Below are 59,739 nucleotides of genomic sequence, written 5' to 3' on the forward strand. Positions count from 1 at the left end.
CCTTGCTTACCCTCAAACATCTGTGCTACACTCTCCTTGGTCCAGAGACAGCTCGTTTGAACATCTCTTTTTTTCATCTTCTTCCTCTACAGTAGCCTTCAGAGCAGATCTCCCCTTTGTCTCTCTTTTGTTGCTTCTCAGTGCCAGGCGATGTTGAGGTAAATTGAATTTGGCAAACAAAGTGGGGGAAACGAGGAGAATTCAGAGTCTTTCTGATTTGGTTTAGTGAGTGGTGGTGTACCACTGCCAGCTGTTGGTGCCTTTCATCAGAGAAGAGAGAAAAGTCCAAAATAAAGAATTCCTGTAGTGGCAAGTCTCTGTAAGGAGTCTCCAACCCGAGCAGCCAATATTCCAATGGATAGAAAAGAGGAACAGCCAATATTCACACATATATAAGAGGTCATTTACACAGCATTGTTACTTTTGGCACATTGATTTTAAGATTATAATTATCTTTTTTTGCAAATATTGCATGTCCCTGTACAACAACATTGACAAAAATACTCTGAGGGTAGAGCTTTTATGAATTTGCAAGGCGTAAAAATGTAAATTTAGATAACCAGTTCCTCTAAACTCCAGAAGAAAAAAGAAATGCTTGGTAAAAGAAAATGGAAAATCATTCCAACCTTGAGGGAAAAAAAAGACAATGTCTGATATGTCATCAATACAAAATGGTCCCATCTTGTGTTTTCAAGATGTCTTGGGCTTAAATAGGGCTCATTAATTGTAGGTTTCCCTCTTGAAATGAGCCAGGCAGTGTATGAAGGACAGCAACAACAGGACATCCATATTCTGCATACAAAAACAGATGAGGAGGAGGGGTGCGTAGATGTCACTCAATGCATTTGTGTATATAGCTACATCTTTAGGGAAAAGGGGAATAAATACATAATTCAGGGGAGCTCGTTCTGCTGAGAAAATACAAAAACAAAGTTTCTCAAAAAGGCGACAGAACTGTTTTCAAGGCTTATTCTTTTTTTTTTCAGACAAAAATAAAACAAAAACGACTATAAGAAGAACAAACAAAGCAGAAACAACAAAAGCAAGAAAAATGCAGCCATGGTCGTTTCAAATCTCAATCAAGCTTGACACAATCACTCAATAGGTAGTTTGCAAAGTACAAGAAGTTTTTCATGCAGATATTAATTTCCTCCTCGGGGGGTTAAAAGGAATTGGGAGTAGTCAGGGAGAACGTAGTACTCATGCAGCTCTGGCATAGCGTCAGTGTAGGTATGCTTGGGAGGGAGGGCTGAGCAGGTACTGGGGGAAAGTGAGAGGGGGGTGCAACAGCAGCTGATAACAAAATATTACCTCAGTTTCTCAAAAGAGGTCATCAGTGCTATGTCCTTATTTGGGTCTCTCTCAGCTCGCTTCCCCTTCAGTGTCTCAATCCGAGGGAACTTTGCACTGGTCTTGTGGCGGTACAGCTTTTTGTGTGCAGGCCCAGGGTTAATAAAGTTGGGTTTATCAAACATGTTACAGCCCAGAGCTAGTTGAGGGAATAAGGGATGAGAAGGGTTGAATTTGGCCTGGTTCTTTCCTCCCTTTCCCCCTGCCTTTCTGCCTCTCCCAGCCCCTGTTAGCGCGGCTCCTTTTTTCTTAAGATCAGCTTCTGTGCCTGCTAAGATTTTGAGGGTCTTTAAGTTGAGGCTATTGGCCTCAGAGGGCATGCAGGCCTCAGACATGGGATTCCACAGTGGCTCAATGGAGGCCATCATGAACCTCTGGACCTCAGCCATGCCAGAGACAATGTTGGACAGAATATTGGAGGGCTCCTCGAATTCTCTCTGGTCGTCCCCTACCAGACTGTTGCTCTCTGACCAGCCGGTGCCAGACCAGTCTCCAGTGCTGCTACTGTCAGTCAGACCGGTGCCACAACCACCTGCCTGGTTCTTTGCTGCCTTACCCTCTAACATGGCCTTTATCTTTTTGGTGGAACGCGAGTTCTGTTTGGGGGTCTTGACCTTTTCTGACTTGGGAGCTCTGGGGGCCCGGACTTTCTTTGGGCTCTGTCCTGCAGCTGCCTGTTTGTAATTGCCTTTCCTCTTTGACTTAATGCTTTTCGCACCAGCCATCTCACCAGTCTGTTCATCAAATTCTGTAACACCCAGCTCCTTTTTATCTAAACATAAGACATCCTGACTGTTGAAGTTGTGCAGTGGAAACTGGCTGTCTTCCACTGTGTATGCATTTGCTGTGGGCTCCGGTTGCTGCATAACATCACAGTTCCACTTTACCTCCCTATTGCAGTCCATAGTCATATCATTCACATCCTGGTATTCTCCAACATTCCCTGCCATCTTCATCTCCCGCCCCACCACCTGGGGGGACAGGTTGGGGGTCTCAGGAGGGGAAAGCTCTGACAATGATGAGTGTCTAAATTTGTCAGGGGTGAAGTTGGAGATATCCAGCAGGTCTGAGGACTCCCTGAGTGGGGTAAGGGCATCCACACTTTGCTGAATCACCACTTTAGGACTGCAATGAGCTAAGAAGCTGTCTCGGCCCTCCTCCTCACCCTCTCGCTCACAAGATTTGAGGCTGAGGGAGCTGTAATTGCTGGAGGAGGCTGACAGAGAGCCCACTGAGTCATAGCTGATGAGCCTGCCATTGTCTGTGCACAGGGACCCTCTCTGGTATTGCACCTGGCCCTCCACACAGGCAGACTGACACACTTGCAGATCCGCCCCAGGCTGCAGCCCAGCCTCAGTCAGGTAGCTCTTCTCATAAAGCAGCCTGTCAGCCTCAGGGCTCAGCTGGCTGTAGTTAGACACTGGAAGGTTGTCATTCAGGGGTACAGCAGCTGGGAAGTTGTTGGGTAAGATGGGAGTCTCAGGGGTCTCAGGCCCAAAGTTCTGGTTGTGACTCGCGCAGAGCTGTGGGTGCCACATCTGGGGAAAGTTGGGGCAGTTCTGGGGAGACTGCTGGAGCTCAGACTCAGAGGGAGGCGAGAGGACGCAGCTTTGAGCAAGCTGCAAAGAAGAAAACTGTTTTTCCTCTAGGGACAGTCCCAGAGGATACTGCTGACGAGAGGGCTGCTGGGGAAAATAAGAGATAGCTGCTCCACCGGAGGAGTCTGTAGCATCTAACAGGGTCTGCAGGTAGCCCCCTGGGATGACAGGGACACCCGCCTCCACCTCCTCTGAGGAGGGAGCTTTGTCAGGAGAGCGGGTGGACGAAACAAAGGGGAATTTCTCCTCGGATGTGTGAGCTGTGGTGGTATTGTCAGAGAAATGGGGTTTGACTGTAGTTGAGCTCATGCCTGCCTCTTCTAACCCAGCAGTAGGGTCCTCAATCTGTGCCGCAGCGACACAGGCATCCGTTTCATTTGTCACGCTCCTCCCCTCCTCTCCTTCTGCCTCTTTCATTTTCTTGCTCCTCAGCCTGGCTTCGCTTTTGAATTTCCTTATCCTGACTGTTTTATTTCCTCCCAATCTCCTCCCCTCCCTTTCCTCCCTCTCCTGGGAGCGGCTCTTGGCTGTGACTGTGTGCGTGATGGAGTTTGTGTCTAATGTGACTGGGAGGCCTGGGGCTGCTATTATTCCCCCTACCGTGGGGGTGGCCGTCTCTTTAGTGACACCTCCATGGCCCTGATCAGAGAGAGGGGAGCCCTGTGCTGTTGCTGATTGCTCCACAGCGTGAATCCTCTGAACCTTAAGCCTGTTTGCAATCTTGTATTTCCTTTTGGGATGACTAGAATTAAAAGGGCGATGATGGCGTCCATTTAGATGAAAACCGCGTTGTTGTTTATCTCTGGCAGCCAGCTTAAGCTGTTCCTGTCTCTCTCTTTGCCTCTCCTGCCAGAAATCCTTCAGAGGAGCCAGTGTCTCATATTTGCTTACTGTGTCGGCATTTAAGCTCACAGTAGCATCCACAGGGTCCAACTTGCCCAGTTTCACTGACATGAGTCTCTCTCCTTTAAACCTGTTGATGATGATGTACTTGATAACCACGGGTGGCTCTTTACGACACGATTTCCGCCGTTTTTTGGGGCACCAGTCTACATCTTCCTCCTCTTTCTGACCAGAGGGAGCTTTCTCTTTTTTCTCTGCATTTTTCTCACTCTCAAGCGAGTCAACATCATATAAGTAATCATCACTGTATCGAACCTTTCTCTTGGAGCGCAAGCCATAGTTGAGAGGATTGGAGGGGCTGAGGAATCTTTTGGAGTGGCCCTTCTTAAATTTGCCCTCCTGCAGGGTGTCTGAGGAGGAGCCAGTGCAGGAGCTGTCATCACTGAATTCGCCTGACTCCTCTGTGGAATTGAAGTCCATTAGGTAGTTGACTTTGGGAGTTGACATCGGTGAGCCTTGGGAGCCATCAAGTGGGCTCCTGCCACTGCAGTCCCCAGCCTTTTCCTCCTGTCCCGTCTCCAGGATGAGCTCATCGGTTTTGGGCTGAAGCTCCTCGGCGCTCCTCCTCAAGACTCCCCCTCCTTCTTCTTTTTTGGCACAGTTGGCCAGGACACTGGGGAAAAAGTTGAACTGGGTCTCCTCCTGGAGCACATTTGTTTTTTCCCTCATGTTATCCTGAAAAGACTCATAACGAATCTTCAGCGAACAAACGTCACTGCTTAAAGTAGAGTCATCATCTTCATCATCAAATAGATTGTCAACATCTTCCTCAGAGAAGAGGTTGACTGACAGCTCATTCTTAGAACAAAGGTCCAGCAGTTCCATCTTACTCTCACTGATAAAAGACTCAAAGTAGCCCCAGTCCTGGCCAGCATTAGCCAACAGAACTTCCTCTCCGCTCACTTTGTCCAGTAACAGTCCCTCATACAAGTTCTTAGCTGTTGCATCATCCTCTGGGTCATCGCTTTCCTCTGTTGTTTTGTTTCCATCCACTCTCTTGCCCTCACCTGGGGCTTTCGGCAGAGGAAAGCTAAGTAGCTGGTCAGAGAGGAGCTGTTCTCCGTAGTGACTCACTGCCTCCCCCGCATGGCTCAGGCACTGGATGCTGATGTTGTTGATGTCAGAGAAGTCCTCTCGGCTCACATCCCCTATCCGTACACTTAGCCCAGTTTCTGAATCAGGGTTGGTGCTAGGATCATGGGGTGGGTTTTGGATGGAATTACGGTCAGTGGCATCACGGGTCTCAATGAAGCAGCCGAGACAGGTGCGGGTCGGCTGAAGGAGACACTCCTCTGTCAGGGCAGACACAGTGCCAGGTTCCATCATTGTAGCTGACAGAGGAAGGGTAACAGGCAGCGGAAGGGAAGTCTTCTGGGTATCTCCTGTTGGGCTCCAGGAGCTTACAGCCGGGGTGGAAAGTGATGTGGGACTGGGAGTGCGGTGAAGGTGGGGGACTACAGTTGGAGCCTCATGGGAGGGAGGGCATGGGGCTGCTGTCAGGCCCAGAGAAGGATCAGTGCCAAGGGGGAGGGAGAGGGTTGCTGATGTAGGCGTGGTCCTCTGGTGTGGTGGGCAGGCCTGCTGTGAAGTCTCTGCGGCAGGAGGAGGTGAGGATGGAGGGAGAGCAGCATCAACGAGTCTGCACAGACTCAGATCACCACTCTGCTCACATACCCCTGCAGGGAAAAAAAAGAAAAGCTCTTTCAACTCTTTGAACTGTAACTCTAAAGTAAAATTACATTATTTTTGTTCTGCAGTTACACTGACATTTCTTCTGGGCTCGTGAAATGCAATTAGTGTCAATTAACCCCCCAGAGTTCAAAATGTCATTTTATGGTGCCAGCCTTAAACATTAATAATTCAGTTTTGCGACTAGATTCAATAAGAGGTATTAGCAATGTCAAGTTGGGTAATGACAATTTCTTACCCATTATTGCTTGATGTTCATAGGTCTAGATTAGGCAAGAAATAACACAGTCACACAAAAGTCATATGAAATGCTCTGAGAACATAAAATACAAGTAAGCTGACTCACAGTTGGAGTCACCTGCTAAGTTAACATGGTGGCGTAAATGTCTGCAATAGACAGCTTGTACAAAAGCAGTTATATTTAACAGAATAACAATATGTTTAATGAGTTCTGTGCAAATTAGAGCAATCTTATCAAATGTTTACAGGAAGCAATCTAAAAATTCTCTTGTGAATTTTCTTTTCGTGTCCCTTGATTGGGTGTGAGTGATCAATGAAATGACTTCTACATGAAACACACAACATTTATTTCATGAGATAATGGTTTCAATTTAGTTTTAAATATTACAGCTTTCATTTGATAGACACAGAGTAGGAAAAGACACTCCGAAATGTCACAGTAATTGAGTTACTAAAAATTATGTTTGGAAATCACCTACTTTACTACTGCTATCTTCCCTACCAACCAAGAGCAATATATGAGATCAAATTACTACTGTCATCTTGCTTTACATCCTTCCAGTATTTCATCTGTATCCAGCTTAGCTCTTAAGTAACAAGATACCACAAAATTACACAGATTGGCATCAAGAATAGCAGTAATGACTAAACTGGAAGTAGATTTTGGTGATTTTCTACAGGTCGATTGTGACAATGTCTTAATCAGTTGAAAACATCCATCTGATGAGTAACAATCAAAACCCACAGAAGCAGGGCTTGTAGCAGCAGGCAGATAGCTTTGTTTGCTCTGCATAATTAGATGACAGCAGCAGAGGCAGGTACGTACACATGGGACACGACAGGCCCATATGTTGGAGACTGTATAACCAATATCATCTACACCTGCCTCCCTCTACAATCCCAAGCTGCTGCCTCACACGTATTCTTTAAAACCATGCCAGAAAAAAAAAAATTGAAAATTGAAAATCATACCACAACAATTAATGTGTTCACAGAGGTTAACTAGCAACGTTCCCCATTTTAGAATGGATGCTCCTAATCATTATTGAGGTGGTGATAAATGCTTGAGGGAGGACTGCCTGACAAACAATATTCCACATGACTGTATTGGTGGTGATCTTTGAATATGGATATGATTTCAGAGTGATTTAACGAGGTAATGAAATTTCTGAGAGCAGGTCTCTCTGGGTCTGCAGCCTGCAGACACATTGGAGCAACCAGAACGCCTACTAAAAGCATACAACTGTGCTTCTGTCATCCTTAATGAAAACCTCAAGAGAAATATGCATTTTCTCTCATCCTCTCGGATTCAGAAAACTGCTATAGCAGCAACTTGTCAGAGGCTGCAGAAGCATCACAGCAAGGCGTTTGCCATCAGTTCCTTTCAATCTGTGAGTCAAAATGACCTCAGAGCAAAAGCATGTTACCGACACATGTTCTCTGTAGAGAGTCAGGAATGATATCCACTTTTCTACATTTAACAAGCATTTCTGTGCAGTGTAAAAATTTTGAGCCAAATTCCATTGTATTGCACTTATTGTAAAGAGTGGAGCATAGGAGGCATGGACATTGATTTATGTTAACAGTCCCCGTACTTCAAATCAACCAAGTAATTTTCCAACAATCATAAACAAGATAACATAAAGAAATGATTACTTTTATTTGCCCTGCAAAGAGACAAAGCCATAGACAGAAGGAAATTACAAAAAGGGGAGAAATTAGCATCCCTTATCCTCCTGTGCTTGCATGAAACCTAAGCTGCCACCTAATATTGCCAAAAGATTGTGAAACATTAAACTCATATTGAAAAATGTGTTTCCTCAGGGTTTATAGTGGATTAACAATCTATCCTATCCAGTGTGTGCATGCATGTGATTTTCTTGTGTGTGCGTGCATGCGTGTGTGCATGGATGCATGTGTGTGTTTGTGTGTGTGAGAGAGGGAGAGGGAGAGTGATAGAGTGTGAGTATTGGCTTGGGGGGTATAGTGTTATCGAGAGGCCATCTGTCTCCAGCTGGACCATTAGCTCTTCAGCTGTTCAGAATGTGCCACAGATCAGTCAGTCAGACAGGTACACACACACACACACACACACACACACACAGGGTCTTACAGCGATGACTGTAAGACCCCGAGTTTGATGTCAAATCGAGTTTGACATTAGAGGTCACAAGGGGATCGGCAGCCTCATATTCACTGATATGGTACAACATAATGTTACTATTGCATCTGAGCTGGCAAATGTAAACAAGATAAACATCCAAAACACTCACTGCTGCCAGAATTAAATATCTAGCTCATATCCTAAGATAGTCTGACATTTTTCTATCACAGTTGTAGTTTTGTGTTATCAGGAGAACTCTCTTTGAATAGAAACTGAGGCTGGATGTGACACAGCTCATGCAAGCTGGCATGGACATTCACCACTGAGCATATGGAAGGACCCCGGCTGCTGGCAGGTGGTGGTGATCTTCTGATCCCTAGCTCTGCCAAGCCCAGCCATGCTAGACAGCCCGACCACTGCCAAACTAGACCAGACCAGACTAGACCAGTTAGCACTCGGAACTCTCTGAGTCTCATCTATCTTTCTAAGCCATGATATTCAGGGCTTCATCCACCTGAGGTAAGACTGAGCTGCCCTCGCCAGTGCCAGGTGGCTCTGTGGGGAGACGAGCCCATGCTGAGGGACATGGTCATGGACATGAGGAGGGAGACAAGTTGGCGTCCGTGGCCTCATCTATTAGCGTGTCAGATGCCACACATGCACATAAAACACTTCACTGACAATCCGTTTTCAGTCACTTTATAAATAGGACAAGATATAAGAACACGTCTATATGAAGACCATCTGTTCTCCATATTAACATGAATCAAATTTATACATCTTTTCCATGTAGCCAAAGGAATAAAATATCTCAAATATCTCAGTATGAAACACAATGCAAATGAAAACAGCTGACATGGCCTTTCCCTCCTTTTAATGGCTTTTTGAAATCATTCCTCAGTCCCATCCCCCTTCTCCATCCCTTCTTTCTCCCTTTTTTGCTCGCTATCTCTTCCCCTCCCAACTTCCCTGCTCCTTATCCCTGGTATATGGAGGCTTTTACATTCGTAAAACGCCGAGCTAGCCGTTCTGCAGCTCAGCCACCTGGGGCGTTCACTCATCCAGCTGGTAGGCCAGCCACAGAAGCTGCTTGCTACCTATTGCTCCATCTTCACTATATGACATTTGGTGAATGGTGGGGGGAAATCAATCCAGCCAGTACAGGATGTTCATAATAAGTGGTGAGTAACTGCAGCATGATTCATGACCATCCTCCTCAGAGAGCTGCCCTATTCCTGCTCAATGGAGCCGCTTTCACCCTTCTCTCTACCACTCTTTCTCCATCCTCTTGCTCTCTCTTTTCCTCTCTCTTTCTTCCTCTCTGTGCCTCTCAAGGAAAAGGCTAGTGCTGAGTATAATCTGTGTGATTCCCTCAGTGGGGTTCGGTCAGTTCCCACTGAGCCTGACCAGAGCTGAAATACTAAGATAAACCTCATCTAAGGATCAGTGGTGCTTGGTAGAGGTAAACTATAGGGGGCAGTAGGTAGTGGCTGAATGAGTCTTGGAAAATGCACAACATCAATGGGGCTTATAGTCCAGTAAAAGGAGGGGACTGCACTGTAAATGTGTCTGGATGCACTTGAATTAAGTTTTAATGTGAAGTGTTTTTTACATCATGTAAATATCATTATGATGCAGGGGTTATGTTGTTAAAAATTCAGAGAGAGGCAGCAGGTACAACCTAAAATAAAACAGAAAGAAAGAAAACAAAAGAATCTGAATAAACGGTATGTTACTCTCAGACTCTCTTTTGCCATATATGGTAATGACTGTGAATGAATGTGAGAGAATGAGTCGTTGCACCCTCTTTCATATTTGCACCTTTTTATGAGAACAGGTAGATGTCATTTTTCTGAGTTGTGGAAGCATTGGGAAAGAGGATTAACAATAGCTTAAAAATCTTCATTTAATGTTTCTTTTCTACTTTTCATTTTAAAAAGACAGGATGTGTTTCACATTCCCCATATCTTGTCAAAAAGATTAAAACTGAGGGTAAAAAGTTAATTCATGAAAGCTAGTTCCATGGTATGTGGTAATACTAATTGTCTTTTCAAAGTTTTAAAAGGAAAGGTATTGGGAGAGAAAGTCATTTATTCTGACAAATGCTTGATTATTCTAGTGGAAATTAAAATTTCTTCTCTTAGGTCAACAACCCAGTATCTGTAAATGTTCAAAGCAAATTAAAGCAAAATTAAAGTGCGGTATTTAAATTGTTATGTGCATTTCTCATTTGAAAAGAAGTCGCTGGATATCATATAAATCTTGGGGGGTAAAAGTGAAGTATTTTCACCTGTGTCCTCCACTGCATTTGCATTCTCTGGTTCTGAAGTCTTCACGATCAATGTGAGACTGCTGTCTGTTAACACATCCATCAATACGGCTCAACGCTGCACCTCCTACGCATCATTTTGACTGTCCCACCTGTTGAAAGGGAGAGCCAGAGAGAAACAGAGAAGACAGAGAGATAGAAAGAGACATGAGTACGAAGGGAATCATTAAAGGGTGACTGTCTCTAATGCAGAATAACATTAATGGCAACACATTGGATTTCATTACAACAAAGACTGACACAAGACACAGACAAACACAAAGTTGCAGTAATTGAAGAAAAGCTCAAAAGAAGAGAGAGACATCAAAGAGGCCCTTGGGGCACCAAACAATCACTCATTTCTTCTCTGTATCACAGATTCGTATCTAAGATTAATTTAAACTTTGCCAACCAAGAAAGTCAACAAAGAATCACAGCTGAGATCGCTATGGCAACTGTATGCCATACTATCCTATTTTAAGCTTCATTTAACATTTATAGCAGAGTTGTTAACCTATACGAACCTTACATAGACAGCTCTGAGCATATTTGTTTATTGTAATTATCTGACTCCCTCCCTTATGTGTGCCTCGGCAGCAAGAAAACCAACCCAGCTCAAAGAGGAGAGATTAAAGAGATGTGACTGAGGCGGTGACAGCAAACTGTGAACACTGACAATACTTTTTACTGTTGCAAGTGATGGTGAAAGTGGGGGTGGGGATGATTGAGTGGGAGCCTATGTGTAACAGGATGCAGTGCACTGGGTACAATGTAATACAAAACAATATGTTAAGGTAGAGAGAGAGAGAAGAGAGGTTGAAGTTTGTCAGCCAAGGGATTGGGTGGGGTGGCACAGAGAAGAAAAAGCATATTAATCTAGTGTGATTCCTGAAAGAATAATGATGATACAAGAAACTCTGGGCCAGTAAATGATGAACATTTGATGTTGTGGCCTCCTGCCTGTTTATATTGTTTTCACTCCCGTTTTTCTTTTTTTTTTTCCAGCTCCTGCAGTCCTTCTCTGGTGGAGTGGAGCTGCAGGATGACAAATGAGCCAGGGGAGGGGATCTAATAACATGATCTCCTTGTGGTGTGAAAAGGGTGGCTGGGAGATTAAGACAGACGGCAGACAATAAGACAAAGGTAGTGTGCGGCTGACTACAAACAACTGCCATCTCTTTCATCCTATTGCTTCTAAATGTCATTAACTGTTCACTGACCTGAGCGGCAGAGCTACCTGAAGGGAAGAGGGTAGCTTCCTGAAGGGAACCCCTGCTTCAGCTTACAGTTGCATACACACTGGCTCAGTGGGTAATTACCTTATGAGCCATCACATCTGCTCATGTGTGTAGCAGGTAGAAGGACCCTATTACTCCTAAAGCCGAGGCTTAAGTGCACATTGCATTTACAGAGCTCAGAGATGGTTTTGAGGTCATTTCGTATCAATTCAGCACACTGAGAAATTGAAATTCTACATCTGGCAATAAACACATCCCCGTCCACAAAGCATGAATTAGAATTGGATATCTCTCCCTTAACTAGCTGACCCAGATGAGCTAAGCCCGGCCATAGCAACCTTATCAATGCAACAATCCCGAGGAAAAAGTAAAGTCACAGCAGCACCCTATTAAAAAAAGGCTGCAGCCACCAAGCAGTGTGTCTCCAGAGTGGCAGTGACACAACACACAGCTGGAATGCTGGTCAGGCTACAGAGGTCCTGCCAAAGCTCAGATCCTAGAGCTGCTTGTGGATGCATGTGTGTGTGTGTGTTTATGCCCAATTGCATGTGTGTTAGACAAAGCCCCAAGGCTGAGGATCCACAGCATCAGCATCCACTGGCAGAAGCTGCACATACAATCACATGAAGAGAGAGAGAAAGAGAGAGAGGGAGAAAACGAACGCTGGGCATTTCGCAACACTCCCCACAACTCCTCTCCTGCCAGCCAGCTCCAATGCCTCAAATGTTTATTTTCCACATTATTCATGATTCTCCTGTATTGCTCCCCCCTCTCCCCCAGACTCCCTCCCTTTACCATCTCCACCACTCTGTCAAGACCTGACGAGAGGCTATTTCAATAATGAAGATGGACTAACTGCAATAGAGAGTGGACATAAATTGGAGCTACAGCCAACAAGCATGTCCAATTTGCCGAGCGGTTAAGTCTGATGTCTGGGTGCAGCTTTAAGAGAGCGCCGCAGCTACCGTCAACAGGTTTGTGCCGACCTGATTCATCCATCCACATCATTAATACTTCACAGAGGGCATCGCCATTTAACTCTGCTGCAGGAAACCGCTCTTTAAACACCACACATTAGGGCACGTAATCACTGTGCACTCATTTCTGGAGCATTCAGCAGGTGTAGGAAAATGGCTGGTACTTCTGACCCCTCCATTGTTCTTGCATGTGCACCAGGGTTCTTTGCACGATGAGAAACAGAAATAGAGACAAAGAGCAGAGAGAGCGAAAAGCCAAACAGAATGATTAGGATTTGATTTATCCTTTTAAACCCTCCTCCACCTCCTCCACACACCATGTGTTAATGTGCAAGCTGGATAACAAGATAAGAACATGTTTACTCGCTCTATATGGAACTTATCAGCAACACAATCTAATTCCTGCAAGCCTCTTCCCGGGTCCCCGTTTCACTGCATTTCTCCGCGTTTCGATTGCATTTCTCTCCAATGAAGCAGCAACAAGAGGGTGGGCTGGAGTGGGATCGTGTATAATTGCCGAAAATACGAAGCAAGGTCCCACATCAGTAGTATATGTACGTACAAAGGGTCCATTGTGTCAATGGAAGGAGAGAGTCAGGGGCCAAGGAATAGATCCCCAACAGAGGAGCTCTCAAAGAGGGCATAGCGCCACAGGGAACACTGATCCAAACAGACAGTGCTGAAATGGCGACTCTTCTTTTCAGCACAGGTATATAGTTTCAGAGCAGGTTCACTGGCTGGCTGCAGACAGGCTGAGTAACCTGCTTCACACGCAACTCATGGTAATACTCTTGAGCTCAAAAGCTTGCAGCACTGCCTGGTGGGAGTGCAGAGAAAGACATATCCAATGCCGACACAGATACACATGAATAAAAAGGGTCAACAATCAACTTTTACATAAACGTCTTGGCAGATAGGAACTTGCTTTTGATTTTCAAGGTCAGAACTTCTAAGTCTGAGAAGTAAACCTTTGCTCAGTAATACACTGTAAACGGTAGAGAGGGACTGGGCTCCATTTAGAATAAGTAGAATACATTTTACACATATCTGAATTTCACCCGTCCTAACTATGGCAGACATTCTGAGAGGCACCCAGAGAGAAGCTGCAGATCTATGGTACTCTGATTGTGGAAGCTGAATTGTAACATGTTTGTAAGGTGTGAAACTGCAGAAGAGAACATGCAGACTCCATACAGAAAGGGTTGTGTTGTCTTCATATCAGGTAGCCATGCTAACCACTGTGCCATCATTCCCTCACTGCCATTGACTCAATTGTTGGCACTCTGTTCCCAATATGTTTCAAAAGAAGTAACTCTCTATCTCTCTCTTTCTCCTTCTGCTTCTCTCTCACAAACATGAGCATTGTTCTGTCAAAGGTCAACAGGCCTCTTCACATCTGATATGCCAGAGATCTCTTCTTCTGGGGGCACTGACACAACATACCAAGCCAACCTCAAAGAAGCAACACTGTTGATGGCCAACAGATCAAACACTTCTGGGTTGCATCACTTCAAGTCACTTTAAGTTTGGTTTAAAATGCTTCACTTGAACACATTGCAAAGACTACAGTGCTATTGGCCACCAACATGGATCTGTGCCTGCATGAGTGGAATCAAATAGTCAGTAGTCAGTGTTTGTAATCAGGGCTGATTGATATGGCTGAAATCAATTTATTTTGCCCACTTGGGGATGGCGCAACAAGCAGTTAACACAACACTAACACATTTTCACCTTATAAAGTTGATACGGCCAATGTGTTAGCAAACAGTTGCCTATTTACACATTCAACAGACACAGAGACATTAGCATTCATTTGGAGTCATGTTTGTGTTCAACTGATAAATGTGAGCCCAATGTTCACTCTCCTTTTAACTTTGTTTTGGTCTCATAATTCCTGAGGGATTAGTCACAGCTAGTCAATAACCTTGTTTGTCTGCTGCTGGGTAGGAAGTGCCTAGTGGGTTTTTTGAGCTTGAAATCATAACCAGTGGTGGCCGGGGATAGGGGTAGAAGCTTTACTGGGGTCATCAGGTGGGTACCCTCCTTCCTTGGTGTTTTGTTGATAGGCCCACGACACCTCCAGAGGGCTCAACAGTGACACCTGGTGTCCCAAGTGCAGCCTCCTCTGCTTTTAACCCTCCTGCTGGCTGATGGTCATCTTGCCACCCAGTTCTTGTCCTTTCTTTTCAGACAGAGCCAGTTGCTGCTGCGCTCGGCATCCTCTGCCAATGACTTGATAGCCTGTCTGAGGGCCTGTCCTCAGACTCCCATCTCTTTCAGCAGCCTGGTGGTTGACATGGCCACAGAACCCCTGCAGCCAACCTTCACAGGGAGCACCTTTGTTCTCCAGCTCTTTCTCTCTTTTCCCAACTCTACTCTACATGCTTTCTGGATTTCGTTTTCCATTACACATAATACCCCCTCGATGTAGGGCGGGGTTTGTAGTGATGATAGTTGCTGATTGGTTATGGATTTCAAGCTTCCATGGGTTGTGGCTGCGGACCCCGTGCTGCCATGGTCCTGCTTGATGCCCACACCTGCTATTATTATTATTAGTAGTAGTCATATTTCTATTGTTATTATTGTTATTATTGTGCTGCTCTGTGTCTCTCTCTCCCCTCTAACCCTCCCTCTTTCTCTCTCAACCCAACCAGTCAAGTCAGATGGCAACCCACATAGAGCCTGGTTCTGCTTGAGGATTCTTCCCATTAAAAGGGAGTTTTTCCTTGCCACTGTCGCCAAGTGCTTGCTCATGGGGGGAATGTTGGGTCTCTGTAAAATAAAGAGTGCGGTTTAGACCTGCTCTATGTGAAAAGTGCCCTGAGTTAACATCTCTTGTGATTTGGTGCTATATAAGTAAAGATTTAATTGAACTGATTGGTCAAACACACACAGCGCAGCTGCTTCAACTTGTGTACGGCTTCATTCATAAAACAAGGAAGTAGTCTAGTATTGATTTAGGACCAGTTTAGGACAAGGGGAGGATATTTCTCTTCTTTGATAACATTAAAAGTAAAGGATTTTTTTGTCGGCTTCCTGAGTCATTTTTAAAAAGATGAGAAAAAGAGAGAGAGAGCGAGTGAGTGAGAGAGGGAGAGAGAGAGAAAGAGAGAGAGAGAGAGAGTGCTGGTGGTCAAGCGAGGAGAGGGCGCGGTGGTTGAGACAAAAACTTGTGAATGAGAGAAATAAAATGTTATTTTCTGATTGTTTCATGGCAGAAATGTTCTAAAGCACAAATAAATAACCATCAAACACTCAGCTGATGATTTACAGTGGACATAAACTATCTTAGTTTCTGTTTCAGTTTCCTCCTCTGCATTTCTCCTTTTCATTAATTCATTACATCCAACTAATGCAAAAGTAAATACAAAGAACAACAGGACATATATGTGTTGTTTTTTCCTCATGTGGGAATGCTGTGTTTCAAGCACGGCTGTATTTTTTTAGCTGAGTAAGTAAGCGAGAGAGAGAGATAAAGAGAGAGAGAGAAAGAGAGAGAGAGAGAGAAAGGGAGTGCAGCAGTGGTCCAGCAAGGAGAGGGAGCTGAGGTAGAGAGAAATCAGTGAATGAGAGAAATGACCGACCAATCAGTGGCCTGCAGTGTTTTCATGTCACCTTTTAGTATCAGCTCAGCTTGCTTGGAAACTCAATGCAGGTGATACCAAAAAAGAAGGTACCAGTTACCAGGCACTATCTACAACGTTTGTGAAAACCAAAAAAGGCAAGTAGAGTCGAGTCGGGGTTGAGCTGGTACAGTGTAGTGGAAAAGGGAATTCCGGAGCCCTGTTCCCATACAGGCCAATATTGCTGAGGCATCGTGGGAGTCTGAGCCATTTCTTGATGTACCGTATTTTCTCCAATAGAAGCCGGGGCCTTTATTTACCTCAACTGCAGGGGGTACCAGACCTTTTTTGGAAGCAGGCTTATATTAGACAGAGGCCTTTATTCCTAATTCCCTTGTTTGATAAGTATATTTGCTCATATTTTAGTACGAAGCATCCCTGTTTTCTGATCTGCTTCCATTTGCTCTGTTAAATTTTTGTTACTGCATTATGCTATTAATAATATTAAAAGCCTTCATTTCCCGACTTTTATTGTGAGACATTACACAAACAATTCAATATGACTTGTGTGAAGTATGACTGGTCAAGTACCGGAGGGGAAATATGGCCAGTGTCAGTTAAAAACTAAACAAATCTGAGGTAACGTTATGCTGGATATAAACATTAATAGCCAGTTAACAGCACAGTCAAATATCAAATATCAATCAGGTGTCTCTCTAGCTCCAAGCTAACTTTCTTCCTCCCACCTCCAGCTAGCCGTGCTCTCCTCTTGTCAGTTAACAGCAGCTCACGTTTCTGTTTTTTCCAGTATCTGATTCTTTTCGGGTCAGTGTCAAAATGTCTTGCAGCTTTTGTTCCTTAATTTTCCGCAAATTGCAAAACTCTCTCCTCGAATTTGACGTCAAACTTCCGTCTGGTGGGTGCCATGTTTGCTCTCTACAGTGTTGTGGCATCGGTGTTATGGAAAATCTAGTCACTTACATTTGCACAGGCCCTATATGGTACTTCAAATATAGCTACCGCCATCTTGTGGCACTTGTACATTACTACAAACCACAGTCACATTATAACAGGCACCAAGAGGAGGGGGGCGGACATTTCTTTTCATTTGATAACATTAAAAGTAAAGTTAGGCTTTGCTGTTGGTTTCCAACTCATTTTAAAAAAAGACGAGAGAAAAAGAGGGAGGGGGGGCTAGAGAGTGAATGAAGAGATGGAGCTGGTAAGAAAGCAGTGAACCAGATCAATAAAAAAAAATCTAATTGTTTCACAGGGGTTACTTTCTAGAGCACAAATAGACACACCCACACCCCCGCACACCACCGCACAACCCTGCAGTGGTGCGCAGCAACACCTGATTTGGTCTGAATATGGCCTTAATCCACCCTTGTGTTCCCTCCCTGGCTTGTATTTGGGGCCGGCATTTATTTGTTTCTTGTCGACCACACCCCCGGCCATTATTGGAGACCCAGCTTTTAATTGAAGCTGGGCCACTATTAGAGAAAATACGGTATGTATTGACTGTTCTCTCCAGCTTCTCAACTTTGGTGATGGGAACCTCATAGATCATATGGAGGAGCAATCCAAACTACAGGCACCAAATTTTCAACTTACCTGGAGGTAGGGTCTTGTCCATATTAGCAAGGCCTTTGATGGTTTCTTCCTTCAGTTGCTTACTCTGGTCTGAGTCCTTAAGGCTTGCATTGTACCACTGCCCTATGCTCTTGACTAGCATCTCTGATATGAGTGGTATGAGTGTTCCATCAATGTGGAATCTCTGGTCTTTGAGCTTTCCTTTGATAATGCAGATGGTCCTGGATTTGCTGAACTTAAACTTCATCTACACCCATTTTATGTTGGAATGAGGTTTTTCCAGGAGTTGCTTTGTACATGTGATGGTTGTGGTCAGAGTGGTCATGTCACCTATATAGGCACGGATGGGAGGTATTCATTGTACGGACTGCAGGAGTTCTCCTCCTACCACCCATTTGGATCCTCTGACAATCAGTTCCATGTCCATGGTAAAGACTTGTGGGGAGATACCCTGAATACTCTGATGTTGTGTGGCAAAATAGTTAAAAATAGTTTCTGACCAGTTTTGTGATGGTCACTGGAACACAGAAAAACTCAAAGGCTGTCCAGAGGATAGTATGCGGGATAGCTCCAAAAGCATTGGCCAGGTCGAGGAATGCAGCATGAAGATCTCTTGCTTCCTTTTTTGCAGCTTGAATCTGATACCATATCATGGTTGAATGTTCTAAGCATCCTGAGCAACCTGCTTTATGTACCAAGGTGTCAATCAAGTTTTTGTCTTTCATGTAGGTTGCCATCCTTTGAGCAACAATGCTGAACAAATTTTCCCTTCAACATTCAGAAGATTTATTTTGCTGGAATTGATCAATATTCAAGGCATTCTCCTCTTTGGGGATTCACACACCCCCTGTTCTTCACCATGCTTTTGGGATGTTTTTCTTCTTCCACACCACCTTTATTAGCCTCGACAGAAACCTCAGGACATCTGGAACATTGTTATACAGCTGGTAGGGAACTCCATTTGGTCCTGGAGCTGACGCTGTCCTTGCCTTCCTCATGTCTTTCTTGACTTTGCTCCATTTAGGAGGGCTGTTGTCACACTGGTGTTCTGGTTGAGGAATGGGTGGCATGTCAGGAAGTATGTTTCCCTGTTCATGTCTCTGGTTGTTTGTGTATATTGTTTTCAAAAGATCTTCAAGTTCCCTCTTTGACACTTAGAGTGCTCTGCTCTTTTCCTTTGTGAACAGCCCTTTCACAAATCGGAAAGGATCCTTGTAGAACGATGTTCTTTCCCTCTCCTTCTTCTTACGTCGAATTCTGATGTTTTCTGTTCTCTGTAGTCTTGCCAGATGTTCTTTTAGGTCTTTATGCAGGAGGTTGATTCCCTCCCTCTCCTCTATCGAACCTTTCCTCCATTACTTCCTCAAGTCCCCTCTCTCTTTGACTCTCCTTGATTTCTTGTTGCCTTCTGGACTTGGGTGAGGTTGTTGCTGTTTTATTTTTCCTTGGGTTTCTTGCTCCAAACCTTTCTACCCTGTATTCATAAATCAGGTTGCTCATTCTCTCCAGCTTCTTCTCTGCTGTTCCTTGAAGTCCTGCCAGGATCTTGCTCCAATCTGCATTGGCCGTTTCCCACTCTTTTTTTGCTGCAGGACTTTGACCACTTCACATGTGGTCTGCATCCTTGGATCTTCTTCTTCATCGCATGTTGTGACTGGATTGGTTCCAAGTTCTCAGATGTCGTGGATGAATTACCTTCCTCTACAATTGGGATATTGATGCTCGGCAGACTATGGGTTGTGTCTTGCTGCTGAGCTTCACTCAAATGACTTGACCCTTCTTTCAGGAGATACTGGTCAATGCAAGGTCCCAGTCCCACCTGCTTCAGGCATTTTTATTTTATTTTATATGGCCTTGGTGTATTCTTAGGCCTCGGAGAGATGTGACCTTGGCCAGTGACAGCTATATGTTCAAAGCTTGTGTCAAGCAGCCGTTGTTTCTGTGATCTGTTGCTCTGAATTATAATCAAAAATTTTAACAGAATTTTGTAAAATTATACAATTCTACTGAAATTCAATGAAATAAAATAAAGACTTAACAACAATATTGAATTATATTATTTATTAAATTATTATCAATTAAAACAAAATGTCACAAATGGCTACGAATACTGAATGACAGCCCAGCAGCACTTGACCAAATTGGTGGCTTAGTGTGACAAGGCAGTTTTACAGTATGTAGGTGTTTTCTGAAATGTGCCTGTGTTTTTGTTTCAGCCACTTTTCCACACAAAGCTCAGATTGTCTGACTCTGTCATGAAGATTGCTGGTCAGTTAATATCTGTGCTGCAGCTGAAGACAAATATCAATGATTTTGTCTCTGACACATGGAGAGAGAGAGAAAAAAAACACTCTCTTATCTGTATATCTTAATTCAATAGTGCCTTCTACATGTGCTTCTTCTACTATATGCCGTCCCTGTCAGCTGTTTGGTGCCATATTTGAACATCCTCACCTAAAATTCCTGACATGGCCACGGCGATGACAGAGATATGGTATCCGCTTGAGATAATCATCGTCAATCACGGGCTGCTGAAGAGCCCAGCCATCTGATAGGCAGAGATTCACTATGAATCAGGATTATATGGAGCTGGATCTTTATCAGCACAGCAAAACCTGCAGAGCCAGATCTGGACAATTGTAACCACTGTTACCTCCAAGACCTCTGTCTGCCTCAGAATAGAGGGGAAGAATCAGGAGACTACTCAGTCCATTAGTATTTTGTTCTTAATGAGATTGTAGTTCTGCTGAGATATAGAATATGAGTGACACTAGGATTTAATCATAGCTCAGTATGTCGTTCCAGAGATGAGTGGATTTTAACTCTTTCATCTGCGTTCATTTATCTTTTAGCTGACATTTGCTGAAATTTCCTCAATTCAGTTAATGTAGTTAAAGGAACATTTCACCACCATTTTTTATTTATTTTATTTTTTACCTTTATTTAGACACTGTAGTTTCCCTGAGAGCAATGGTCCCTTTTTCATGAACGCCCTGATCACATTCACACAGTTACACATTCATACCTGGAAGCTGCCCAGTACAACCACAGTCTGATCTGCTGGCCACTGAGCAGCTCCACTGGAGCAGTTGGGAATCAGGGCCTTGCTCAAGGGCACCTCAGTGGTGATCAACAGGGAGGGGCAAGTGCTACTTCTTCACTTTCCCCACCCAGATTTATCCTGCTGGTCCAGGGGATTGAACCGGAAACCCTCCAGTCACAAGCTCACTTCTCTAACTTTAGGCCACCACTGCACCATTTTACGGTTACTGTCATTAACTAAGTCATTTATTATTGCTAAGTTAAATTTAGTTTAGTTTACTACATTTACTTGTGAGGGACCATGTACAAAAACATTCATCTCATACAAAGAGATGTATTAACCCAGATTTAGTTACTATTTAATTTGCAGTCCCTGGGTAGGAGACACAAACACTAATACAACTAATGCAATTAATACAAAGTATGGAATTTCGGTCAAATGATAACTTTTGATGATTACATTTCTCAAGATAGACAGCTTGTGTTAGTGGCTTCAAAGACATCATTATATGAAATTCAGTATAGGTCACATGATATGAATTAAACTATTTTCAAGACAACTGCACAACTCCATCCAGTGAAGGCGGCATTAACATGTGAGAACAACAAGGTGGACCTTGTGTTGAGACTCTTATTTCTTGTCCAGCTGCTTTCCACGGTCAAGACTGAACCTTCAACCTCGAGCATTCTCCAGTTCAGATGGCACTAAAAGCTCCAAGTGCCTGCATGCATTGTGTATGAGGCTCTTTGTGATTGTGTGCAAACAAAATCAGCTATATTTGCTTCGAGGTTCATGCAAGGACACAAACTGCGTATGATTGGTACTTGGTGTACTCAGTATGTGTAGTTTGTAAGGGGATCTGCCACTGACATTTAGTTTTAAAGTAATATTCTATGCATGATTTCCATTGTTTATTTGTAAATTTCTTTTCCCTCTAAAATACATAAAAAGGACAGCAGATAGAAATGATCCCAATATCCCTCTTTGCAACACATATAATATTTAATATCTCATTGTATTGTATAGCATTACATTCCAAGTTGTTTGTTATTTTGTTTTCACAAAAGCAACATTTATGACATAACTATTGCACTAGATTGCAGGATATTTTACAGGTGCTCATGTTATTGTGTCATCACTGTAATGTACTGATGTCGAGCCATTTCAGCTTAATCCCTCTATTCAACTCTGTGTATGTATTCATACATGTATTTCATTTAAAATTAAATTAATTTAACTGACTTCTAAAATTGTATATATGTCAACATGTATATGATTATCTTATTAATGCATAGTCAGTTCCTGCAGCCGTTCAGAATGGTAAAGGTAATCAACCTAAGTCATGGCATGGTGATGTTTGTTTCAAAACTATGCATTAGCATTGAATTGTATAGCAATACACTTTACAGCAGAAGGCAGATAAATGATCTGTACAATGGGTTATGCTCAAAATGAGCTTTGATTAGCTTGAAATACTCAAAAGTTTCAGTTGTAAATATATCATGCATAATGAGAATACATATGCATAGCTTCTGGTAAATAATCACCTCTATATATTAAATTGCTATATTTTACCTGGAAACTATGTGTCTTTCTCTGTTTATCTTTTGCACAACCGGAGCTCTTCAGCAGAGAGGAGAAGAGGATGGAGAGAGATAAGGAGTGGAGAGAAAGAAGTGTAGGGAAGGTCAAGAGTGAGGAGAGAGACAGCAGATTACAATACATCACTTCATGCCTTCAGAGACTATTGCTGCTGCATGTGTTTACATTGCTGCCTCATTCATACATGTATAGATAATCAGTCAAAACAAGGCTCCTGCTTAAAACAAAAAAAAGGGATGATGTCTAAATGGGGATGAGGCCCTACCGGTGAATGGCAGAGAGAAGAATGGCAATAAGGCAGGCAGTAGGCGAGGTGTTAAAAGTTGATTAGGTTGTTAAAGGTCACATAGTCAGGCCTCATCAGCTGTCCCAATGGAGCACAAGAAGCAGCTCAGGGCCTCAGCACTGCTGCTAATGAGACAAAAGCAATGGCACCCTCACTAACATATGGATATATCCTGCTCCCATGTACAGCAGTTTTCTTATGGTACAGGAGAGCGTGCGCCAGTACCCCGTTAATGTGATGACATTAACAAAAAACATCATGACTAGCCTGAGGTTGCTGTAACAAGCCCTGCACAGGAACACACAGCGCAGAGGAAGGGAAGGGTAATGGTTAAGGCATATAAAGCTACATTATTCGATCACAGAAACTGGATATGCACTGTGGGTTGAAACATGCTTATACATACATTCACACACAGACACACACTCACACATGGGCTAACACACCGTAAACTTTCACATTACAGATTCATTTGCTCATTTGAGCAAATCTATGTTTGGTCCACCCACTGCTCTAGAAGGGTCAGTCTTATGAAACGATTGCGTATTTAATGAGGTTCTGCGTACAAGCAGCTCTGCGTACGAGCACACACTCACACACACACATGCATACTCACATTCCCGTACACACTCATTATGTACACAGTGCTCCCACTCAGTACAGTTAAAAAGATGCTGATGTATGAGTAACTGCTTATAAATACAGAAGATGCATCCACCCCCCAGAAACACAGAGCCAAAACTACCAATCATGCTCAACCCTCCATCTCCTAAGTGATACACACAAAGCTGCACACACACACACGTGCATTACATGCATCAAAAAATCTTTACTGCAATGGCGAAAAAAGGTCAGTCATCTGAGATGCAATTATCATATTTCCAACAGGTGCATTTATTAGAGCTACGCTTCGTTTGCTTTGCTGAATCTAAATCAGGCTGGGGGGGATTGGGGGCCATTACACCACAGTAATCAGTGCTAATACACTGACATAATGTCCTGCAGGTCTACATGGCTGCAAAGGCACTCTGTCAATGCCTGTTTCTGCCACAACAATGCCTGTCAGACACATTATGGGTTGGAGTGATCAATATTTTTTATTACCACCACTTTGTTCTACCTCTCTCACATAAGCTCCACAATAATTGACATTTATGCAATTTTCAGGGCCACTGCCTTTCTTTTCTTCACAAGTGAGCATATGTGTGTATGTACATGCGTTTGTATGTCTGTGTTCCTTACTATAAATGAACACGTGGCAGCATCTGACTCTGTATTAAACAGTTACATGTCTGGTTGTGCAGGGTTGAGTTTGTGTATTGTGTATCTATATGTGTTTGTGTTCAACATGGTGCACGCGTGTGTGTCATATACGTCTGTGCATGTAAGAACTTAAATGTTAGAGTCTCTCATAATGAGAAGCCCTCAAAGGTGAGGCTGGATCACAGGGAAAGAGCATCAGAACAAGAAGTGATGATAGCCGCTATGGTGGCTAGCCTCCATGGCAGCCAATCATAGCTAAGAGCAAAAAAAACAGCTCATGTAGCGACACAGAGCTATACTGTAACCGTCTTAATTCAGTGCACCGCAGCCTCTGCAAGAACAGACCTGCCTACAGCGGAGATGGTGGAAAAAAGCAAAATCACACTCAATATCAGTGTTGACTACAACTGCCATCAATGGCTAATCAATAGAGCAGTGCACCTATGGGAGACATGTTCCATTAAGTCTGCGGGTCAATGTGTTTGCCAGCAGATAGCACTGGTTTATTTTCCCTGACACTTGTCCCCAGCCCTATACCCCACATGCTTGATTAGCTGCCCTGCTTGGCTCCATTAATGTGTATCAGTGGTCACCCCCAGAGTCCTATCAGTCAGTGACTCTCAGAAGGCACAGGGTGAACATGTACGACCTATGACCTCTGCCCTCTGCCCTCTGACCCCAGATGACCCTCAGTTAATTGGTTGTGCGTGTTTATCAAACATCTGCTCCACTGGCATCATTACTCTACTGTCTGAAAATTAGAATCACACGTACAATATAGACACAAATACAATGGGGAGAGTTACAAATACGGGGGGGGGGGATGCAGAGGTGGGCTCAATTACTGAGCTAGATAACTAACAGACAAAAAAACTGCCTTCAAATTTCAGCGACCCAATACATTATAGGCTGTGAAAATATAGATTTAATTTTTACATCAGTGGTTATTTGTCTTAATGCTGATATTTCCTTTTGTCACTATGCACATGTCATCACTACACAGACTGACAAACAGAATGTGAGAACGCACACGTAACACAAGAGCTAGTAATTAATGAAATGACCTCTGAATGCTGCACCTACAGCAGCCCCCTCTCATCACAGCCGCACACACACGCATGTGTGCACACACATACTAGAATAGAACGGCTGTCTGTAGCTGCTGGAACCTGCCAATTATTCTGTACTTTACTGGACTCTCGCTGCATCGGAGGTGTGATTGGAATAACAACCATCCTCCGAACCACGCAATTCTCCATTCCCTGTAGGGCAGCAGTGAACCAGCAGGGGAAGAAGGAGGAGAGCGTGACGAGATGGTAGCGACGATGAGGAAGAGGATGTGTACGAGACAGAGGAAGAGGAGAGGGAGAGAGAGCAGAAAGCCAAGGATTACGTGAGAAAGGAGAGGAAGGGGAGGAGAGGGGAAGAAGTCAAAGCCGGGGCTCCCTGGCAACATGCAGAGGCAGAGGCAGTGTGAGAGTGAGTGCTGTCTGAGTGACACTCACTCTCATATCCCCCCCTCTGGGGAAATAACCCCCTTAATCCAGCATGCTCTTTCAGATAGACAAGATCCCCCTTCTTCTCCCAGCAAGGATATGAAACGCTTCCCCTTGTGATTCAAATACCAGGGATGAGGGCTGGAAATCAAATAGACAACAATGTGACGTGGCGCAGCTAGAGAAAGACATCAATGTCCTCGTCTCCTCCTCTCTGGCAGCTGACTCGCTGCCACGGAGGGAGGCACAAAGTCATTGGTTGACACCAAAGGAAGTGGCCTGCCATTGGCTCGTTTGTTGGGAGGTGGCATAACATCGATTGTAAGAGGCACAATATTAGACAAAGTCAGGTGCTTTAGAGCGACATAGTTTTACGCCTTTCACTGTAAACGCCTGCCTTTTACAGCAGAAAGAAAATCTTTTTTTGTAGGAACATTTGTGTATTTGTGGCACTTTAGGGTTTACAGGTTCCTTTTGTTTTGTCTAAAATAACTGGCCCAAATATGTTGCTCCTTAGCCTTGGTTTCTGAAAATCACCTACTATATCCTTCCTGTTGCTTTTAATGCCCTCTTAGTAATATCCTTTTTCATAAGCACACGCAATGTGACAAACACTTGGAGACAGAGTTAATTAACAGTTCACAGCACTGGACGGACCACGGAATCAATAAAGTCAAGGCGGGCCCAGTCGCAGCAGGCCGAGCGGCAGGACCCGCCAACCACGCAGCCTTTTCAGTGTGAACCGAGGGAGGTCTTTTTCTCTCCATACTGGTAAATCACTCCACAGCCAGGCTGCTTGGTACACAGAGCGAACTGCAGAGCTAGGCCGACACAGTGTGATATTATATTAGCATTACAAAGGCTTTCCCACCATCTGTGACACACAGTGGAAAAAAATCACTTTTCTGTTTCCAAGCCCCGAGTGCTGATGTTTCCATAGGTTCTGTGAGGAGGACTGATGGGAGTGTGGCTGGGGATGACAAACGAAACATGCATTTATTACAGCCTCACTGACATGTGTGATTCACCTTCAGTACAGTACATACAGTACACATAACGCACGCAAAGCCTCACAGCTATTCTAAGCCTTTTAACTTCAGCTGAGGGTTAGCAAACATGGTTATTCACCGGCATTATAAACCTATTAATATTACAACACTGAACTCTGTGGCATGTTTACTCTGATTCAAAAAGATGGGCTGGGCTTATGATCATTTCTAGCATAGTGTAGGATTTTTTTAAAAATCTATAAAGAGCTATGTTCTCCTCAGTGAGAGCAGATAGAGCTCTGTGCTTCACTCAGCGGCCTAGGGGAATGAATAGACTTGGCTCTTCCACACAGCTCTCCTTGCTTTCCACTGTAGCCTGTTGTCACTAGCCCCTGGTCGTACGCCAGTCGCCTACTTGGCAGGGAGAGGTGCTGTACAAAGCAACTGGCAGGTCTGGTAAATAATGCTGATGGAGTGTGATAGAGAGAGAAGCATCTCCTTTATTCCTCACAGCTACTCTATCTGTTTCAGTGAGGAGAGAGGAGAGACAAATGCTGCCTTTTTCCCAATCTATTTGACTGGTGAAGCAAGGAAAAAAAACCTACCTAGCTCTTCTTTGTGTTATCTTTCATGATGTTTTCCAGCTTAAGAAAAACCAATAGCCCTCAGCCAATGGCTTACCAGAATACCCAGCACTGCAGGAGCAGACAACCTGCCAACAGCTGGGATTTACAGTTGAAACTTCATGCATACAATTACACAGATGAAGGAGGGACAAGTGGACAATAGCAATGCAGTGTTGAGGGGAAACACTCATCCAGGCAATCATGCAAAGCCCTCTACTTAGTCAGTGAAACAGGAAAACAGAAGAAGAGGAAGAGTGAAAGAGAGAGACATGATTATCCACACGCTGTATGACTGACTTCACAGTTCAAGCTTCAGCATCGACACAGAAACATGATCGCCCTCCTCAACAATGCTGTCTGCATTACGGGGAGCAAAAAAAGTGCAAAAGCAACCTTAAGTTCCGTCACTGTAACAAAGAGCTCTGTAGTGTATTTCCATGCACTCTTGTTATTGTTTGTATATGTGGCTTTATGCGTGCTGATGCTTTGACTGGAATACCCTATTAACATTTCTCATTATCCCCATTCACTAAAATCTACATCCTTTCATCAGTCCCTCCTGTGTGAAGACATGAAGGAGCTGTGAAGCTTACCAGGGGCTATATCTAATAAGAGCAAGCCCCGCATAGTGGAAGTGCACCAATTCTGTGGCTTTAGGCAAAGGAAGCATGAACACTTATCAGTGGAAGGAAAAATCCTGTAAATGACAGCACATGAAGCCATATAGAGGCTCTGCGCCAACCTGTAATCCAAATATATGGATGAATACATTGCGCATGTGGATTCCTGTCATCTGATGTGGATATTAACGGGGAGTATTACTGCATATAAAGAGCATATATGGCTCAGTGGCAGGATATAAAGCCACTCTCATCCTCGTGGGAGTGCGAAGGGTCAATGAGGTTTCCAGCTCCGGTGTAATATTCCTGTCACTGAGCCTCACTCTGAAAACACCTGTAGATGCATCCCGCATTCTCCCCCTTTCACTAAGTGTAATTCTCATTAGAATATGGCCCAGAATATCCGAGCCCGGTGAGGCAGTCGGGAAGACAGCCTGGTGAGAGCGAAGGTAGCAGGGTTAGCTCTCTTGTCAAAACCAATATCCACCTCTTGAAGACTAGACTAGGGAGAGGCAGCCAAAATCATCTGCATAAAGGAGAGGCACTAAAATCACCTCTCATAAAAAACGACAGGGGAGCCAGCTCACACTGGTTAAAGCATGATGAAAGGAATGGAATCCAGCACAGCTCCCTGTCTGTGGATAATCAAACAACCCTGGCGCTAAAAGCATGGCATTCAAATTCAATTGTGAAAGCTGCTGCTGTCTGAGAAAGGAAAAAGACACAAGAGAAAAAATACATTCCTGTTGTTTTGAACTCTGCGGGAGCCTAAAAGATGTGTTTTATAATGCCTCCCATTAGAAAACACACAAACTCTAAAAACCAGAGAAATTGTTAACTATGTACTTGGTATACACTGAAATAAAAATATAAGAAATGCAACACTAATTGCATCAAATTGTGATTGATTGGTAATGCAATGAAAATAATAAAGATTTATTAAAGTGTAGGCAGCTTCGTGATCTCATGATATCTTCAACCCGGAGTATGACAGCCGCATCTAATCCCCAAGGAAACAGCAGTATATATTAACCACCAGATGATGACCGTATATCACATGGATTAGCACAATATGTCAACACACAAGATATCCTTGTTGCTACAAGCGGATCACCTTGTACAGCTTGAGAATCAGAGGAAAAAGAAAGGACTAAAACGTAAAAAATAAATAAATATGCTTTAAAGGAATCTTTAATCCTTAGCATTCAACTGTTTAATACAAATATATATATCAACAGGGTAACATAACATCAGTGCACATCAAAGAGCTGCACACGTTCACTGACAACAGCAGGCTTTTACACTTGGACTGCAATGTAGTGGTGCGGCAAAACAGCCGAGGCAACAAGGAGTGAGTATGAATGCCTTATTACAGTGTGTGAAGTGGAGCTGGGAGCAGGGAGGGAGAGGGGAATGTCTCAGTGACAGAGGCAGAGGCTGATGAAAGCTCTGCACAGAGCAGTCGAAAGTGCCGACACATGACACAGCTCATAACTGCTCACCATCCAGGACAGGATCGCATTCATGTAGCCCTCTTCTTCATGTATATTTAAACACTTGCAGCTCCAGTTTGATTTCAGCTAAAAACGTTTGCTTTTTCAACACACACACACACACACACACACACACACACACACACATACACAGATATATATATATGAAACTTCAGGGCATGCCTCACATGGCAGTGAGCTAAAAAGACGAATCCATGGATGACCCCAAAATGGAGAGATTTTTCTTTACGTCATTGTTTCTTTTTTAATGAATATAAAAACTGAGCAGGCTGTAGTGGCTCTGACACATTAAGACTGTGTGATCTTCACACATGGGTGTATCTTCAAGGCCCTTGGTGTGTTTGTGTATGGGTGTCAATGTGAGAAAGCGTGTGGGTGTATTTGCTTGACTATATCTTTGTGTAAGAGAAAAAGAATGACGCGATGATGAGAGCGACAGAGGGAAAAGGAGAGAGAGAGTACGGACATAAGGGCTGAAAGGGGGAGAGCGAAAGAGAGCGAGGTTGGGGGTTGGGGATGGTGGGGGGGGGTCTGTGTGAGCCCAGGGGGTAGGTAAGATTACAGATGTACACACAATGTTCTGGAGCACAGGCCAAGGGCTGAATAACAGAGTGTTGCTGTTTCTCCAGAGCAGCTTGCTGCAGCTCACTCTGTGCCTTGTTTTGCTCAATGCCCAGGGCAGCCATTCAGAGACGCTCCCCGAGCAGCAACACAGATAGTCTCTCATATCCCAAATAACAGAGTTGCTCCAAAAGAACGGCACCAGTGTTGATGAGCCCTTAAAAAAATATACCCAAAGTAGAGAAATTCAAGGAGAAGGCTCCCATCTTTCCTCACTGTATCTTTATGTATCATTAGCAACAGGCTCATCCAAGTCCATTTCCAGCTGACTCTTCTGTTTTAACACATCTTTTTTCCATTTTTCTTTCATTACTATTATTTATAATGTTCAAATGTAGGGCAGTAGGTAATTGCTCCTCCTTAACCTCCTTCCATTATCATTATAACAAGATTAAGGCAATACTACAATTATCACAACTATCATGTAAACATCCAGGCTCATGTTAGTCAAATTAAGACAGAAATAACCTGATTAACCTGGATTACTTGTCAGTCTTGTGAATTACTGTGTCATGTATTGAGCTTAGTCTAACTTCTTTCAATGCTCTGATTAAAAACATGATCTTAAACAGTGTTTTTATACACATGAACATTGGCATGTAGGCCATTAATTCATCAACACATAAACAAAAAACAACAACAATCCATCATGTTTCTTCTCTTAATTTATGGCACTAATAATATATTTTCTGTAGACCACATCAAAACCCTTACAACACCAAACTTATCATTAAAAAATTATGCAAGCTCAGGTTACGAGAACACTACTATCATGTGAAACTTTTAGTTGAAGATTCACCTTTCGCTTGTATTTCTTATTAATTGAGTTATAATGTGCATGTAAATAAAGCCTATCTCACTATTTCTTGCATTTTTAACATATTCAAGTGGTAAGTGGTGGTGATACAATGTCTGAAAACAAGGTGCACTAACTTTTGTCCCCAGTGCTGTGTAAATTTATACACAGGGACAAAAGGTACAAAGATACAAAAGTACAGTGTTTTCTCAGGGCTGTAGTAATAGCAGAGATAGTGATTTCAAAATATTTTTTTTGCAAATTGTTCTTGTACTGTAGTAACACTGCTGTACAATTTATCTAACAAAACACTGCCTGAAAATGCACACCTACTTTAGCGAGGTGCTGGCTCATAGGCAGACAACAAAAAAAACAGAACAGTGAAGCCACAAAGTCATAACCATGATGCAATTATTTATCTCAACATGAAGAGCTTGACACTTCTAAAAACTGCCCTCCTCATGATAAAATACAACAAGCACCTGACTGGCATTTATACTAAATAGGACAGGTGTTTCAAATCAGCACATCATCAACTTAAAAGGCCAAACTGAAGAGGGCCTGAAATAAAAACATGTGCATGTTTCAAGAAAGCAACAAGCACAAACTAGAAGAATACAGCATAAAATTCAAAATAGAAAACATTTCACATTCAAATTAGGAGAAGAATACACAAAATAAATACATTTTGTGTGTTTATTTGACCCTAAATACTGAATTGACACTGATTAAATATGTAGATCTTGATTTGTATTGTGTGGAACCTTCCCTACTTTGTGAGTGTGTGGTTTTTCAGTTTTATCTAAGCATCTTAAATCTGCAGACTGCCATCCCAATCAAAAGTAGAGGATTATATTTTAAGAACGGGGCATGAGTCTGTTACAACGTGGATGAAGTTGTGCTTTAGAAGCGGGCGTGTCAGTGAGTGGGCTCATGTTTGTGTGTCTATGAGTAAGAGCCTCAGCATATCTGACACACAAAAAACGTGAGCCAAATACGAGCATGATCACTTGTTGCTCACGGAAAAAAAGGAGTATATCCAGAAGCATCTACGCAGCCTGAGCTTGCCAGTTGTTCCAATCAGCCTAACTACTTACTGACTGAAAACATCACAGGTCAATGCCAGCTAGAAAACAGCAAGTCAGCTCTGAACAAATAGTTTTAGCTGTAATGCCTTTTCAGAGGATATATTATTGTGCTGAGAAGCGCAGAACGATACAGGTTGAGAATATTGGTCCCTATTCTGGCATCAAATTCCACTTGTCTTTCTGCCTGCTATATTATTCTGCTATTGTTAACACAAGGCTAAAGAGCAATTTTTTATGGTATTCATCGGCAGAGGCGCACATACAGACATCTCCAACCATCACATTAACACTCTGTATCTATGTTGAGCCTTTACAGTCAATTTTTAATTTAGTACATGCAGATAAAAATACAAAATACATAATTTATGCAATTATGTCTGGTCATTCACAACTGCTGGTAGAATATATAGTATGAGGGCCTTTCCTTTTACTTGGTTGGAGCAGTCAGGTGGCAGCAGGACAAGTCAAGTCAAGTCAACATTCCTCCATGAGCAGCACTTGGCGACAGCAGCAAGGAAAAACTCTCCTTTAACGGGAAGAAAACTCAAGCAGAGCCGGGCTCTAGGTGGGCGGCCATCTGCCTAGTGGACTAGTGTGTGCATGACGTCTGGAGTCACTAGTTTAAGGAATGGGCTGCACATTTCCAAAACATTGTGAACATTATACACGTCTCATTTTGCAAATCTTGAAAAAGGGCACTGGGCTCTAGTAAAATAAATACACAAACATACTGCAAATTCTGCACACCTGAATACTGTGCAAATCACTAGCAGTATTGGAGGCGTCTTGAGCTTCACAAAATATATCACAACAGTTTGTCTTAGAGTAAAACTACTATACGAATTTAATTTCTTATTGATAATCTCATTTGAAAATAGGATCATTAAGGGAATAGCAGAAATGCAATCACATAAACTGCTAAAACAGGCTATTGCTTTTACACGGGATATGGATGTAGCATGTTGCATTGTCATTATGTAATTGTGTGTAAGTGGTGATGATTTGTATTGTCACTATCTATATTTTTATATGGCCACTGTGAGCCACTGTTCAGCAGCTAATGGGGATCCAAATACACAAACAAAATTTGCAATAGTGCCACTGCTGTGTGCATGTAAACATATCCTAATAATATTAACTGAATGCAGGCTGATTATTTATCATAAACAACAACTTCAGACAGAAAACTGTGTGGACACCCTTCTCTTGTGAAATCATTTAGTGCACTTCATTACCCATAGAAAGAAACATCATCTATGCTTTGAAGCATATTTGGGTGCTGTATATTCTCCAGTTTTCTGATAAGAGAAGCCAACATGACTGTATTCGCAGCTCATCAGTAAACTATTGCCTGCTTTTGAATGAGATGAGAGGAGCTGATTTGATTGGCCATTCATGAAGCTGCCCAGACTCCACCTGCTGATAATTTATTGCTAACTGACAATGTATCCATCCTGTTGCAGCTCCCTTTTCCAGATTGTGCCACACTCTGCCAGGACTGCGCTTGTGTGAACTAGTCACCAAAATTGTGAAAATGTACGTGGGCTTTGCACTTGTATATGTTATATGTATACTTGTTTATGTTTTCCACCCAGTTTCAGAAATACAGAGTACAGGGAATTTACAAATCACTGTCACTTCTTTCACAAGTTTCAGCTGAGTCACTCCTTCTTGCCTTTTGCGTAGAGTTTTAAAAACAGAAATTCTCAACCTACAATTAACCTATATATGAAATTAAATAGTTAAAGAAAAATCTGCTAGAGGTGTATGACTGCGTGTCAGGGTCCTTGGCAAGTAAAATGTTAAGAATGAATGAATATTTACAGTTTTCTGACAGAAGAACCTCATAACCCACACTGACCTGTAGGCCCACCTCCTGATCATGAATATTTATAAGAATATGAAAAGAGAAGAGACATTCATAATAATATCACACAGACCTTGAATGTGTCTCAATTTAGTGGTGCAAAGACAGAAACCTTGACCGGGTCAAAACATTAATGTTAATGTCACTGTGTCAATTTAAATTCACCTTTGGCCTAAAAGATCATGAGCTTGATAAAACAGCAGTAAAATGACTCATTACTATATTTCATAAAGTAGAAGGTTATTTTTATGAATTGATCATGAGAAAATCAACAGCATATATTGACATATTACTCGCTGGGTAATGAAGGCTTCATCCACATTTTTCATACAGCAGTGTCACATCTCAGTACAGTATGTTCCCTGTTCAAAACGATACATTGACCTGTGATAAACCCATAGTTGATGTTAGTCTGAACAGCTCAACATTTATCTGAACTGGCTCCATGAAGCTGCTCCTGACCTGAGTTTAACAATGTTTGGCTTTTGTGTTAAAGGGTGAACACAGAATGATTATTACAGAATTATTACAGTATTGATGGTGGCTTGTATTGACCATTTATGAGGTCTTTTTAATGCTTGGACACAATCTTGTTGCATATTTTTGTTTCTTTCATTAACTTTTTGTGGGATGACCAAATAAAGACTTCCTAAAGATACTCCACTTCGCCCACACACTTGTGTTGAATTTGTGTTGAAAACTTTGCAGTGAAAACTTTTAATGAAGTATAAGATTACGTTTCCAATTAGCTTACTTAAAGGACGTATTAATTATCTTTACTGGTGATATTTATGGGACTACAGCTGCAAATCTGTGACTAGTGACAACCAGGGACACCAGCAAGCTCAAGAGGTCAAACGCAGGTTGAGTGTGTGTTCATTATCCTGTGACTAACGTGGGATTTATGTGTAAAAGTGCTATGAGAGAGGAGAGACTGACACACACTTTCACAATCACATGTTTAAACTGGTCATAGACTTTCACTGCCAACCTCTAGGCTACTGCTGTCCTCAGTTACACAAGGAGACGTTATATTTTTAATTTGTGTTTGTGAAAAAGATTAAATTTCTGAAAAAACAACAACATCACTTTCTTGGTTCAAAACAAGTTAATAGATGATTACATATATGAAAACCCACTGTAAAATGTATGTGCTAGATTCAGTCTCTCTTCAAAAATACCAAAGTTAGATTAGCCTAGACTATTTTCTGAAAACATTTAATTCCATTGCAGACATGTGCCTTTTAAGAAATTCAGAGTCAAAAACCCGGATTATCCTTGGTTTCGTTTGGAAAGGCTGAAATGTTACATGAAAGGGACGCTGCCTGGCACAATACGCAAACAACTAAATCATCCTCTGATTGGTAATATTTTCATCAACAACGTAATGTTATTTGAAATGCCAAATCATCATTTTATGTCTCTGCACTATCTGAAAGTAAAAGAAACCCCGCAAATTTTTGGAAAACAGTTAAATCATTATCACATAATCCTACTTCATCCTTACCCAGTGAAATTGTTCAAAGTTCAACCACTGTCTCAGTTGGAAAGAAAATATGTGATACATTCAATGAACATTTTATTTTATCAGGTTATTTATTTGAAAATGCTGGATTTCCTCCCTCTGTCTCTGATCATAGTGCCATTGCTGGGCAAACAAATTAGGCACCCAGACCTTTTAATTGAAGCCTTTAACGAATCTTGAAGTGTTTAATGCTCTTTGTTCTATTGATCCAAAAAAGCCCACTGGGGCTGATCAGTTAGAGCCAAGGCTTTTATTATTAGCAGCTCCATTGCTAGTTGAATGCTAAACTTATATTTTTAATCTGACTGTGGTAACAGAAAGCATTCCTGACCTTTGGAAGACAGCCTACCTTTGCATACCTTTGCATAAAGGGGAGTCCAATGAGCTAAATAATTGTCAGCCAGTTTCTAAGCTATCATGTCTAGCTAAAGTGTTAGAGAAACCGATAAACGATCAGGCGAGAATTTTTTATCTCTACACTCATTTTAAAATCTTATCAATCAGGATTTAGAGCTGGGCATAGTACTGTGATGGCAGCATCAAAAGTCTTTCTAGTGTATTAGATAACAACCAGGATTTTGTTGCCCTTTTTATTGATTTTATTTATCTCTAAGGCTTTCAGTTCTGTCAATCATCAAGTTCTTTTGAAATACCTGGAATCTATTGGCTTTGATGAAAAGTCGTGTAATTGGTTTGCAAATTATCTCAGTGGGAGAACACAAGCTGTTGTGGCTGATGGCTCTCAGTCCAGCTTTATGAGTGTTAACAGAGGTGTGCCACAGGGTTCTATTCTAGGACCACTTTTATTCACAATTTTTATAAACGAATTAAGTGAAAATGTTAGAAACAGTACAATTCATCTTTGCATGGACGATGTTATCCTCTATACAGCAGTGCACTCTGTTGCATGCTGATTTCTAGAAAATAGTTCCACTGAAGTGAATATTACCCTTAATGGGACACCAATTGAAAGAATATCCTCTTATAAATATCTTGGTTTCTTGCTTGATGACAAGCTGTGATCCTTAAAAGCAAAACTGGCATTCTTTTATAGAAATAAGGCATGTATTACCCAGAATTGCAGAAAGCAAATTGTTCAGTCAACCTTTTTATCCGTTATGGACAATGGGGATATAATTTATATGCACTCTCCTCTTAAACCTCTCGATGCAGTCTATCGTTCTGCCCTTAGGTTCATAACTGAAGATGGCTTTTGAGCATCATCACTGTATACAATATGAGAAAGTTGGGTGGCAGCCATTGGCAGTGAGAAGAGAAAGGCACTGCATTCTATTTATTTACAAAGTACTTCTTGGTGAAACTTCCTGGGTATCTCATATTTTTTTAACTTTAATAGATCATTGTCCCACTGCACTACGTCCCAAGACTACTTAGTCCTTGGAAAACCATCGTGTTAGTACTGAGATTGGGAAACTGGCCTTTAAATATTATGCTCCACACAAGTGGAACAATCTGTAGAAGCTTGTAAAATTAGACAAGCCAATCCCTTTTAATCAATTTAAATCTCTTTTGACTGACATAGAGCAGTGTGAATGCATGCTTTTTCTTTGAATTGATGTTGTCTCTTTTGTTGATGTATTTGGCCTGTTTGTTGTAATAATCTGTTGATGTATACCTTAACTTTCATGTGCTTTTATTTTTTATATGCACTGTAATCTGGGTGCCCTTGATAAATAAAGATTATAATAAATAAAAAATTCACCAGGACCAATCAAAGATATAACAATTTGGACAAATCTGGGACAGTAAGTTGACACGTGACACTACCTAACTCCTGTCCAAGATCAACAATTTGCATCTGAGCACTGGAACAGACAAGAAACTAGTTTGAATTTAACTCAATGTGCTGCCAATGTAAACAATACATTTCAAAATAATAATTTTGCAGCTATAAAGTAGTGCACAACCTAATCGATTTGAATGTGACTCATCTACAAACTTACTGACTAAAACAAACAGAAAATATTAACATCTGAGAGGCTGAAACCAGTGAAATTTTGGCATTTTTGCTTAAAACATGATTTTAAGAATTGATTGTTTATGGAAATTGTTGCTAATTAGGCAACTGATCAAGTAAAAAGAAGTCAAAAGACAGTAAAATTTGAGGTATTGAAGTACCAGCCAATACAGAACATTAGCTACTATTGTAAATATCTACTGTCTACACTGGATTAATTTTTGTATTTTACACATAGCTTTCACTTTTATTGTTAAAAAAATATAAACAGATGAGTCCACATTATCAACCAACTGATGTGAGAGATATGAGAATATTATCAGCATTTTCTTTGAAAGTGCATTTGCAGATCCAAATCAAGGCCACATTACGGTTTTGTCATTGGAACAGTGCATCAACTCCAGCACAGCGCCTCTCTGACCTTGTTGAAACCACATTTTTTCCTGACAATTACAGCCCAGTATTAGGCTTTTGTCCTGTGCCATGCCATGGTGGCCTTGCTGCCTGTATCCAGCTTCTCCTGTGTGAATGACAGCTGATAAAAGCCCTGGGCTTTTGCTGGCGTCACTGCCACTATGTAATTCCACTGCAGGGGAGTGCTTTTAGCTATGAAGCCCACTGCCACAAGAGCACTAAAGACACAGGCACAAACCCTCGCCGAATTGCCCTTAAGCTCCAGAGACATTTCATCTGACATTTTATTGACAGAGACAATTGTCACTATTCTCACCGTGTGTTATTTATTGTATTGCATCAGTAGCTTTGTATATACCACCACCGACACAGAAGCACAACAGCAAGAGATAAGGCTGATAACTGGTGCATCAAGAACAGCCACCCTAATTATGAGGGCCTGCATTAAAATTTCAAAACAAAAACAAGATGACAATAAAGCCTCTCAAGTCAATAATGCACCAAGGCAGCACAGAACAAAATTATTTTCAAAAAGCCAGAAACCTTAAGTAAAATACTGAGCCCAGTGTATTCGTGTTTTTGTGTGTGTGTGTGTGTGTGTGTGTATGTGTGTGTGTGTGCATACGTGTGTGCAAGAGAGAGAAAGAGAGAGAGACCTTGAGTGCAATGGGAGGAGTTGATGCTGCAGCATTCAGGGAGGGAAAGCAAAGCTAACTGTGAGTCAGACTCTCTCTTTTCGGCCCTTACCTCCCTCCTTCCACTTCCACTCTCCCCTTCTCCTCCCCTTTCTCAGCCCTTAAGCAGCTGCCTCCACTTATGCAGGGCACATTTCAGATGACAGGAGGGAGGGAGAAAAAGGGGAGGAGGGGGAATGATGGAGGGAGGGGGTGAAAGGAGGAGCAGTGGGGGGAGGGAAACAAAAGGTTGCACGATGATTGCACAACGATTCAAAAGCTGCTGAAGGGGGACATTCCAGCCTAGGTGAGGATGCTTCCCCCCACCTCTCCACCTCCTTCTCCTCCTGCTCTAAAAACCCATGCTGCTATACATCAAAGAGGAGAAGGTTAACCGCTAGACACAGTAACCCCTGTAATAGAACTGTTTTCTAATGACCATCAAACAGTGTTTACTACCTCTGGGCCTGTGATTAATGGCTGTATGCACAGGCAACCTCCTACTGTATTTCACAACCTCTCCTCATGCTCGACACAGAGATGGTGAAAGAGATGTGGAGAGAAAATGACAGCTGGGATAGAGGAGTCTGGAGCTTCCTGGATGCTCCTGAAGGATCTTTTAGGACATAACCAGCTTGCTCTCCTGACCACTTCTATGACTTATTAGTGTCTAATATCAAAACACAACAAAAAGGGATGTATTGACAGTCCTGTGAAAACACAATCCCAGTGATTTTACAAATTATACTGGACAGAGGATGATGGAGCATTGGAACTGATTCAAATCACTTCAGGTTGGTTTTGAATTTATGAAATAAGATGGAATAAATTACTTTTTTTCACTTTGTTCATCATTCAATTCCATTATACTGTACAGGCCAATTTCACAATAAATGCCATTTATTTCATACAATTGTTATCTTGATTTTATTTTATCAAAATATCATTACATGTATGCCCAGTATTAGAACTGCAACAATTACTTGATTAGTCGATTAGTTTTCAACTACTAAATTAATTGGCCAGTGTTTTCAGAATCTTCTACAACAAAAACCTAAATATCTTTGGGTTGTGGACTGTTGCGGACATTTGAGGATGTCACCTTGGGCTTTGGGGAACAGTGATTGACATTTTTAACTATCTTCTGACATTTTGTAGACCAAACTACTAATCAATTAATCGAGAAAATAAGTGACAGATCAATCAATAACGAAAATTGTTGCAGCCCTACTCAGTGTCTTTGTTGGTTACCTTGAGCTGTAGGTGTTAATACAAATTCTGAACAATAAAATCTTGATGCTTTCCATGACAATGCATTTTTAGATACTGAAACGGTTTATGAAACACCAGAGGAGAATTTTCTCAGCCAAAAAATGTTCAAGTTATCTGAAAAATGTAAACTCACCAAATGTGGAGATGTGTGGTTTTTCACAGGACTGAAAAGCCATTAAACATCACTTTTGAGACACAATGAAAACAAACAAATGAAGAATGCTGAAAATGCCACTTCTTTGTGACATTATTAAATATCTCTACTATTTTGGCCAATTCACGAAAGGCATCGAGTGCTAGACACTGATGCAATTACTGTTTATCAGTGAGGACTGCACCAAAATCAAGAGCAACATGCTCTTACATTTCTTTTAACACTAGAATGTGTATTTAAAACAAATTGAAGGCCTCCATACACGTTGTGTAATTGCAGTGCACCAATCCTTGTTTAGAAATTGCTCTCTCGCTAATGGATTTAGTATCATGTATTCATTGTACTGCAGATATTTTCAGGCTTCATGTAATTGTCTAATCATTTTTAATACTGACTGACAGCATGTCGGTGCAAAACAACTTGTATTTTAAAGCTGGAAAACTTTTGTTAGGTTGTAAACAAACTGCAAACATTTCACTGCAGACTCCTGTGTGATCATCAGTGACAAAAGGACAGTGAAGTTGTTACACTGTAAGGTCTGCTTCCCTTGACAACTGTGTTGATGGATGAGAATTACAGATGACTAACACTGTGACTGTAGCAGCTACCAGAGAGTAGGCTGAGGTCATTCCCCCAACTGCCTCTATCATCTTTGTGAAAAGCCAGTGTTAAGCAGGAAGGAGGCTGCAGGACCGATGCAGGCCTAAAGTTACTGCAGCAGCACAAATCATCCCAAGTTTGTCTGATAACTATTTTATTTTGAGATGCAATAACTGAGATGTTTTTTATTGTTTTATAACACAAAATAACTCACAATAATACAACAGATCTATCATATTGTCATATTGATTTGTGGTTTGTGGACTGCAAATTCTATTTTGAGATTTAATTTTTTGCTACTCAACAAAACAGGTTTGTTGTAAGAGCAAGTTATATTTTGTTTTCACTGTGTTCATTCTGAAACTTATAATAAAACTGTAAATGCTAAAGCTAACCATTATCATGTCACTTTTAAAAAATATAATTGTACGATTGTCTCAAATCAAATATTTATAGTTTACAAAACAATTTCTGAAATATCAGAATCTTCATGTGGAATTAAAACATGCTTTAAAGCTGCAGTGCAGGATTTTTGTCTCCCCCTTCTGGTAGTGAGTGTAATTACAAAAACACTGTCAACACATGCTTGTGTCATAGGCTCCGGCATAGCCTACTCCGTCGCTACTGTTGTGGCTGTAAAATGGTGGATAAATTGTTTTGAACATCACACACGTCACTATCAGAATTTGATCCGTTCGGTCCAATAAAGAAGAGCCACATATTCAATTATTTTATCCTCATTCAAGTTAGCAGAGAGCTAACCAGAAGTTAGCCACTCAGCCAGCAGAAGTCTCAATTGTGCATGCTCTGCCCTTAGAGCATCCGGCCAGCACAGGAATATCAAACCCGACACCAGATAAAAAAGATTTACCTGATAGGCTTAATCAGCCTATCAGAACAATGCATAATCAGCATTGTGTGAACTTGTTTGGCAAGGGCTTGATTGTAACAGACGTTCATTTATATGTAAAGGTTCAGCACTGCAGTATTAAAGGAATAGTTAACATTTTGGGAATTTTGCTTATTTACTTACTTTCTCTCTGAGAATTAGATGAGAGGATATACCACTCACATCTGTGTGCAATGTATGAGGGAGCCAGCAGGCAATTAGCTTAGCTTAGCACAAAGACTAGAAGTGAGGGGAAACAGCTAGTCTTGCACTCTCCAAAGTTTAAAAATATTTCTACCAACACCATATTTGAATTTAGTATGCTATGATATTAATCATGGTCGAACGTTCATGACCATGCGATGTGTAATTGCCAGTTGGATTAGCATTAAGATTTGTTTTGTTTGTTTTTTTCACAAGCTGAATCTGAACACAACACCTTAAAACCTGCAGCTATCAGTATTTTTTCCATTAATAATGAATGAAACCACTCGGTGTAATGTGAAAGGGTCACTCATGGTGCTGTAATCACAAGAATTATCACCCAATTCTGCAGCTCTACTGACCATTTCAGTGCCCTCTTTTAACACTTAGCTCAGTGTTTTGGTTTTTCATCCCACACATTTACTGTATAGGTCAGTCTGAGCAGCTCTCATCGACCCCCTCAGGCTGATTTTTCAAGCTAAAATGCTTTGATAAACCCATTGTACCTGCCCAGAACCAAACAGCAGAAGAAGTTAGTGACTAGTTGGTGAACAAAGTCAAGCATATAGCATTCTGACAAGGACCAAGATATTTTCCTCAGGAGTTGAGGGGGACAAAACCAGAGCTAAAAGGAGAATGGATACTGAACCTACAGGTCAAATTGACAGAAATATGACTCCAAATGAATGTTAATGTTGCTCCATGTATGCTGGATATGAACATTTGCTAACATGTTAGCCATGACATGTGGTGGGTGTCTATCATGGATGTATTATAAGAGCTGGATACCGGACTAAAAATGGCACCCATTCAGTCCTATAGGAATTGCTCGCCTGGTGCATACGCGTTGTGCGGCCCACTGAATATGCACAGTAGTGATTCCCCTGCTGGCCCCGCCCACGAGCTCCCGCTCGGCCCATAGACTTTACATTGTGATGATGTCACGGATTTTTAAATCGCTTTTCTCGGCTCGAGGAAAGTTCTACAAACATAAAACCTCCATGGATCAAAAGTTCATAATAGAAAGAGTTATAATTGACGTTGTTTGCAGTTCGAGGGGTCCTGTCAACAGTTTTACTGGCGTCTCTTTTACTATGCTGGTCTATGGGGAAAATCCTTTTTGGGCCGCAAGGGGGTTTTTCACTGCGGTACCAGTGGCCACTGGGAAAAATTGGCTGCAAGGCTGAGCAGCGGCGCCCTATCCAGCTTATATTATACATCCATGGTATCTATCTGTGGGTTTTATTTAGGTAATTTTCGGCCCCTAGTGGCCAAAAATTGAATAATTCATCTTTCAGGTTCTTTAGACTGAATGTTTGAAAATTAACAGGTGTTGCAACAGTCCAGCCTAAATGAACTATGACTACTACACTCTTGCAAAGAAGGCATAATAACACAACGTTGCAAGCAAACGTTAACAAATATCTGAGGGTAAAACCAAAGAGCAGACTGACTGCTGGTTAAATCTGTAGTCTTTCAACTGTCGCTCAACAGTGTGTGTCCGTAGTAGTTCTTAAGTGTCAAGAAACAATCTTTTTTGTCTATCAATGAAAAATAACTCTGGTACACCCAGTAGATGTGCAGCATCTGACAGAGAGCCAGCCAGCATGCAATAAATTGGAAGGGGTCATTAAAACCTAAAACACTACTTGAGTGCTACTTCGCTTTCTTTGGAAATAATTGCAAAAGTCTTTTCTAAATATTTTTGACGATTTAATGATGCACTTTCAGGTTACTTTGAGAATTTGGAACACAGAAGGGTCACTAACTAATTTATTCAGTCAGGTAAGGGAGGAAAATTTGGAAAGCTGAGAAATTTCTAAAATGACTTTGTTTTCACCAAGAGACAGAGCGTGATTTCTTGAGTTTCTTCCAATTTTTTCTAAGTACGAGTATTGTTCAGTGCGCTTAATCATCCACAATTCCATTGGTGAAAAAATTAAACTAATTTATGGGATAAGTAGCCACAAGAAATCTGCACTGTTTGAGACATCAAGGAATAGAAAATATGACTAACAAGTAAGCATTCAGGGGACAAATATTCTTCATCTTTGGCTTCCCAATCCCTCCTTTTCTGGCACAATAAATGTCCCGCTAATACACTCCACAGTCTCTTGAGTCGAGACAAAAGCAGATCATTGATAACAGCTCAATAAGTGAGCATGGAGGTCTGTCGAGGGCTTTGAGGAATTTCCAGTCAATACATGACCATAATGGATTGCACATGGCGCTTTTTAAAACTGTATTTTAGTGCTGAAATTGCATTCACAGCAAACTTCTACACTATTAACCACATAAAGATACAATAATAGTGATGAAGACACAACAGAGTTATAAATAATAAGCAACTGATAAATAGTTGATGCATGTTAGAGATTTTTTTTGTATATTTCTCTTTCAGTTTTTTCTTAAAATCTAATAATAATGATCCGGAGAAAGGGATATATTTTATCCATCAGATATTACACCCTTATTATTTTTCTCTTTACATCAAGATCTTTCATCAGTATTTTGTTTTTCATCCACATCACAAAATTCATTCCATTACTCTCACAGTAAAGATTTCCCTTTGTTCTCGGAGCCACAAATTATTTCCCCGTTGCCTCAGAAGGCGACTCCTTTACTTGGCTTCAAAACCAAAGGACACGGGCAGGCGGGGGTGGGAGGAGGCGGGCTGGGAGAGGGGGGTTGGGTGTAGGGGGGGTCTAGAGGACAGCAGGAGAAGAAAGGAGATACACAGAGCAAAAGAGAGGATGGGAAAAGGGAGGGCAGAGGGAAAAAGCCAGAGAGTGAGAGAGACAAGACAGGCAAATGTGAAGGGTGTCAGTCAGAGCAAGTGTGTGTACAATGTGTGTGTATGTTGAATGGTGAGGACATAGGACAAAACAACGGCCCCTCTCTGCCCTTCAGACCCTCTACAAACTCAAATCTCAATATTCACCCACCAGCTCTTGTTGCTAATACGCTGTCTTCCTTTGAAATTTGTTTTCCCTTTTAAAGTCATTGATGTTATTAGTTTTTGAAACCCGGCTTAGAGGCTTATTGATAGGCTGCACAGATGGAAATATAAATGGCCTCGGAATCTCTTATGAGAGCGAACAATAATTCTTGTCTTTTGCTCGTGTGAAGTTGCAGCACATCTACAACACACAAACCGCCAGGAGGGAGTTTCTGTGTTTTCCTGCATCAAGACACTCTTGCACGTTGCAGTTTGGACCACAGTGTTTTCAGTGGCCTTTTCCAGTATTAAATAAAAACGCTGCATTCCTGTGGAACACTTAATCAGGCGGTATGAAATCAGTGAGAGCAGTAAAAGGAGCACACTGTCACGGCTTTAATGTGTGTCTCTCTGTGTTCTGGAGGGGGGTTAGCCTCTCTGATGTGCCACAGCTGAAATTGGCAGGCTATCAGTCACAACCCTGTAACACAATGTACAGCATTTCTAAACAGTATAAAGAGATATGACAGCCAAGAAGGCAGAGAGACAGATTGAGGGAGGGAGGGAGAGAAAAGATGGAGATAGAGTGCAAAACAAAGTGAGAGTGAGAGAAATGCCATTTATAGAAGCATGATGTGTAAGTCTAAATGTTTTCCTTACAACTGGGTCAGAATAGCACATTATTCCACACTCAGAAAACAAGCATTTAGTCTTGTGACACTGTCAGATCCAGCTCTTGGTGCAGCAGGTCAAATTTGTCATCAGAATAACAGAAACATCACCATCATGGTCCTTAAGCAATACCATATTGTGTCTAAACGTAGGAGAAGCCTCCAGTAAGTTGGCAAGATGTTTGGAGGGGGACAAGCTTTTTCAATGGACAAATGAGAACAAAGCCAGGTCTGCCTCCCTGTTGGTAATCAGACCTATTGATTAGTGGCTGTGTGGGTCTGTGAGGGGCCGCAGAAGCCTGGGAGCCAGTGGCTGTGTGCATATGCACAGGGGTATTAGCAGCGCTTATTCTCCAGGCCTGTGGGACAACGCAGCCTCTGAGCGAGGTGATTAAAAGACCCGAGCTATTGAGCTCCTCCAATCAATGCCCTCCTGTGCTACTGGACAGAGCTGGAAGCCGCTTCCTAAACAACAGACTCACACACTATCACTTCCCCATCCTACCATTTCCCTTCCCCCCAAATCTTAAACCAAAGCCAGCTTCGTTAAGTGTTGGGGCCAAAGGGGGCCAAATCCCCATTGCTCTGCTGTATTGCTCGCCTTGACCACACCACATTGCAAAGGGACTTGCCATTTTCATCATGTGCAATAGCCAATTAAACAAATCTAATACTGGAGAGAGGAAGGGGGTGTGGGATAAAAGTAGGAGCTTTTCATTTAAATGGATAAGGTTAATGAGTTATTTGTATGGTTGACGTATTCCAATTGTTTAAAAGGTTAGGCGCATCTACACAGCTGCCCTTTGGAGTGATCTCCTCTGTTTCACGCTCCTTCAAGCAGTGGTAATGAGAGGTCACTATGCACCATGAGGGCCCTGAGAGCCAGCAGCCCCAGCCAGACAACTACAGTCACCGTCATATTACTATTTCCTCAAAAATAAACAGGCCTTGAAGAGAGGAGCAGGTCATCTCGGCCCTTTCTCTTAACCTGCGTCTCTCTTTCTCCCTCTGTCTCTCTCTTTTTCAATATCCTGACAAGTGGTCTGCTCTCAGCTTGCCGTGACCAGAGAACACTCCTCTCTCTTGTTTTTTTGTAACATCCACTTTCATATTTTCAATAACTGCAGAATCCTATTTTTGTTTCCTAATGGAGCCTCTGTCTCTCTCTTTTTTTTCTTGTCTCTAAATTCCATTTCAGGGAACTGGCCTGTCTTCTTTACATCCACCGCCATAATCAGACCTGCTATTTTTTGTCGCTCCATGTATCATCAACACCTCGGGTTAATCCAGTCAAAAATATCACATATTGCTGACACATAATCAGCCATGGAAAACGTAACTCCATCACAGCATGATTATGGAATAGCATACAAGCAAGGAAACATATATATCATGCCAATTTGAAACTGTCCTCCCAAGAAAAACGACAGAATTAGTCGTTTCAGGAAGTGCCTCAAAACAACATTATGTTTATGTTCAAGTGACAAAGCCCTCTAGTGGCTTTAGTAAATATGACGGGAGGAATCACAAGAAGAAATAACGTTGTTACAGAGTGACAAAGTCCACAAAGGGAGGAAGTCGGGTGGATGGATGGGCCAACAAATATCAAACAGCAAGCTGAAATACATGTAGGTTAGTTTTAAACCGTGGCCGTGTCTGAAATCGCTACCTATGGTACAGTATATTTACTGTCTGCCATTTAATTTGAGTGCCCTATTTCTGACTGTGTAAATTTATCTGCTATGTAGCGCCCTCAAAAGATCCACAATGGAATGGAAAAAGTAGTGTTCATGGCGTGTACACAACTTTCTGTTGACAATCCCACAATGCAATTCTCCGCATTTTATTGATGCAAAAGCTATCATGTGACTCTACAGCTATCAGTGATGACGCAAAATGTCGATGATTAAAAGTGTCAGAAATCTCAATTTACTATCACAATGTTTGTTTCCTTACTGTTACCAAGAGCTTTTTGTGTCATAGCATTATCACATCATAAAATGTATGTGCTGTAATTTTAAACAGTGATTTGTAACTGTTTTGGCACAGACAAATGATGTCCTCATGCTTCTACGCGTCACTCTGGAATGCATGGACCAACAGCATATTTTGTCATTTAATTTGGACAACAGTTTCCATACTGGCCCCACTCTAGGCATGAATTTGTGTCGGTGAGAATCATGAGAAAACGCTTTGCTTAATTTAAAGCTATTGATTTGGTCATTATTTCATAAGCCGGTATGTCCAAATACAGGCACAGAAAAGCCCATATCACAGGCAGCCAGGCAGCCTGGGGTGTGTTGCTGTCAGGTTTGCCAGTGTGAGCGGACAGAGGCGGTGGGCTCTGCTTAAGACAGAGTATTGGACAAACACAAACAAACGAGGCAGCGGCCACTGTGACTCAGTGCTCTAATGAACCAGCGTATTGACTTGCTGGCTTTCTCTTTCTCTCTGTCTCCATGTCTCTCTCTCACACACACATTCTGTCTCACTCACTCTCTCCCTCTGTCTGCTGTGTTTGTATGGATCCCAGCTGCCATTCGGAATACCAATTACTGTAGGCCCAGGAGTGGGGGAAGGAGAGGGAGAGAGATAGAGGGAAGGGGAGACTGGGAGAGCGAAAGAGGGATGGTGGGGAAGGAAGGAGGAAAAAAGAAAGGAGGGAAAGAAAGAGGCGGAGCTGTGGAGAGGGGGGGAGGGAAATGGTTGGCTCGCTGGCAGGCGATCCAGGAGGCTTGTCCTCACATGGTGGCCAGGAGAAGCAGCTCAGAGTTGTGGATGATGGCGAGGAGGAGGAAGAGGAGAAGAGGGGGGTCTTCCCTGATGCTGTGGCATCTCGCAAGAAGGGAAAATCAAAAAGTGTCTCCATGTGTGACGTGTACACCCCTGATGCTGTAACACTCTTGCAGCTGACGCACAAGGAGGGAAAATCAAAGGGACTTTTTTGTCTTTTGTGGTCTGCCACAAATAGGTGCACCGCTGCACAGGGAGGGACGGGAGAGGGGGGAGGTGGGGGCAGGTGTCAAGTGTTTCACAGAGAAAAGTAACATTTTCCCTGCAAATTCCTGGGATGAAGCTGGGTGCTACGTCTCCCATTACAAGATATTTGTATTTGATAAAGGGATTTGGACCGTGGAGAGCTTTTGGTCCCGATGACACTCCTTCTCTCCCTCTCCGTTTCTCCTCTCTTCGCCATCCACCGCAACAATTCTCATGACAACCATAATGAGCATGCTCACATTCTGCACGATACCACTAATTTGAGAAATTTCCAGCACAAAGACATAATTAGACAAACTAATTAGACGAAGACTTCACTGCACAGAGATCCTCCGCAGTTCAACTCATCCGCCTACCTGCCGAGGACTAAAATAGGAAGCAGCCGTCAAGCCCATCCATGCTTATTCCCCTCAGTTAGGGCAGTGAGATGTTTGTGAGATGGCGCACAAGGGAGAATAACATGATCTCTCCCAAGGGCTGCAGCCACTCCTCGGCAGCAGTACAGCAGGATCTTTGTCGTGGCTTTAGTGTCACATAGGGCTAACAGGTCTTACCCAGCCACAGATTGTCTTCCTATTTATATCTGAGGCAGCGATATTGTCTAGATGCTGCGAAAAAGCTGTCTGAGAACAATCTGCACAGGCCTACAGCTACACGCCACTGTGTAAGACATATTAATAAATCAGAGAGAGGTGCTCAGATGTGCCATGAACACTTAAAAATACACAGAGTTCCGGTTGAGGTGTTCATAGTGAGCTATAGGTGAAGTGGTGGGTTTTCTAATGAAGAATATGACGAGAGTACTTAGAGAGAGTTGGAGAGGCGAGGGAGGTAGAAAGGTAATTGATTTTAAAAGTGATGGGAAAACCCACAGGTCTCAGGAGGGAGCAGCAAACCGTCTCGATGGATACGGAAGCCCCAGCTGCCTCCAAGAATAATGGAATTAATTCTTAGTCTGATTTAAATACATTTTATAATGGGAACTTAAATTAACATTTCCTAAAGCCCCAAGAGAGGGAGTCAAAGTGTAAATTGTTACAAATTTTTTTTTTACTTTTCTCTCGACAATGGAGCCTTTGTCCTCAGAATATGTGTTACTTGTAGGCACTCTGTGTTATCCAAATAGCAGTGTTCACTCGCTATCATTTTTGCACAGGGTGAGAGGAAAAAAACATAAATAACATTATTATTATACGAATGCAGGCTTGCACGTATACACACAAAACAAACTTCCATGCCCACATAGAAGCTCAAGGGTCCAAATAAGCATGAGCACATGCATACGTACACATTCATATTTCCAAATGCTTGGCAGGCTGTCACTGCATTCACTGTGGAGTCTGTAGGCAGATTTGTAAGTGTATCTGGGAGAGAGAGACAGACTGGTGTTTGTTACTGCTAATTTTGTGTCAGGTCACTAAGTCCTGGTAGACTCGGTGCACCTTGGGATTAACAATGAGCACAGAGGGCTTCTCTAAGCACTGGCTGCCCCTAAAACAGATCATTCATACGCATACATACACACACACACACACACACACACACACACACACACACACACACACACACACACACACACACACATTGTAACACATTCACAATGCACATGGATACCTTACCCCACCTCTCCAGAGGCCTCATCACTGGAGCCAAAACATTGCAGCAGCATACATCTTTGATAGTGAGTTTTAAACCTATTAGATCATATGGCTATAAAGTATGCATGCAGACTGTACACTAGCTCTCCCCTGAAAAAGACTTTCTCTCAATGGAATTACCTGCATAAATAAACCATAAGCAAATCCCAAATAGTGCACACAAAAGGCAAAAAAAGGCGCAATGATACACAGGCATACACACACCTCAGAGACAGATCTCAAAGGAGCGGGTTATACACAACGTAATTTGAATATAAAAGGGAAATACCTGGTGTTGTGATGCTCCCAAAGTATTTAGCCCATAGTGACAGAAACATCGCTGTATCATAACAGTGATAGAAACGGCAAAAAGATATGTGTAGGTGCACTGGAAGCGAGATTAGTGGACGCTATGGATGAGGAGCAAGTACATACTGTACTAGATGCTGTACATACACAGGTATGTTAAAGGTATGAAAGTGGAAAGTTTCTCTTAAAACCTTCATAGTTATCATTTCTTGTCTTAATAGCAGCATGTTACCAAATTGCTCTTTATTAAAAGCAACTCTTTCAAGTTACTCACTAGTTCTAGTGAGTGCATGTACATGTGTTTTTCTAAGTTATTGTTTGTTCAGAAGGCTAGTATGCACTTAAGGAAGTATAGCATGTTCATAACACACCTCCATAGATTTGCTGGAAAGAGCAATCATTTCAAGATTTCTGGCCTGACTTTTTAAGACCAACTTTGAGAATATAAAAATGTTTCTCCACAAAACCCTTTAATTTTTTTTCATAAAAAGTAGCCAAACTTCATAACTGTTTTCATTACCGATTAATCTACGAAAATAATATGGTTTATAAAATGTCTGACAACAGTGAAAAAAAAGGCTATCACAATTTCCTAGACCCCATGGTGACTCAGATTGCTTGTTTGTGCAACTAACAGTCCAAAACGTGAAGATATATTTAGTTTACTATTGAATAAAACAAATACAAGCAGCAGATTCTCCACAATTTAGCAGCTGGAATGAGGGAGTATTCTGCTTTTCTTCTTGAGAAATTGGATCGGCAAAATATGGAACAATTTGAAATAAAAACACTGAACAAAATGAAATACTACATTGAAAAATAAATGTGGTACTTTATTCCAAAACAAATCTATATAAGTATATATAATATATAAGCGACCACCACTAGCATTATGCAGAAGCCTGGAAATTATTCAGCTAATCCAGATCTCCTGAATTCCAACAGTATACAAGATATTACAATGAATCTCTGAGGCTTTGGGTGACTAAGTGATGAATTAGCCCTTTTATCAGCGGCGACTACGCTGAGGTGCATATTTGACTCCTTCTGGAGAGCATTTTACTGGCTCAAGTGTGATGTATGTGGGCTGTATTCTGACAGTGTCGCTGAATGATGACTTGGGGAAATGGGTTAGAAGAACACAGAGAGATAGTGAGTTGAAAAATGTCTATTTGCGCATGACAGGGCTTCAGTAAGTCACTGAATGTCGCTATCAGGGGCGAGCCCAAAATAAATGCATAGCAGGCATCCTGGCCCTTCATGTCTCTTTATGCTAGAATTAGCCACTTGTTTATGACAGCAAAGACTGGGTCACTGTCATGATGTAAAATATATGTGTGTGTGTGCGAATGTGTGTGCACTGTGAGAAATAGCAGAGTCTGAAGCTGAAGAAAATCCAGAGCCGGCACAAATTCTTACTGGAGTGTGCTGGAGCTAACACACACACAGGGAAGCAAGCAAGTATACACACAGCTGTACATCCTAGAAGTCAAAGAGCCACAGTAGACACTTCATACACTCTTCTGAGATGCATCTGAAATGAGAAGTCCTAATTATTATTTCCATTGTGCCCCACTCCTGTGACAAGGACCACTAGCTGTGAATGATTATAATTATTACCCATAGTAGAATAGCAGTCATGCTGTTGTATCATCAGCAACATCATCCAACAGATCAGGGTCAAATCCAACTTGAAATTCATGTATGCAATTCAATTCACATTCTCTGTGTTAAGATATTCAAAAACATTTCTCATTTGACTTCTGCTTAGATGTGTCGCGCATGGATAATGTTTTGCCTCTGGCGTGCTATGGTAAATGGAAAGTAAAGCGTTATTCGTCAGCTGACTGTATCTGACAAGAAGACTATTGCATTTGCTCAACAGGCTTTTGTCATTCTGCTCTCTGCATCAACCGCAACGTATGATAAAATAGCTATTCGATTCAATTATCACTAATGTTTGATTAGGGCACAAATGGCGCAGTCTCTACAAACAGCAGCACAATTAAAGTGAAATGAATTACAACGAATCTTAGACCGAATGCTATAATGCCATACATTTTAAACACTCAACTTGTACACTGTGAAAAGATTTACAACAAAATATAGCCTGTCTCTTATTTGCACATAAATTCACAACATCGTTTAGAGTAGAAAACAAGCCTGTCTTGAATGGCTGGTAATTATGTACAGCAGCAAATAAAGCGTGGTTCCTTTCTGAGGCACTGGTGGCTTGTTAAGTGGTGAACAGACAAAACAGCATTTAGAAAATGAAAGGTGCAGGGAAACATCCAGGGCACAGCGAGCTTCTCTCCCATTAGAAACAACACTGTCTATCTCACGACTGTTTGTTTGTTCCAACTGGCTGTGCTGGGAGGACGCACCCTGAACCCCCACCACCAACAGTAACTATGTCTCTCCCTTTATTTGTCCCCTCGTCTCTGTACTCTCCCTCTGTCTGTCCGTCCCTTCCTCTAATCTTCCCACCATGTCCGTCCCCCCCCTTCCCCTCTGCAGCTCCTCTCTCACAGCACATCCTACCCTATGTTTTGCTCCCTTTCTCATCATCAACCCCTTTTTTCATCCCACCCCCCTCCTCCCTTTCCATCCAACAAATCAAAGATAAGGCTAATGAAGGTGGCTTATTATTCCAGTATTCAGGATCCTGATGGTATACAAGTCCAGCTCAACATGGATATGCGACTCCTCTGGCTCCAACATGAGGAATTTAAAAAAAAAAAACATGTTCAAATTAGACAAGGGGCGATGAATCTATTAGTGTTATTATATAACAAAAACCAAGGCTGTTATTGCCACTGTGTGTGCCATTACAAAGGGAACAATACATGGGAGCACAATGTGCGAAACCAATTAAAATCCAGCCCCGTCATATAGCTTCCTCCCTCCCGAGTCATGTTGTGAATATGCTGCTTTCACACCATTCATGTCAGTGCACCTGTGTCCACTGCATTAAATCCCCACCTCTTTCGTCTCCTTCTAAGATTTCCCAGCATCAGATCTCACTATCTGTTTCAAGAATCCCATGAGTTGAAATACAAGGGGGCCCAGGAGAGTGCGAGCGGAGAAAAGGGAAATTTCACATTATCTATCCATCTGCAATATAAGGGTCTGATGTGGAAGCAGGAAATGAGCTATGAACGTCAAGCCCGCGTGCTCACGGTCCCAGTGGCCACCAGCCTACATACTGAGATCAAGTAGGCAATACGGAAAGTGGTTTAATAGACCCCAGTTTAATTGGACTTTTATTTGTTAATGGCAGAAATCCTGATGCATTACTTTAATTATCCTGGCAGAACTAATTCATGAACACGGTGCAAAAATGTGGCCGGAGTTGGCATTCAAATAGCATCCAACTGCTTTTTTTTTTTTTTTAAAACCTCCTATCCTCAAAGTGCTCTTGAATCTTTTGCCTTCCACAGGAATCTCTCTGATAGGACTTGTAAGGCGTGTGATGGTTGAAACCCTCAGTGTACTTTAACCAGCCAGCTGCCGTGAATGAATCCAGTGAGGGAGAGGAGGAGAGAGCTCTGAGGCCATTTTTCCCCTAAAAGTGCTGGGGCCCACCCAGATCCTATATGTGAGCATGCCCATGTTTGCCAGGCCCTCAGAGTGCAGAGAAGCAGCCCTCGTCAGTTTGGCTGCAGCTGGGGTGGGAGGGGTGAAGTACAGCTCCCCCTGCAGAGCGCTCGCCCAAGACAACCACAGGCAGCCTCTGCTCACATCTATACTCAGCCCAATCACACCTCAACTGCTTTGTCAATGCCGACCAGCAGCCAATGGAGAGAGAGATCCTTACTCTATGTCTGATTGCGCTGTTTTTAATTCATTACACTACTGCACTGTAACAGTTGTGCCTCAGTGCCTCACGCCTCATACTGACACATATTTTCTAAAATGGGGCATTCTTTAAAGTAGATTAGCACAGTTTGCCTGTCAGCTACAGATGTAATTTTTGCCTCTCTCAGCCACTCTGTATGTGTGTGTGTGTGTGTGTGTGTGTGTGTGTCAGGATGTGTTTGAGTATGTTTACGTGCGTGCGCATGAGTATGCCGGTAGCGTGTGAGTACAAATGCGTGTGTCTTCCTGGAACAGCTCCTGTCTGGGGGGCAGAGCAGGCAGCAAAGAGCTCAGCAGCGCCTCAGTCCCTCAGGACACGCTGCAGCTCTCTCCTCGCGGCCATGAAAAGCAATCAGAGCCCAGCCTTCTCCCCTGGACTTACCTCTGCCTTTAATTACAGAACTCAGCAGCGGCAGCAGCACAGAGAAAGACTGCCTCCGCTGGGCCACAGCCAGCATGTCACAGCCCAAACGCAGGGGCTGAGGTCGACGCAGCAGGGCTGTGCATACTGTGGCCTGACATAAACACAGTGTGCTTAAACATACAGTGTGGCTCTGATGGGCTCAGCGTGTTTCAGCACGGACTAGGACAGAGCCATGGTGCTTCCAGACTGGAGTGATACAATGTGTAGAGAAAACTGCAGCGCACCAGACATAAAACACAGCGGGGACTCTATATAGAAAAGGAAAGCCCTCTCTGTATGCTTAACGAGATGTTCTTGCCTGTATTCTGTCGATTGTGAAAGTCAGAGCATGTTATAGAAGCTAGTAGGCGACACCTGATTGCAAAAAAAAAAAAAAAAAATCAATCATACAAAAGAAACATCTGTGATACTGTAGTGTCGTATCCAGATAGTTGTTGTTGGTGATAAGAACACACAAGGTGTAAGATATTAATAAAAGGTGCGAAAAAGGATGATTGATGAGGATCAGTTCATTCTGTATAACTGAGACTCTCTCCTGTACGACAGACGTGGTAGTCGAGGCCCAACACATGTGCCTAAGGCTGAAGCAGAGGAGAAGCCACAGAGCACACATGGGCAGGGGAAGATAAGAGACTATGTACACAAGCTGCTGGTTTTATTGCTGCAACATAACACTCGGATAGCATTTTAAACACATTTTCAGAAAACCTGCCAGCGCTATCCTCGCTACTGTGGATCAGAGCCACGGTGTTGAAATGTGTCATTGGGCTCAATTTCTCATCCAGTTTAGAACGGCACTTTTAGTGAAAACAATGAGACTGACCAGGCAAACGCTGTAAAGACAAACATATCGCAGAATGAAGACACAGTTTGATATGATACCTCCTATTAGTTTCCGCATCTGTGATCTTCAAACAAAACCAGACCAAGGAGGCCCCTCTCCCGTCCACACGTCACGTAGCCTCGGGCCCAATGGCACACTGTGCCGTCACACATGATAATGACACCCACATCAACTTGTCAACTCAATTTGGCCCTCTTTTAGGCTCTCTTTGACTCAATCAATGCATGGCCTTCCATCTGGTTTCCACTGCTGTCTTCACATTAGGACACAGAGAGGGCAATGACAGGCATTTTACACACGCACACACACATCCCTCTCACTGCGCTCTGGTCCAGTGCACTTTAAAGATTACATCTTCAGCAAATCTTCCAACAAAGTACCCCGATGCATGCTGAAAAGTCAGAAACACACCCTGTCAAATAGGCTAACAAAAACTCCAAAACATGAATCAAACCAAGTCACGTCAGGTCATTAACTGTGTTCTGGGCAGATCATTAATTGCGACGATAAATTCGCCACTTCTTATTTGAAAATCCTGTCTAACAAAGCACTCCAATAAACATCAGCCGGGGAAATTTCTGGCTCGTTAAAATTTAATCCAATTAAAATCCTATTTGAAACAAAGTTAACAACAAATTCTAACACCTCCACAAAAACCCGAGCAGAGCAGAGGCTGTTATTATGGGCTGCAGCTCATTATTTCCTAGCATGCCTTGTCTGGCTTGCAGTGAGGCTGACTGGGACATCCAGTAAACATCTGTCATGAGGCATCCTTAAAAGGGGAGCAGAGACACAGTAAGCTACTGATCTAGTGACCCGACAGTGCAGGCATTCACACATGCCTGGGTGCACCTGTGTGTGCCTCTGCTATCATGATGTTTAGGCCAATTTTAAGAATTTGTTCGTTTATGAATCATTTATTCGCCATATCACAGAGGGCCTAGCTGTAAGATGATGTGTTATCCCATTGGGTTTCAATAGCCCATTCATGAATCATTCATTAGTTTGGACTATAAGATTATGCCCCTTTATTCATTTCTTATTCATTTTTGGGGCAGCACTGCTCTGGATGCATAACGTTGATTCAAAATGACGTCCACAGGCCACTGTTTGTCTCCAAAACATACAAACAGTGCAGGGTAACTGCCTTCAATATGAACAACCACACGTGGCATCTGTATTTGTGTTGCATTTCTGTGCCTAAAGCGAATAGGTCAGAGCCTGTGCTTTAAATAAGTGGGGGTATTTTTCGCAGGGAATGGGTAATCGATGGAGCAGAGACGAATGAATGTAGGCTACGACAGCTGTCCCAAGGAGGTAGGGCTGCTACTACGTACACCGCATGCTTGGTGTGTTCTCCCTTTGAATAAAATGTCCGATCAGATCAAATCAGGGGAAGCAGGGATAGCCTATAAATCAGTGTGTGTATAAATCAAGCTGTCATGTGCATACCTAATAGAGCTCGCTCCCTATTCAAATACACAACGGCACGCTGAATAGCAGCATAATAACGTTTCACTGCCTACCTCCAGAGCGTATGCGCCCAAACTGCGTTTTTTTTTCCCCCGTCGCAATGGGATCCTTCTCAGCTGCTGTGGACAGTATCAGAGATGCGTCTTTCCCCCGAAATGCAAACACTTCCCCTGCATGTTCCCCCCTCCCACCCTCCCCGCCACCAGCACCAGCAGCAGCAGCAGCAGCGGCAGCAGCAGAAGAAGCAGCAGCAGCCCGGGCCTCCAGTAATAGCAGGTGGACGCGCCTCTCAATGATGGAGACAGCGCGACTCTCCTCTCCCCCGCCGCTCCATTTTCAATTACGGAAGAATTCGTATTCCAGGAAACGCGCTATAGAGCAGCCAGCATGTCCTAATATCACCGCTTTCCTCCGGACAAACAGGGGCCGTCGCCTGTCAAACTCCCGATTCGCGGTGCCCTCTCGCCTGTTATCAACCTTTCACGAGATGCTTGATGTTGCCATTGTCACGGCGTATTTTTTCCTTCCTTCTTTTTTTTTTTCTTTTTTTTTTTTTTTGCAGCTGGACCTCTCCCCCTCCTTGCGGCGCGCAGTCTCGTAGGCGCGCACTTCGCCTGCTCCCCCTCCGATTCTTCTCGGTCCGACCTATGAGCGCGCACAGCCAGCCGACGCAGGGCCACGCACTGCTTGACGGACGCGCTGAGCAAATCAGGTAGCCCACTCCAAATAGGACTGTATCATAACAGGGCAACTGCAATGACATGAATAATGAAACGGCTACTCATGTATGCCTATGCTGGATGATCGGCCCACTCATAACACCACAACACTCACCGGACTGGAAGCAATATTTGGATAGACTTGAGTCTCTCTCTCTCTCTCTCTCTCTCTCTCTCTCTCTCTCTCTCTCTCTCTCTCTCTCTCTCTCTCTCTCTCCCAGTATGAATTGGGTCTGCAAACTGTGAATAAAACAGCATTCAATGAATAAAGACAATGGGATGCAATATTATATTGGTATAACAGTATTTCTACCCATTTACAGCGACTTCATGGAAATGTGTCACTTGTCAATTGATCTTCACATTTTCTGAATTCACAGCGCACAGTTATGACATATGAAAGCTCACAGTGGTTTATTCCAGCATTTAAATGATACAATATGGCAGTGAATGACAGGTCTGTACACACAAGCAAAACAACAACAACAACAAAGCAAACTACTTTCGGGACTTAAAACACTACTTTCATTCCTAAATGGATTTTGGAAAGCTGTAGCATTGATATGCCGCTTTATTTGTAATCTCTATGATTGAAAGCAGAATAATTAAAATAGACAGTTCTGATGCAATTAATCATTAGTCGAAAGACAGAAAATTAATCAATAAACATATGTTTAGATGGTGTATTAAGGAAAAATGCCAAGATTGTCCTTGTTCCAGCATCTAAAATGTGATGTTTTTTCTGTTTTCACTAAACATTGAATATCTTTGAGGTTTGAACTGTTAGTTGGAGAAATCAAGCAATTTAAAGATGCTATGTAGGACTCTGGGAACTTGTGATGAACATTTTTCACTATTTTCTGACATCTTAGAGACAAAATGATAATTTGATTTGTAATAGTTCGAGCTGCAACTACATTTGCTATTGATTTGTTTGATGATTATCTTTTCATTTAATTGATTAATTGTTTGGTCTAAAAAAAAAAATCCATCACGTTTGACTAAAGTTCAAGCTGACATATTTAAACTGCTTGATTGTCTGGCCAACAGTCCATAACCAACAGATATTCAATTTACTTTAATAGAATAAAAAATTCTAAAAAATCACACTTGAGAAACTGGAATCAGTTAATTTTTGGCTTTATTGCTCAAGAAATAATTTGCATTAATCACTTATTGACCAATTGTGAGTGTCAACTAATTGCTCTATAGTGCCGGCCAGTAACAAGACATCCTAAAAGCCTGTCCTTAAATATAAATATGTTCTATCAGACATCTTGAGGCTCTTCAGCTCCCATCACCACTATGTGAAGGTCTGTGTGTAATCTAAATGTCTAGTAATGCCCAATGATGCGGAACCACTAAACAATTTATTCAAACTAAACGGTTGATTTCCTGTTTTTGTGGCTACATGATAGAGCTGTAATGTCCTCCAATGAAACACAGAGAAAAAAACTGTTCTTCTACTGCAGCTCAGTGACACACATTATTATTAGCATCACACGTAAAGACATATAACTCTCTGAGATACACACGCATACACATTGCAGATCACCTTGGAAATAGATGAGTAGTGTTTATTTTAGCCATGTTTTCTGTTTTCACATTAAGTACATGACTTATGCTAATGATCTCCATAGTAACTCCATAGTAACAGAAGTTATATTCACGTTTCTTAAAATACCTTTTCAACTGCAGTTGTCATTACAGATGTTTTTAAGGAGACACATTGGCTTACAGCTGCTCTTAAGCACTGAAACTTGATAACAAAACTCAAAGCTGACAGGAACAGAACATTTTCATGCTGATATAATTACAGAGTTTCTTCATGTCTTTACAGTAAATAGAAATAAGCCTAATGACTACTGCAGTGCCATGAATGCAATATCAAATAATATGCTTCACTATACAAATTAACACTGAAGCTTAAATGTTGCAAATAAGGAATATTTGCTTTGGGCTGAAAAGTTCGAATGAAGGTCCGTATGTCGAAATGCAGGCATAGTGCAGTATTAGTGTATTTAAAAGGGAGGTCCCCTGCACAGATCCAGGTCTATATTTTTATTCTTAGGCTATACTGGAATATCTTTGCATGATTTACTGTTCAAAAAACTCCTTATTTATCTTGTCCTTTATGTGGCTCCTCAGTTCAGCCTTTGTCTGAAACAGGCTGTTTTAGCTCCTGTCTCTTTAAGGCCCCTCCTGATGAGTCCACTCTGTTGTGATTGGTTAACTTCTGGAAGCTTTGTCTCGGCAGACTTCAACCAGCTCTGGAGGCTACGTAAATATTTCACTTCTTTTTCTCATTCTTTACTCGAAATGTCAACTTCTCAAATACATCTGTACATGTTGGAGCTCAAATCTGATCCAAAATATGTGATTAAACAACATGAATAACAACATGGAACAACCTTAGCAACAACTTTAGCACAGATTGCCGTCTGTGAGCATACGTGACCTGATGTCACTTCAATGGAGAAGAAGAGGTAGCTTTGTAAATGAAGCATTCAAGGCAGGCTGAAGCATTTCTGAAGCATTTCTACATACATTCACCTCAAGTTTTAGACCTTTGACCATGTTTAACATAGACAGCTGACATCATAACGGTATAAAAATAACTGAAAGTCACAAAAAGCATAATATGTCCCCTTTAAAGGAACAGAATCCTTATGAATGAATGTGTGCTATGAAGAAAACCCTCCCTATCAAAGCCAAAGTAAAGCAATCTGAATGTAGTACAACACAAAAGAACCACTAAAATATAACAATGTAAATGGCTTTT

At 42.2% G+C, this 59,739-nt stretch overlaps 1 protein-coding gene across 2 annotated transcripts; it reads right to left on the reverse strand.

Annotated features, from left to right (window-relative positions):
- Positions 1-1,034: 1,034 nt before the first annotated feature.
- Positions 1,035-56,360, reverse strand: nexmifb (neurite extension and migration factor b). Of its 2 annotated transcripts, XM_042418581.1 has the most exons (3): positions 56,292-56,360; positions 10,175-10,305; positions 1,035-5,527 (listed from the first exon to the last, which is right to left on the reverse strand). In XM_042418581.1, exons 2-3 carry the CDS (start codon positions 10,254-10,256, stop codon positions 1,308-1,310), a joined length of 4,302 nt encoding a protein of 1,433 aa, XP_042274515.1. In that variant the 5' UTR covers positions 10,257-10,305; positions 56,292-56,360; the 3' UTR covers positions 1,035-1,307. The 2 variants fall into 2 exon arrangements, with proteins under 2 accessions (XP_042274515.1, XP_042274514.1); XM_042418580.1 differs by lacking the exon at positions 56,292-56,360 and having other exon boundaries at positions 10,175-10,521.
- Between the last annotated feature and the right edge of the window lie 3,379 nt (positions 56,361-59,739).

Source organism: Thunnus maccoyii, chromosome 8 (assembly GCF_910596095.1).
Source record: "Thunnus maccoyii chromosome 8, fThuMac1.1, whole genome shotgun sequence".
In the NCBI taxonomy this organism is placed as follows: Eukaryota; Metazoa; Chordata; class Actinopteri; order Scombriformes; family Scombridae; genus Thunnus; species Thunnus maccoyii.

Excerpts from the sequence above, each read along its gene's own strand:
- nexmifb (XM_042418581.1), bottom strand. The coding sequence starts at position 10,256 with ATGGATGTGTTAACAGACAGCAGTCTCACATTGATCGTGAAGACTTCA. Across the intron at positions 5,528-10,174 it reads AAATGCAGTGGAGGACACAG|GGGTATGTGAGCAGAGTGGT; the intron begins GTGAAAATACTT and ends TTTTCCCTGCAG.